Consider the following 70,074-nt stretch of genomic DNA (forward strand, 5'->3'; position numbering starts at 1 on the left):
GATGTCTGACAACTTTGGCCTACTCTCTGCAGAAACGCTCTTAGCACAGACGCAGATTTCTTCATGGAAACTGAGCTTATCTCTGTCATTTTGTGCGCAACTTGTTCCAGCACCACGATGATCAATGTTGGTTAAATGTTAGGTGATACATCAGAAAGCAAGCATGACAGGCACGGCTAAAAAAGTTGTGTCAGGATCCTGCTATCCAGCCGCCAGTTAAAACACTTTCAGAGAAGCTTCTGTAGAACAATAAAACGGGTTAAAATGCCAGACTTAATAAATGTAAATTACCCATTCAGAACATAGTTTACAAATTAGTGCAGTATTAACCAAACCACCACGTTAAAAAAAATGCTTTGCCGACTAAAATTATCGATCCACAGTTATCCACTCTTGTCTATCATTAACAGCGGAGCGATTAGTTAAAACAGAAATTTGTTTTCAGTAGACACAAAGAGTTGTGCTGTTTAAACCTGTTGCCCGTCATGAACTTAAGCCTTCTTAAAAATAGCTTCAGTCACTTTTATTGGTATAAACACCTAAATTGAGATCTAACAGCAAGTCAGGATTGTGCTTGTCCATAATAACCTCAGCTGCAAAATCTGCTCAGACACAAGACATACAACCTTCCACATACACAAGTTATTTGTCAGCAAAGCAGAATGCTGCCATTCTGAAACAATTACATACAGTAAAGGTTTTCAATATTTTATTAAAGAAAACAGTCAAAATGTACAAGTATTACCCAGGTTTGTAGATAACTTCCTATAAAGGCTGTAAAATATGAATTTCAATCTAGGTTTTAAAAACTGCTATAGTTGATTATTTTTAAAGTTGGTAGTTTAAAATCACATTTCACAAATAGTTCGGAAATATTACCAAATGAATAGTGCAACAAGAAAATTGAAATTAGTTCTACACTGTTTGCACGTCAAGCAAAAGTTAAGTAACTGCTTCAAAGACTCAAACCATTTGAGAATGAATGAACCCAACAGCTCCCACCAAAAACTGACTTCTGACCACATCAGGAACGCCGCCTTCTTGTCCTTCACTTAAAATCAAATAATAATAAAACAATACCTCTTGAGGTCATCAAAAATAACTTTAGTATAAAATTGTCTTGGCCCTTATCAAATATTACATGAGTAAAATTGTTAAGCCTTTATCAAAACAGACAGGAATAGGAAAACAAAAAAAAAAATGTCATGGCCTTAATCCGTACCTGTTGGAAACATGTCTAGAAACGTTAGAAGCAAGACCAGAAACTCGGAGCCCTGTTTTGTTTTTTAAAAAACACACAATCACAAAGAAAAACAGCTTCTTACTGCCTAGGGTTTGGGGGTGTTCTGCTCAAGTATCTGTTCCCATAGACAGCAACCTTCTCTGTTCTGAAGAGAGCATATGCAAAATATAGAAAAATAAATAAAGTAGCTTCTTACAGCCTAAGGTTTGGGTGCTGGGTGGTGGTTTAATACGTCCCCCACTGGTCATGCTCTCTTGAGATCGTACGCAGAAACATGGAAAATGATATCCATCTTTCTTTTTTTTCAGAAAGAGAAAAGCCCCCCTACATCCCAAAGCTCTTGAGATCGCAAAGGATGGTGCCCTGGGTGCTCTGGATGCTTTGGCAGCACGGGAAGTGGGCTCGGAGACAGACCCTGAGCTCCTTGTTGAAGATGAAGCAGAGGATGGGGTTGACCCCTGCCTGGGCAAACGTCATCCAGACGGAGGTGGTCAGGTAGACCTGGGGGATGGAGCTGGCCTTAATGAAGACCCGCAAGTAGCAGGCCACGATGTAGGGGGACCAGAGGAGCAGGAAGAGCAAGGTGATCATGTAGAACATCTTGCAGAGCCTTTTCTCCATCTTGAACTCCTCCAGCACCAGCAGTCTCTTGATCTGGCTGTGGGTGGCCTGCCTTATGCCCACGAGGGTGGGTGGCGTGGGCCCCCTGCCAAAGCCAGCCGTCCAGTTCGCAGCCGCTTGGCCGGTGGCTCCCGGCCCGTGGAAGGTCCAGTTCTGGCTGATGGCCGGTACCAGCTGGGCCGGCTTCATCTTGCGGTGGCCATGGATGAAGAAGAGCAGCTTGATGTAGACCAGGTGGGTGGCGGCGATGACGGCCGCCAGCATGAGCATGAAGCCCAGCGTGTCGTTGGCCTTGACGTAGCGGTGCTCGAAGATGCACTGCTCCTCCTCCCGGATGAACTTGTAGGTGCCCACGTCGAAGACGGGAGGGAAGGCCATGGCCATGGAGAGGGTCCACACCATGCACACCACCGCCAGGCAGGTCCAGCCCGTCATGCGCTTGGCGTAGAAGCGGTGGTGGGCGATGGCCATGTAGCGCGTGACCCCCACGCAGAAGAGCAGGAAGGCGGCGTGGAAGCAGAAGAGCACGGCCAGGAAGGCCAGCACCTTGCAGCTGAGCGGCCCGTGGGGCCAGGCGGCCCCGCTGCGCACCGACAGCATGACGAAGGGGAAGCAGGCCAGCGAGCGGAGCCCGTCGGCCAGGCAGAGGTCCAGCAGCAGGTAGTACGGGGCGCGGTGCAGGTGCCGGTCCTTGAGGATCAGCCAGGCGAAGAGCACGTTGCCGGCCAGGCTGACGCAGAGGATCAAGCCCAGCGTGGCCAGCTTCAGCCCGGAGGCGCTCAGCAGGCCGCCGGCGCTGGGCAGGTGCGGGCTGCTGCTGCTCCCCAGCTCGCTGCTGTTCGCCATCGGGTCCTTCCTCCTCCTCCTCCTCCTCGGCAGGGCCGGGGGCTCAGCGCCGCGGCAGCGCGCCGGGGCCGAGGGCCGCGCCGCCCGGCTGCCCCCTGCCCACCGCCCGCCCGCCGCCCCGGCGCCGAGGGGCGCAGCCGCCGCGGGCCATGCGGGCCCCCCCCGCCGCGCTACGGCCGCGCCCGCCGCCGCCGCCGCCCCGCCATGGGGACGGGGGATGCGCTGGGGCGCGGAGCCGCCGCCGCCGCCACCCCCCCCTCCCCGGCCCTTACCGCCGGCGAGCTGCTCCGAGGGGCCGGCCGAGCCTGCGCACGGCGGCGGCGGCTCTGCCCAGCGCCCGCCGAGGACAATGGGGTAAATCCCCCTCCCTCCGCCTTCCCTTCCTCCTCCTCCTCCTCCTCCTCCTCCTCCTCCTCCCCTCCGCCCGGCCTCCGCCCCCCGCGCAGCCCGGCCCCTGCGCAGCGCGGGGCGGAGCCACCCGCGCAGCGGCGCGGAGCGGCGGGGGGGTTCGGCCGCCGCCGCGGAGCCCGGCGGGGGATCCGCCGGCCCCGGTCCGCCTCCCGCCGCGGGGGGGTGCGGAGAGCGGGGTCGGAGGCAGCGGGGTGAGCGCGGGCACCCCTGCGGGGCTGGGGTGCGGTGGGGTGGGGTTAGGCTCGGGGCGGACCTGCTGGAGAGCAGCTCTGCGGAGAGGGACCTGGGTGTCCCGGGGGACGACAGGGTGACCATGAGCCAGCAGCGTGCCCTGGCTGCCAAGAAGGCCGGTGGGATCCTGGGGTGCATTCAGAGGAGTGTGGCCAGCAGGTCGAGGGAGGTTCTCCTTCCCCTCTGCTCTGCCCTGGTGAGGCCCCATCTGCAGTGCTGTGTCCAGTTCTGGGCTCCCCAGTTCAAGATGAGGAGCTACTGGAGAGAGTCCAGCGCAGGGCTACGAGGATGATGAGGGGACTGGAGCATCTCTCCTACGAGGAGAGGCTGAGGGAGCTGGGCTTGTTCAGCCTGGAGAAGAGAAGGCTGAGAGGGGACCTTAGAAAAGCCTCTAAATATCTGCAGGGTGGGTGTCAGGAGGATGGGGCCAGACTCTTTCCAGTGGTGCCCAGCGACAGGGCAAGGGGCAACGGGCACAAACTGAAGCAGAGGAAGTTCCAGCTGAACCCGAGGAAGAACTTCTTCCCTCTGAGGGTGATGGAGCCCTGGCCCAGGCTGCCCAGGGAGGCTGTGGAGTCTCCTTCTCTGGAGATATTCCAGACCCGCCTGGACAAGGTCCTGTGCAGCCTGCTCTGGGTGACCCTGCTTCAGCAGGGGGTTGGACTGGATGACCCACAGAGATCCCTTCCAACCCCAACCATTCTGCGATTCTGTGGTTCTGTGGGTGGAATGGGGTGTCCGGCCCCTGCTGCCATCCCGCTGCGGCGTGACCCCAGAGAGCCCCCGCATCCCCTTCCGGAGGCGGAGGGCTGAAGCCGTTCATACCGTACGGAGCTGATACACGCGTGTGTGCGTGACACAGGTGTGTATGTGCCCATATACACACATCTCGATATCTACCACATATATGTGTCCACCCAAGGTAGCCGCACCTGAGTGATACGCCTGTGTCACGTTCACCGGCGTGCTTTCGCTAGGTTTAGCCGTACTAAATCGCCCTTTCCTCTCTCTTTCTGCACGCAGGGGAGGCCAGTCCCGCAGTGCCTGTTGCAGCGGGGCATCCGGGCGCGCAGTCCCTCGCTGGGCAGGGAGGTTTGCAGCAAGCTGACGTGGTGAACATCGAGGGAAGGCTGCCTCTGCAAGCCAGGAGCCTGAGATCTGGGGTCTGACGTGGGGTTCCGAAGAAGACAGAAGGGGAGGGGAGATGGTGAGATGTCCCTAACCCACACAGATGCTTTCGATGTTCCCGCCTTGCGCAGGGGCTTCCCCGCTCCCGGGCTCGGTTACACAGGGCCCGTGGAGCTGGGCAGGTTCCCGTGAGCTGGGTAAAACACCTTTGGCCTAACGAGTGCAGAGCTTCTGCTGATGGGTCCGTGCTGTTGGTGCGGGTTTGTGACGGGCAGTTTAATTCATGTGGGCCAGTGAGATGCGGATCCTTGTCCTCTCTCTCCCACTTTGCCATCCTCGTGTGTGCAGGGCAAGGCCTCTCTGTGTGCCTTGTAAGCCAAGCACGACCGCGCGGCCCTGGGCTCGCTGGAGATGCTAATGCAATTATCACAATATTACTGAGTTTCCTTCATGGCCTCTTGTGAAGGACACGTCTGAAATCCTTTTTAAGCATTCTATTAAAAGCTGTCAGTAAATCCCGCGTTATTCCAGAAATGACAGCAATTAAATCATCTACATCAGCCCGAAAAGCTGGTGTCGGTGGAGCAGCTTTCGAGCAGATCTTTCTGGCTGGTTTCAGAAAGTCTCGTTGCATCTGGTGGGGGCCAGGCACCGACCTCGACCGTGCCGCCAGACGTCCAGAGCAGCTCTGCTCAGGTCTTGGCATTTAAACAGTGGCGAAACCAAACCCAGACTTTGGCCCAAAGATGTGTTGAGTGCGATCTGTATCGCACGCAGGACTTTATTTGTTCGTGGATCTGGTTTGTATCTCTTATTTATTGCTAGCGTTAGGAGAGCAAAGAAATCCAGAGGGGGGGTGAAAAAAACAAAAGAGAGGCAGATAATTGAGGCTGCTTTTTGCTTCCTACCAGTACGTCTGAGCTGTTTTCAGTTGTTAGGTTTCTCGTTTGCACCGAAGCTTCACTGTGACAGGGAATTGCCCACGGGTTGTTCAGTGCGTTGTGCAATTTTCGAGGCGTTTCTCACATTTGCGCGGTGACTTCGGCAGCCCCGGCACCAGCGTCGGGTCCGGAGGAGCCGGGGACACCATGTACCTCGCTTGTCCCCAGGGTGACACGGGACCGCGTTAACGGGCTCTCCCACGCAGGGTGCCAGCAGCCAAAGCGCTTTGCCAAGCACGAGCACGGGGATCGGTTGTCCTTGGGGGCACGTGGCTTTTCGGAGGAGACCTTATGGCCCGTGTTGGCTCTGTGGTCTGTGCCATCAAGTGAGCAAAAGGGAATAGCACACCTGCTTCCCTCCTCCGCGCCCGTGGGCAGGGTTTCTCCTCTCCCTGAACGCTCGCCAGCGCAGCTGAGCTGGCTCAGGAGCCGCCATAATTCACTGCTATCGTGCCAGGCCAGCAGCGAATTGGTAGCTCATCTTTCTCCCACCTGTGGCGAGGGGAGAGCCAGCGGGGAATGGTGCTTCATCCCTCTTCCCAGGCCTGCTCCCCCGATGGGGCTGCTAGATAGTGCTGTAGGCAGTGTGAGCCAGGAATTTGGGGTCACCTTCCTTGTGGGGCTGGCTGAAAGGCGTGAAGCTAAAGGGACCAGGAAAATAAGGGGCAGATGGGGGGTTAAGAGGCTTCATACCAGCAGGCTCCTCGCCTCCTGACGAGGCTGACGTGGGGTTAGACCCGCCAGGATGACTCTGCCTGTTAGTTACAGCCCAGCCCTTGTTCTCATCTCCCTGCCTGCCCCAGCCGGGTGCCTGCACAGGCAGGGTGTGCCTGCACCTCGGGGTGCTTCTCCTCCGCTTTGCAACCAGACCCATCAGGTTCAACCAAGTTCCTCGCCCAGGCTCGGTCTCAGTGTGGACATTAGGACAGTACCGCATTTGCAATATTTGACTGAAAAATGAGAAATAGGGTATTAAGTAACCTCTCTGGTGCTGCGGAGCTGCTCGAGGAGCTCTTCCAGCCCGTGGGGACTGCGATGCCTGGGGAGGTGTCCACCATGAAGAGGCAAAAGGAGCAGCAGGGACTGCCCTGACATCCCCACAGCAAAGCCGTCACATTTTGTGCTGCTCAGCTCTGCGGCGTGCTGCCGGGCGTCCAGCCCCGGCCAAGCAGGAGCACCTTTGGGCACGGGTGTACCCCTGGGCACGGCACGGCACTGGAATACCAGGGTCCTACCTCTAGTGCCAAGGCAGGGGCCGAAAACACTGGCTGGGTGTTGATTTGGGCACGGCCAGACAAAAGCCAGATCGACTGCAGCAGTCGTGGGGAACAGGTAATTTCCAGAGATGTAATGAGTGTGTTAAGCTATTTCCCTTTCTCACTTCAATCACTTTCACAAAATGAGTTTAATGAAGAGCTATTCTCTGCTTACAGAATGGTGCTGCACAAGCTAGATGGGTTCCTCTGACCTTTCAATGTGCTTTACTTGAATGGCTGCCTCTTCATGTTCTCTGCTCGCTGCCTCGCACGGGTGAGGCGGCTGAAATGCCGACTCTTACAGCAAATACTGTGGCGTGTCGCCTTCTTTCCACCACTCGCTGGTGTTCTTCCCAACGCCACAGCTATTTATTGTTGGTGGTGTTATTTGTGTTCTTCTGTCTGGGAGCTCTGCAGAACGTTTCTGGGAGGAGAAGTGTCCTGTATCCTTGGTACTGCTGTAGTAGAAATCAGTGTTGTTCCTGGTGTGACATAAGGGAAGGAGTAGGGATGGCTGGACGTGCCTGAAGGACAAACCCAGAGCCCCTCCATGGCAGAGATGCCATCGGGAGACAGGACAGGTGAGAGCAGTCAGCCAAAACGATTTTGCCGTCACAGATAATTCAGGCAAGGAAAAGTTTTCAGGCTTAGCAACCAAGGAGATGCAAAGGTCAGTCTGGAGCAGAAAGGGATGACAGAGGCTTGAGTTGGATGCTGGCAGAAGAAAGATTTGGATCCTCCTTTCCAGTTTCCCGTAATTCCCAGACAGCTCTCCGGATGACGTTCATTATTTGTGTTATCTTTGCACCTAACGGAGTGAGTCAGGGACCAGGGTGCTACATAAGCAAAACAAAAAGCTGTCCCTTTTCCAAGGGAACTTAAAATCCGACCGTGAGATGGGAAGAGAGCTGATATGAACCTTAGAGAAGGGGGGAGGACGAGCGAACAGCGAGGCTGCGTCCTGGCGAATGGCGTCGGCGTAACCGTGGCCATCACTCATCCCGGCAAAGGGAGGAGAGAGTGCAGGGGATAATGAGGTAGGCTTGTGGGTGTTTGCAAGGCTCATGATAATACTTTGTGACAACGGCAGAGCAGAAGATGACACATTAAGGTAATGTTTGGGCACCGGCTAACGTGAAAACAGTGTGAGAAGTTTGAAGTCTGCAGAATTTACTGTGCTACCCAAAATAACCTCCCTGCACAGGAGTCGTGCTTGCCCTACCCGTGGTAGGTGCCAGGTAAATGAGGACAGATTTAAACCAACGCTGGAGAACCCCCCCCCCACCTCTGGTCCAGACGCCGGGTCGGGGATGGGGCGCTGGGGGCTGCCGTCCGGCTGGGAAGAGCGCGGGCAAGCAGAGGCCGGATCTGTGCTCGGCAGAACACTGAGGGAGCATTTTGGACGTGGTTTTGTTCGCAGAAGTGTTAGCAGGGTCGTGTGAGAGGTGCAGGTGGCACCGAAGCGGGTGAGAGTGCTAATGGCACTGCTGAGTCCCGATTTACTGGATGGCAGCGGAGGATGTGCAGGCGAACAGTCACATAGCTGCAGCTATCTGGCAGGGAGGCATCTGACAGCTAGCTATCACATATTTCAAGGGCTTGTTCCTAGCTGTTTAATACTTCATATGCTCTCTTGGGGAGGGAGGAGAGAAGAACGGAGGAGTATATTTGGCACAGCAGGGAAGTGGACTCGGGTCTTTTCCATCCCTTAGTGCTGTGCTGTTGCGGAGGGAGAGAAAGCCTCCTTCCACAGCGGTACTAATCCTCCTCCACAGCGAGCTGAACGTTTTGAACTTGAACAACTCCTCTCATTTTTTCCCCCCCATGTGATTGTGAGTCAGGCTGAGCCTCTCTATTCTTCTCCATAATTGAGTAGGAGATTATTTTGACTGGAAATAACCAGACACAGGTATCATGGCTGTGAATGCCTCCGTGCATGCCACTTGCTAAAAGTTCTGTAGCCTTCTGCAAAGGGAGCTGGTCTTTAAAGACTCTGCTCAATGGAGAGGGAAGAAAAGCTGAGGGGAAGAATAGCTCCTTCCCTCTCGCTTCTGTCGCTGGCTCTGCTAAACTTAACCCACTGAATTGTTGGTGACACGCTGTTCTTCAGAAGCAGCTCTATTGTGGAAGAGCTCCCCTGTGACACGCGGAATAGCCGCAGCGAGACGGGCAATATCCCTGACATGACGGCTTTCTGCAGGAGCTTGTAGCTGCGATTCCTGTCCCACGGACATGCTGAGAAAGTCAGGAAAAGCCGTTCCCCAAAAATCTCGAAGGGAACCTCCCCAGGCACAGGTTTTGCTGGCCCATCTCCTCCTCTCTGGGCAGATCTCTCTGCGGGGATGTGGCCCAGCTGTTTGGGTTGCATTCCCACCCCCCGGCCCTGGAGCAGTGCAGGGTGAGGGAGAAGTGGCTGCGGCGTGGGGCCGTGTCGGGCCGCGTGGCGTGGGTGATGCTGCGGGACACCGTGCCCTGCCGGTGCCGCCTCTCGGGGGGTACTGGGGGGCGGGTGCTCCCCATCCTCAGGGCTGAGTTTTAGCTACATGCTCTCCCGCTAGCAAAGCCAGATACTAAGGAGCATTTCACAAGACCAGGCATTCTCTAGGCTATGTGTAAGTGGGATTGCTTCGGGCTATTGAACCAGCATGCTGCGGACTAGCCAACCCCAGAAGTTTTATCTGTGCTCTAGCAACCTCAGGCCACTGCAGTTCTGCTTGTGCATCTCGTGTCTCAGCTGCTTACTGAGGAGCTAATGAGCTTTTGGAGATACATGGGTGCTATAAACTCCTTAGGCTGGAGATAAGCAGCTTAATGTCTTTAGGAGTGCTGCCAGCCCTTGGCTCTGCTGCTGTGGTGCTTCTCAGGCCCCGAATTACTCTTCGTTAGCAGGAAGGGTTGTAACATCTTGCAGTAAATAAGTGTATTCCTATTTATATGCGTACGTACATGCATGCACTGCAGCCATCTCGAAGGGCTGAGGTAACACCTGGCAGCAGGACAAACAGGCGACCACAGCCTTTACACAGTGTTGTCAAGTCTCCCTGCACGACTGACTTCAGCCCTGGCGGAGTGCCTTCCCGGCCCAGGGGCTGTGCCGTCTCGTCGGTACGGGATGAATTCACCACCCTCGTCACGGTGCGATGGCCTTTGGCACCCAACAGCAAATTCGCCGCAGGCAGCATGGGCGGCTTCAGAACAAAAGGTGGCTGGTTTGATTATAGAGCGACTTATTTCCATTGCTTCCCTTGCTCTGCTTTCAGATAGTCCTGCTATGAACGCCTGTCTAGAAAATTCACTGGGGAAAACCAAAAAAAGGTAATGTACAACTGAAAGTTCATTTCCAAAGTCACTGTGAAAGCAGGTTTTTACTTCCTTAGTGTGAACTTAGCCCTTGCTGTTCTCTGCTCGCTGTCTACGCTGTCTGCCATCGAAAGCGATCCTGGTGCAGCTGGTCAGCAGGCTGCGGTTGCTGCTCTCACGAAATGCTAGAGAGAGCCTTCACATAAAATCTGCTAGTCGAAGCATCTTCACCTTTGTTGGGTATTTTACTTTTTCCTCCCCTGTTACATGTTACCCAGGTATAAATTAGCCCAACAGCACTCTTTCAGGTGTAACTAGGAACATGATTTGGTATGCAACTCTCAAATTTTTGTTCAGTTGCTGTCCTTGGAGCAGTTTTGGAATGAATCTGGTCATCAGGGAGAGTTATTTGAGGTGCTGGAGGTACCTTCTGATGCCATCGTTTGACTTGAGCAAATGAAATCTGAAAGCTGATTTCTCTGCTGCTATATTGTCCTTATATGTTACCTTTTCTGTTGGTTTATACCTGTGCACAGCTGAGACTGGAGCCAGAAATACTCTTTCTCATTTTGGCACTCTGTGCAAATGGATGTCCCCTCCTCGCCACGGGCTCCTTCCCCTCTTGGCAGCTGGTTGAAATGAAAGGACGAGCGGTGCAAAAACCTCCTGTGTGACTGAAGCTGTGAGATTTAACAATATCACAGAGTCCGCGAACACTAGCTGAATGCTAAATTCTTTGTTAAAGGGGTGTTGTCTGTTTGGATAAAGCCCTTGCCAGGGGCTTGGGGCGGGATGATAATCCAGCAGCCTGTTCCCGTGACCGAGAGCAGCGGCTGGGAGGTCAGCCCAAGGCTCTCCACCACCGCCGCCAAAGCGGTACAGAGAGTTCAGCGTTACGTCTGGAATTCAAATCAGGCCGTCACCGGCTTCATGTTCAAGGGCTGAAAGTCACAAACTAACCCTTCAGTATTCAAATTACTTCTTCAAGAAAGGCGTTCTCTCGTCATTTAATTGTGAACTGTAGAAATGGCACATAAAAAGGTTTTGCAGTTTAAAAGTGTTCGTGGGTCTCAACCAACTTTGTGGGCTAAGTAAAGCATGAGGAACATTTTTTTACCATACTAACCTATCCACCGAGCTTTTAAGGCAGGCTGATGAAAAGGAATCTATTATTTTAATAGTGCTTTCTCTCTGGGAAAAGGTCTTGCTAACTTACTGAAGCAGGGCTTGAAATAACAGATAAAAACCATCAGGAAAGCAGTGATGTATTTTGGAGCTGAGTGAAAATTGTGACCAGAATCTGAGCCTACCCAAACCCTGAGTTAAATGCCAGAATGCCCCGGGATTCATTGGATCATCATGTTAGCTGTTAAGGATTACAAGCAGCTTATTTTTGGGGGGTTGGGTCAGGGTTTTTTCTTAGTTGTTCGTTTTGTGTGAAGGGTTTTTCTTTGGGAGGGTTGGGTGGTTTCATTTTTTATTTATTTGGCCTTTTGCTTTTGTGTTTTATCTAATAAAGTTCACTTCACTGATGCAGGGCTGCTGAGGGAAAAAAATCTCCCGGAGCTGTGTTAAACCTGAAGTTTTCATACCTGAGAGGAGCAGGGTATGGGCTTTTGGGAAGATCCAAGAGGATTTCACATTTTTTGTGATCTCAAAAAAATTTTTGTGGTTAAATGAAAACAAAGCTTAGGGGAAAAAAAAAGACATTGGTTATGTGCATAGTGCAGAAGTCTTGTAGAAAGTGTCTGTGTATCATTTGGATGGCAGTGGAATTACCTTTACAATAAGGACATGATGATTTGGAGCACCGTGGAGAGCTGTATGAGTTTCATCCGTGGAACACATGAGTCCAGCCTGGGAAACAATCCTCATCTGCCAAGTCCTGCAGAGCCATTTGCAGCTTTTATTCTTCAGGGAGGGACCCGGCTGTGCTGCCAATAAATAAAGTGGGAATTTTGACATTGATTTCCAAGGGAGCTAAACTAGGCTCCGTGAAAAGGGAGCGCTAGTGTGCGATGCTGCTTTTCTTTTTTTCCTATTAATGTGACTAATTAAATGTTTGTATTTTTTAAGCACTAACTGGGTTTTGATGGTCATTTAGAAACTTTGAGAAAGTCAATAAATTTGATGAAATAAGACTGTAGACTCCAGAACAAAGTCCACATGGAATCCGTGATGTTGCTAGGATACAGCTATTAGTATTTTCAGTGGCTGGGGTATTTTTTTTGGTGTGTTTTTTTTTTTTAATGGAGTCAGCCTAACCTCTCTTACAAACAGTAGACGAATACGTGACTGCCTCATCCCATTTACACGACGCTCCCTCAATTTACCGTAACGAAGCTGAACTTGACCCGTTAGTTCCAGCCACTTTTGTTTGTGGAGAAGAAACACACAGAGTAATTTTGACCTGAGCTACAGGGAGCACATTTTATCTGAATCTTGATTTTTTTTCAAATGAGGAGCAGGGTTTTCTCCCTGTGGGTGTCACATTGCTGAAGTCAGTCTCCCTCTAGTGGTTTCTTTCCAGAGGGGCCCTCGGCTCTACTGGCTTGGGCGGGTACCGGATTCGATAGTGTGATGCAGAAAATGGAATGACCCCTATGAGCTGGACCGCAGAGCAGCGTTCAACTCATAATTTGCAAGACGTGAGCGTAAAACCTATAAAAATATTATTTTCTGTGGTTTTTTTTATATTTTAGTGAGGTTTTTTTACAATATCAGTAGTAGATGAGGCTTTCCATCCCAGGCTTACCCCGCGGTACAGGCTAACGTGGTTTGCTCGGTGTGTAGGATGCGACTCTTGCATATGGTTTCCTTCAGCTGTGTACTGAGACGCCTGTGAAAAGAAGATCAGTATTTAAGCTCGTGTTCCACATCAAAGCCAATGCCAGATGTGGTGCCAGTAACATTCTTTTTGATTTAGTATAACAAAGAATAGCATTGTGGATGATGCTATTTTGGGATCCCCATGTTTGAGGAAGCGATATCTAAGCGAAACACTCTGCAGAGATTCTACTGGGAAAGAAGGAAAAGCAAGCTGTTTGGAGTTAGTTTCTGAGACATAGACTTGAGGTCTGTCAGGTTTCTTGCATTTATGCCTCTGACCTCGCCTTTGCTGGGCATCTCTTTCTTTAGCACCTAAGATAGCTCCAGTGCCTTACAAGCATGGGGAATGGGAAGGTGGAAGGACGGAAGCAGGAGCCTGGTGTCCAAAGCTAAGTAAGAAATTCGAGTCTCCTAATACCCGATGCATGGATTGGATACGGAGTTAAGTCATTTTAAACTGAAAGAGTGCAGATTTAAGAAAGAAATTTTTTACACTGAGGGTGGTGAAACCCTGGCACAGGTTGCCCAGAGAGATGGGAGATGCCACATCCCTGGAAACGTTCAAAGTCAGGTTGGACGGGGCTCTGAGCAACCTGATCTGGGTGAAGATGTCCCTGCTCGCTGCAGGGGGGTTGGACTAGATGACCTCTAAAGGTCCCTTCCAACCCAAAGCATTCTATGATTCTGTGATTCATTTCAGCTCCCCAAAGATGGCTGTGTAAAGAGTAAAGAACTAATCTAAAGCATGTTGAAGTCAACACATACCTTTACTTAACTGTAAAGGGCTTTGGATGAGGCTCAGCCTTCCCTTGCAAGCAATGGGAACCAAAAAGAGCTGTGATTCTGCAGTGCACCAAGGATCCTGCAAAGACTGATGTCTTACCAGCTAGCCAACTAATCTGAGGTAGGTAGGGGTCTGGTACTGCCTTCTTCATCTGGCAGAAGTCTATCCTGGGGTTTGCTTTTTCACATACCAGAGGCGCTACCTGGCCCTGCTTTTTCCATTATAAACTGTAAAGAGAGCAAGCTTGGAGAAGTTTAGGATTACCCAGAAATGAACAAGCTCCTGTTCTGTTTTTCACAGGCCCCTGGACCTGGAGGTTATGAGATGCCATCACCATCCCGTGAAGCGTTTTACATATGTTCAGTAATGTAACAACTTTCAGGGCAAGCTTTTACTGTTGTCTGACTTTTACTTAATGCTCAGCTTCTGTTGGGCAATCAGGAATCTTGCTCCCTTGGGAGACTGCTTAAAACACTTTCCTTTGGACGCTGCTCCGTAAAAGCTGCTCAGCCGTTCCCGTGATAGTGATTTTGGAGCCAGTTTTGTCTTTTCATTTTTGTTTTCACTTTTCAGGCTGGAGTTTCCACACAGTGTCCTGGCCAAAGGTGATTTGATTTTGGTTGATAACTTGAGCAAGAACTATTCCATTAATTTTGTGTATGTAAAAAAAATATGCATTTACTCCAAGCATGTCGAATAAAATTCTTTCACTTTTTAACAGCTCCACAGCTAAAAAAGCAGACATACAAATTCAGTATGCATGCGGTCCTCTCTGAGATTTATTCTAGCATCCCTCAGAGACAAGAAGTGAATAGGAGTTATATGTTTACAAGGAGGTCATGGACACTTACGGGACACCCATGAATGCATGAACTGGCTTTACTTTTACGTAATTGTGAAGATTTATGTTTAGGTTTGCACAATGTACATATAGGAACTTTTTTGGAAAGGAAGGAGAGGATCCAGTCGAACTGCACTTCTTTTTGGACCAGTGAATGGTTATGCGGATTGTACAAGCTAAGCAAAAGTTCCTCTGCTTGTTGTTTGACTTTGGTAGGTTCATGCACTTGAAGGAGGACATCTGCAAACGGGAGCTAGCAGGAACCGGACGTGTGAGGAGCCTCTGCCACGGAGCAGGGCTCGGCACCGTGCGGGAGACCTTCTGTCCCAGGCAGGACTGGCCACAAGCCGGCCAGATAAACAGGGGCAGCGAGCCAGTTTTTTTTTAACAAAACAAAGTTACGCAATATCATTTAGCTCTGACATGTTCCCAATATGCAGCAAATGAAGAACTCACTAAATACAGTATATCTCTGGTCATATCATTTGAATATAACTTGTTTCCATGACAACCTCCGCTTAACAGCTTGGCTGATATGAAGTCATTCCTAGATGAGGGAGCTTTTGCCAAAAGCGTCGGGATTCAACACTCTAATATCATGTTTTAGGTTTTAAAAAACGTTTATTTAAGCCTCCGGAAGCAAATATCAAGTAAAATCCCCTTCATCCTCACCTCTGCTTCGGCTCTCGGTTGATCAGTTTATCTTCCCGGGAACCTCTCAGAAGCAGCTCTTGTGTTACTTAATATGCTTCTGAAGTCCCAGGCAGTGTTTCAAGAGCAAGTGATCGTGACACCAGCGCTTGGTAGAGAAATCACGTTTCACGGCTGTTGGCTCAGCCTGCGAGGCAGCGGGGCAGCAGCTGGGCGCAGCAGCCAAGCCTTGTGCTCGAGCCATCTCTCAAGTCCGTGACGGTTTATGCTCCAACTAGCTCTGCCTCGGAGTAGAAAAGAGGAGCTTTGGCTACAGAGGGGTCTAGCGCAGCGCTTCCCGCAGCTCATTTTGTATCAGGAGCACTGAACAAACAAAACCCAGTTATCTGTTCGATGTTTCCTAAGGTGTCGTACCTATCGCCTCGGAAATAGCTGTGGAACACTTCCAGCGTGGAATTAAATGGACTGCTTGTTCGCTTCCTCCCTTCCAGGTGCTACATTGCATTAGAATATAGCTGAAATAAGCCTAATGCTTTCCTAATATTTCTGGTGTACGCAGGCATTGCAGTTGCCACAGTGATGGCACACGGCTGTCAGCGGCAGAGAGGATGGCCCTGAGTCTGAAGATGCAGCCTGCCCCTTCGAACCACCCCTGCTTTGTATCGCGGGGATTCCCTGCACTAGCTGGGAGCGGGGGCTGTGGGAAAAGCCGCTGGAACAGGCAAATAACGTCTCAAGCACACGTAACATACCCATAGCTGTCAAGATTTTGGGATCAGCCAGGATTATAAGAGTAGGGATTTGAATCTCAGGTAAAGCCATGGAATGAGTTATGAAGTATTCATTGTTTCTTCTGGCTATAGTGGGCCTTACTTGGCTCTAATTAGCCCCAGCGTGGAGCACCTTGGGCCTTTGCTGTGGCAAAGAGGTTCAGGTGCCTGCGAGCAGGTGCAGAAATGCAGCATGAGGAGCACACAGAACGGGGAAGAACAGTATTTCCCACTTCACTTTCTTTTTCCCTCCAGTTGTTAGCTGGGAAAATTTCAGCTGTTACCTATCTGAAACCAGCTGAGCTAATCTACCGGCTGACTCCTGCCCTTGGCTACACCGTCCTGCTTTATAAGCCTTTAGCAGAAAATTACCTGTTTACCTGGAGAACTCTGCAAGTAAAAGGAGGATGTGGCTGGGAGAAGGCAAGTAAAAGGAGGACATGGCTGAGAGAAGGCACAAGGAATGGAGCCAGGTGACCTTTCCGTGGTGGTGAGCTTTAAGCAGTTCATCTCACCTTTGCACCATCTTGTCACACAGGACTGCACCAGAACACAGTTTGTTTCTGACAAACCTGCTTGAGAAGGTACGGAAGCACAGGAGATGGCGTTACCGGGGTTTCTTTAAAAATGAACCTTCTAGATATATGGCAAATATCAGTGAAATACCTTCTTAATTAAAGCCCTATAAATATCTCTCTGAAAGTGCTAATAATCTTTTAATCTCTGAACTGATTTTGTTCAAGGTGTGCTGGCAGCGCGAGGTGGGTAGGCAGAGTTGGGATGCTGTTCTCACGACCGTTTTTCCTTGTCAGATCCATCTCGGGAGACTCGTTTTTGCCTCTGTGTCACGACTTCTTAGAAATCTCTGTAGGCAAAGGATGTGCTAATTCAATGCATCCTGTGAGTGCCCTTCCTCCACAACCAGACTAATTTACTGTTAGTTGAGATTCCCACAACACACCTTGTGCCACTGCGAAGCCTGGCATTTTCTGATGTAAACAAGAAATAAACGGAGGCTTTGCTTGTCTCATTTGGAATAATGATACAGGCTCTGCTGCCTGGTACTCGCTCCGTGTCTCGGAGGTGTGGGGGTTGTACTTCTATATTGCTCCTTGCAGCTCAGATTGTTTATAACAGAATAATTTGTTTTCAACCTGAGCCATAATGTTTTAAATGATGAGCAGCTCTCTGATAATGGAATCTGGAGGCTTTCACTGAAGCGTGTGGTTCCCATCAGAGGCAAGCGCTGAATTCAGAGTTGGTTTTTGTAATATACTCTGGTGGGTCTGGCCTTCTTTCCAGAGTGCTGTTGCTGCCTACCCAAAAATGAGCGCTTTGCTGGCAGCCTCGGCAGAAGGACGCCAGAAGTGTAATAGGTGCAGAGGCTCTCACCGGCAGTCGCTGAGGCAAGATGGGGCCCTTTAGGGTCGTAAGAAATTAGCGCTCTCCTCCTCTCTTCTCCAGCTCTTCTGAGAAAATCTGTGCCCAAATACAACCATTTATTGTGGGTTTTTTTCAGGCTTAATGTTTTTGGTGGGCTCACCATTAATATAGAGAGAGAAAGCTTGGAGTGGGCTCACCAATGAATTTTTAGATTCCAAGCTCTCCCAAATGGTCATTATCTTGCCTTCTATTTAAAGAGGAGTAAATTAAATTGCAAGAGATGGTGTAACTGGTTTTCCAGATCTTATTTAATTTGGCTTAGCAGTTAGCATTTTCCATCTGCACAACATAATCATTCACTTTTTTTGTTTCTTCATTGTCGCTGTACAGACTGCTTTTTATGGGTGATCTCTGCCCTTTATTACTGCTAGATTTTTTTCTTTAAAGGAGTGTATCTTTATTGATTTTTTTTCTTTTAGGATGAAGTATATATAAAATTATTCATCTCACAAAGTGTTCTTGTAAGGAAACCTATGTGATTCACGGTCTTTGATCCTGCTATCACTTATGTGGGTGTTTAACTTTACTACTGTGCATAGTCCCACTGGGGAGAATCTTAATTAAAAAAAAAATACTATTATAAAAAGAACATGAGGCTTTTAGCACATGTCCATGCTGGATTATGAGGAACATCCCCCTGTAAAACCAAACACGTAAATTAAATCGGCTGTAGAGAAGATGGATAATGTATCCCCCCTTCCCCGAGTCTGGAAAGGGTCGTCGTTGTGTTATTGTCTCAGCAGTCAGTTTGCACAGTACTCATCCTTTCATTTTGTGAACATGCCAGCGTTTTGTGTCCTAAAACTTGTATTTTTAGGGAGATTTAGGTTTCTCGCCAGCATTGCCAAGCGAAACTGAGCCCGAAGGTTATCACCTTCGGAAAGGCAGCCCCAGAGCCCCATCAGCTCTGCGGTGCAAGAGGGTGCTGCTAGCAGGGTGCTCGGTGCGGGACGGTGGCATTGGGCACCCCGCCTGCCCCACCGCCTTATGGCTGTGGGTCCCTGCAATGGCCTGATGAAGCGGATCCACATGGGACGTGGGTGGGGATGAGTGGGTGTGCTGGGTCAGAGTCAGGGCCCCTTTCTGGAGCCACCCAGGCCACCTCCCTCCCTCGCTGTTGCCATTGGTGTAGCTCCCTCCTGCCCTCACCCATCTGTCCCCTTGTCTGGGCTTCCCACTGCCCCCTCGCCCCCCCCCCCCCCCCTTGTCCCTGTGTGTCACAGAATCACAGAACGTTTGGGGTTGGAAGGGACCTCTGTGGGTCACCCAGTCCAACCCCCTGCCGAAGCAGGGTCACCCAGAGCAGGCTGCACAGGACCACGTCCAGGCAGGTCTTGAATATCTCCAGAGAAGGAGACTCCACAGCCTCCCTGGGCAGCCTGTGCCAGTGCTCCGTCACCCTCAGAGGGAAGAAGTTCTTCCTCGGGTTCAGCTGGAGCTTCCTCTGCTTCAGTTTGTGCCCATTGCCCCTTGTCCTGTCGCTGGGCACCACTGAAAAGAGTCTGGCCCTGTCCTCCTGACCCCCACCCTGCAGATATTTAGAGGCATTTATAAGGTCCCCCTCTCAGCCTTCTTCTCCAGGCTTAACAAGCCCAGCTCCCTCAGCCTCTCCTCACAGGAGAGATGCTCCAGTTCCCTCACCATCCTCGTAGCCCTGCGCTGGACTCTGTCCAGTAGCTCCTCATCTTTCTTGAACTGGGGAGCCCAGAACTGGACACAGCACTGCAGATGGGGCCTCACCAGGGCAGAGCAGAGGGGAAGGAGAACCTCCCTCGACCTGCTGCCCACACTCCTCCTAATGCACCCCAGGATCCCACTGGCCTTCTTAGCACCCAGGGCACGCTGCTGGCTCATGGTCAGCCTGTCATCCCCCGGGACACTCAGATGCCTCTCCGCAGAGCTGCTCTCCAGCAGATCCGCCCCAGCCTGTTATGATGCGCGGGGCTGTTCCTCCGCGGGTGCAGGACCCTGCCCTTGCCCTGGCTGATCTCGTTTTCCGTCCCTCCCCTCGCCCGGCTCCCGGCCCCCCCCCCCCCCGCGCCCCGTGTCCCGTCCCCTCGCCGGCCCGCCCCGGCGGGGAGATGGCGCTGACCCCCCCCGGACAGCGGGGCGGGCAGGCGGGGGCGCCGGGGGGGCTGCCGCTCCACTCGCCCTGGACCTTCTGGCTGGACAAGTGAGTGGGGGTCGGGGCGGGGGGGACACCCCCGTGGGGGGGATCCCCCAAATCCATCCCCGCTCCACACCAGTTCCGGCCCGGCGGGCGGGCGGGCGGCGCGGCGCTGAGGGGGCGCGCGGGAGGGGCTCGTTCGCCCCTGAGGGGGGGCTGGGGGGCGCCTGCGGGTCTGCGGCCGCGCGTCCGTTCGGGCAACGCCGGCGGGGTTTTAAGCTCTGAATTTGGGCGGGGGGCTCGCCAGCCCCGGGAATAGAAGGCTGGGGGTTGTGCTCTGCTGCCGCAGGCTCTGTCCGGCGGAGCCCAGCCCCCGCCGCCGGCTCCGCGCGCCTGCAGCCGCGGGGTTTGGCTCCCGTGGGTGAGCGGTGCCTCAGCCCTGCGGTGATCTGCGTGGACGGATTAGCTACAGTTCATTAACCAACTGCGATGTTCGTCTGGCCGTGCTGGGGGGCGTGGGCGGGAAGTTTTTTCTGGGTCTCCAGGGGCTGTGGAGTCCTGTCCCCCCCGGGCTGGGTGCAGCTGGGCAGAGGGGAAAGTACCAAAGTCAAAACTGAAACAGAAAGGTTAAAATCAGAGTCTGGTATTGTTTGGTTTTTTTTTATTTCTTTTCCAGTGCGTATTTTCTGGCATCTCAGTTTTAGTCTTCTAGGTTTGCCTTTTCTCAGTGTTGTGTTGTATTGCTCCTCTCCCCCGCTCCCGAAGGAAAGTTCTCTCCTGCACAAGCCTCTGTGCCCCTCAACACACTGCCTCATGCTATTGGTAAAGTTCTCCTCTTTTTTTTTTTTTTCTGGTAAGTCTTCAACTTACGACAGAGAAATAGCAATAAACTGTTGAAAGCACACCGATCAAATCTTATAAATAACCCCACAAATTGTTTCTGGAGCTCAGGACGTAGTTATGGTGGGGTTCAGGGTCTGAGTTGTGTTTTCTGTTTGTTTTCAAAAAGCACCATTTGGACTCCACTGAGGCGAGCTACCGTCCTGATCTGTTTGTTTACACAAGCCATGTGGAGATAAGCATGCTATTGTTTATAATCAACATCTATCTTCCATAATCAAGTTAAAATCCATTTCAAGTTCCTGCCTTGCATCATGATTTTTTTTTTTTCCTAAGTCTTGGTTCCACTGTAATTGAGACTTTTCAAATTCAGTTATTCTATAGGGTTTTTTTTCCTTTTCTTCTTTCTGATCACATATAAGTGCATTTAATTAGGTAGTATTGTTGTTCCTTAACTTGTAAAACTAGGAGTGTATGTATGAGGAAAAAATAAAGTGCGACTATATATACTCAAAACACTGTTTTGTTTACCAGCAACAGTGATAGAGTAATGGCAGGGAACAAGAGTCACAGCAAACAAGGCGTGCTTCGTACGTTTAAAAACCATTTAAGGCATTAAAAAGCACCCAAGAGATGGAAGCACAAACTTAATTGACTGCAGTGTGTGGAGGTTGGTGGCTCTCTGCAGGGTCCCGCAGAAGTGGCTGTGACAGTTGTTGGTACACCCACACGGACTCGATGGAGGGGTCATTGCTGAGGCTTGTGTAGGATGGACTGTCCGCAGAAGATAATTGTGGGCACTTTTTTAACTTGCTTTAGTAACACATCGTGTGGAGCAGTGATGTTTCCTCATGAGACGGTATTGATTTTTGACTGCTGCTACATTTTACCCTGCACTTGGACTGAAAAGCAGGAAGAAGTGATGCTTAAAGATAAATAGATGTTGAGATGGGTATGTAGTTATCCATTTCTATTAAATTACTGTGAGGGAAATCCATGACATACATTCTAACATCTCCAAAATTTATCTTTTCATTAAGTCACACTTAAAATAAATATCCATCAGCTAGGCAGTACTTTCTATAGCAAGTAGTGATATGCTACGAAGGGATTCATGACCTCCTTTTTATCATAGTGTCACTCGATAAATCTCCTGCTTTAGAAGAAAATGCCGTTGCTTTATCTACATCAGCACTTGTTTCTGTGAATGCCTTGGCACAGGCTTGACATCTGGAGGCTGGGATCCTGTGACCATGCTCTGGTTCGTTGCCATTATCTCACACGTGTCGCGGGGCATCTGCGTTTCCCGTAAGCGCTAAGCCATTCTTGGTATGTGTGTCTGAAATAGCAGCCATCTGATATCTCTCTTCTATCTTACCCCGTACATACTTCAGGAAAGTGAGCCTGATGAACGCGTTTGGGAGAATATTATTCGCCAGTTTGACAAATAAGATCCAGTCTGTGATCTTCAAATGCTAGCAGGTCAGCAGTTTCAGAGGAGCTGTTGGGTTTCTCTTAAGAGAAGCAAGATTTCCTTTATAACTGTTAAAATGTTTTAAGGTCATGTGCTACAAGTTTTGAACCCGGGGCTTTAGATCTGCTGTGTCATCTGTCCATTCTGCAGGTTTCCATGTTCATACATACGTACATGTCTCCTTCGTGGTGTTTTTGCATGCAGTGATGTTGTGGGGTATGGGGAATTTCAGCAAGCCTTGCAGATAGATGCCTCGGGTGCCACCTTGGGAAGCTGATTTGTGGTGGTGGCTCTTCACACTCCTGTTTACCTCGGTGAGGCTCTGGATTGGTGCAGGGTCCTGCTTATAGTGGCCTCTGGCTTTGAGATGAAAAGGTGCCTTTCTAGCTTCTGCTACACTGTGTAGTCTTCCAGTTTTCCACAACACAGTGTCAGTATGCATCACTGAATATAACAAATTAAAACCAAGGATTACAAATCTCTTACAAACAGTCCAGCTCTGGAGCCCTCAGCACAGGACAGACCTGGAGCTGTTGGAGCAGGGCCAGAGGAGGCCACAGCAATGATCCGAGGGCTGGAACCCCTCTGCTGGGAGGAAAGGCTGGGAGAGCTGGGGCTGTTCAGCCTGGAGAAGAGATGGCTCTGGGGAGAACTTACAGCAGCCTTCCGGTATGTAGAGGGGGCTTGTAAGAAAAATGAGGATAGGCTTTTTAGCAGGGGTAATGGTTTTAAACTAAAAAGGGTAGATTCAGACTGGACATAAGGAAGAAGTTTTTTATGATGAGGGTGGTGAAACACTGGACCAGGTTACCCAGAGACATGGGAGATGCCCCATGCCTGGAAACATTCGAGGTCAGGTTGGACGGGGCTCTGTGCAGCCTGATCCAGTTGAAGATGTCCCTGTTCACTGCAGGGGGATTGGGTTAGATGACCTTCAAAGGTCCCTTCCAACCCAAGCTATTCCATGATTCCATAAATCTGGTCGCTGTATTCATGTTGTGTAGCACATTGAACACAGGGATTGCACAAAAGGAGAAGTCAAGTGAAATGACCATCAAAGGCTGGGATGTCCTGGATAACAAGCCATTTTAGGCACTTGAAACCATCTGTTAATAGGATTTGGGGTTGGGGATCTGGGTGCAATCTTTGTGTAAATGCAAAGCTGTGAAGCTGGTTGTGCTTTTTGATTTATGTATGGGCATGATGCAAATACCCTACTTTGTGAACCTTGCAAATCATGGCTGTTACTTAGCCTGGGTATTGTGTAGAATCATTGAATGGCTTGGGTTGGAAGAGACCTTAAAGATCATTTAGTTCCAACGCCCCTGCCATGGGCAGGGACACCTTCCACCAGACCAGGCTGTTCAAAGCCCCATCTGACCCGGCCTTGAACACTTCCAGGGATGGGGCAGCCACAACTGCTCTGGGCAGCCTGTCCCAGTGCCTCCCCACCCTCGTAGTGAAAAGTTTTGTGTTGAGCTTCTTGTCAGCCAGCACCCCCAAGTCCTGCTCCTCAGGGCAGCTCTCAATCCACATGAGATCCATGCCATCCTGTGTTTAGTGGAACACCAAGAAAGCCTTTCCCTACCAAAACAACAGAGGGAACATACTAGTAGCTGTCTGATTTTTCAGTCTCAGGATGAGAAGCCTGAGGTTTTGTCAGGTTTTGGTGCAATGTGTGAGCGCATGTGCAATAATGAAGATGTTGCACGTCCTTGCACAAAGCCATCTTTTGAAGATCTAACTCTATCTGAACTGCCAGCGTTGCTGACAGACCACTTTCAGTCAATAGTAAAGAAATTACCAGTACCCTTCTTTACAAATCACTGCTGTCAGAAACTGAGCACAGATCACACAAAAGCCTGGTACAGAAGTCTCATTTGTAGATAAACCTTGTCAAAGATGTGCTTGCTTCCATGAAAGTCTTTGCAGCAGTGTAATCGCGTTGCAGGATCATGGCCTGCCTGCCTCGTCTTCGTGCCTGACTTCTAACTGCTTGTTAGGTAATTTTGTGTCTATTGCAAGACTAGCTTAACTCCTCTGTATCTGAGAGGAAGAATATGCTTATAAACATTGTCAAATGTACTGCAATGTTATTAGTCTACTCCAGGAAACTGAAAATATTCTTAAATAAACATATTATCCTTCTATGCTGATTTTTCTTTCTGCATGTTACACCGAGTTCTATAGAAATGAAGTTTAGTAGATAAATTCTGATAACTGAACCATTTTCATAATTGTGAATCTTCATAAATGAGCACATCAGAAATTTGAAACTAAACTTAATTTCCTTTTCTACAGCAAAATCTTATTTATCCAAGATCATCTGTTTCATCCATTAAAGCTTATGAGTAGGTGGCTTACAATGAAAAATGATGGTTAATATTATAAGAACGTTCAAGCCGGTAAATGCATTTTGACAGGCTTTGATGGCTTAAAATCAGTCTTTGTATTCGGAACGGATTACCAGATTTATTTAGTTGCCACAGCATGTTTTTGAGTTTATGGTTTGTAAGTAAATATTTTGCTTATTTATACCAAAAGCAGTTGCAGCTAAGCACTTGCAGTGGTATTTTCAAAAGCGCTTAGCAGCTTTTAAAGCTCCCGCTAAAGCTGTGATGAGATTCCCACTGGGAAACAAAGGCCAGTGTGAGCACATATGAAACAACTTCTGTCCTTAATTCTTTGCAGGGAAACAGAAGAGCTACAGTTCAGCATCAGCCATTAACATAAGCACAACCACCTGGAGGTTTATTCATGGATAAAACAATGGAATTTATCTTTGTATCCTTTGTTCTTTATTCCTGCTGGAATAATGATGGAGTAGCGAAGCAAGCAGGCTTCAGGATTCAGTTCACGTAGGTTATTCCTGTTTCCATCTCCCAGTTTTAACTGGCGCCTGCGTGGTTTACTGGGAGATGCTGTATGGTGGGTCTGGCCTGGTTAGGCAACTAGATTATTCCTAATATTGCACTAAAATTTCTCCATTAAAGATTTGGAAGATGCAGAAAAGCGGTGTTGCAAGGCACAAAACAGGCGGGCCAGGAGGACTGTTGAGTAGTTTACGTGCAGGCTTCTCCGTGGGGAGCCCAGATGTGCCTTGGTAGGTGATGTGGCAACAGACTGCCGATCTCCATCCCCAGAAGAGCTGTTGGTGTCTGGCCGTTGCTTGGGGTCCAGCTGGGAGAACCTGTCCCCCCTCTTCTTGGCATGTTCCTGGGGATTCACAGGGGCTGTTGGGTTGCTTGGAAATCAGTTGTTCGCCGTGGCAATAATTGACTGTGCAGTATGGCACATCATTGGAGTGATTGTATTGTTGATGGCAGTAAAATTATACGAAAGGGAGGAGTCCTGTAATGGCTTCATTTTAAGGGTCGGTATTTGCAGGGTTCCTGTTTTATAGTAGCATGGGTATTGTGGTTTTTCGCAAAGCACAGAACCATCTTACTACTCGTAGCTTACAGTGTGTTTGCTGGAAGAGTTACAGAAATAGGAATGTCTACAGATTCCTTCACTTGGAAGTCGTCTACCATTTCTGCTATCTTAATCTAAACTTACTTTGTGTACTCAGTAAAAAAAAACCTAAAAAATCCCAATTTCAATGGGTTCCAAGGCTCAAAAACCACTCAGTTGTCACTTATGCTGATCTGCTGAGTTTATGGATGGCTATCACAGAATCACTGTGGTTCAAATTTGTCAGGAACCTGTAATTTTTCAGGAAATTCTGAGACTTTTCCTTCTGTCTGTCTGTCTGTGATTAAAATACGGTCTCTGCCTTAATGCTCATCCATTAAACCAAATTTGTGCAGGTGTAATTTCTGCAGCAAGTGATCCTGAACTTTTAAATTGATGCATGTCATCATTTTCTCACTTGCAGTCCCTTCAATGGTTTTTCTTTTTTCTTTTTTCAGTAAAGAAGTTTGGGGGTTCATGCTCAGGCCCATAAATCAGTGACGCTTTCAAGAGCTGGGTGAAATAATGCTGTGCAATCTCGTGGGCATGGAGCACTTGCCAGGCAGGTTATTAGAAATAAATGGTCACTCACATAAGCTTTTAAAACACGCAGTTTGCTGGTCGGTTGGTGTTTTCTGCCAGCTGGTCACATAGTTTCTCTGAAAAATGTCATTTGCAACTATCAGAATGAACCATTTTATAACCTCAGAGTGGAATATTCTGTCGGTCTTTGCTGCTCTTTTAAATGGCATTGAATTTGCTAAATGGCTAGCGTGATTATCTAGATAACTTTTGAAGGCTGTCCTTAGCAAATAGATTTTAATCTTGTATTTGAATAGACCTTACTAGTGCAGCATCTCCGTGGCAGTATCAGTGTGAGCAGAGATGATACTATCCGTTGTACAACAAAGTTAACCCAGTATGTGTTGGGGGCTGCTAAGTTAGCGAACCGGCAGAAGTCGTGCGGAAGAGAAGGGATTTCTTGGACAGCGGGGAGACACCAAGAGGCACAGTTCTCTTGGGTTTTGCCTGTTTCTGTTCTATAAAACATGAAACAAAGTGTTAGTAGAGAAGCAGCAACTAGGGAAACTACTACTAGAGTGGTAGTTTGTTGCAAATCCACTGCTCCCTACTGACAAACATAGCTAAATCACCTGCGAAGTTTTTTGTCTGTTTTAACTTACTGGGTTTTTTGTGTGCATTCAGGAGCCCTCTGACTGACTGTCTCCGTTAAATACTGTGAATTTCTCTTTTTTTTTTTTTGTTCAATGCTGAGTATAGAGTGTTCAAGAAAAAAAACAACCAAACAAAAAAAACCCACAAGAAACCCCAAACAAACCAAGAAACCCCCCAAAAGAAACAAAAAGAAAACCCACCAGAACCCACCCCAAACCAAGCAACAAAGAAACCCCTAAAACCATCTTACCCCTTTTGAGCTCATTGATGAAAGTTTCATTTGTTGTTGTTTTCGAGTTACCAGTTTTCCCACGGGAGCTTTTGTGGTTCATGAGCCGCAGGACTAGAACCTACACCCCAGTGGTTGGTTGGGGGGGTTTTTTGTTTGTTTTTATAACCTCTAGTTAAAGTGATTTTTGAGATTTGGACATGTAACACTGTGTTCTCCTCAGTTCTGCAGTCTACTCTTGTCTCTAGTGATTAGCAGGCAGATAGAAAGTAGATGTTAGTTTGTCTGTTCTATAGTGAAGAGGTTGCGAGGGAACTCTCGGCTGGTTTTGTATTTATTTTTAAAGTAACTTATTTTGATAGGAGCCTTCAAAAAACATTGGAGCTGTTATTGAAGTTTTGAAAATATGATGCTGTTTCAGTAGTTTTCCGTATTAAATTTCTTCTTTTACATGAATGTCAAGTTTTTGCCCCAGAGCCCGAGTTATATCTGCAACAACTGAGAGTTACTTTAGTATTTTCCTGGATGTATTTCATGCTGATAAGACGTATCGGGGCAAACAGCCACTCTGATGGGGAGGTTACCAAGATCTGGTTTGCCTTTATTCTTTCTTCAGCAGGTACCTGAGCAACGACTGTGTTTTCTTTTGTTTCCCTAAATCTGTTCTGCTGCTTCTGTTTCCAGATTTAGTCATTTTACACATTTTTGTTTCCCCTTCTGAGGTGCAATGGGAGGTTGCTTTGACTTTGATCTCCGTTTTTCTTTAGAACTCCCACTTCAGCTTCTGAAGGGGAAAAAATGTTTCCAGTTTGAACAAATGGAATGTGCCTTAGCAATTTTGACCTCATTCCCCTGGAATTGTGCCTGTGGGGGTGTGTGCTGGGAATTTGAGAATGGGTGTTACCATGTGCAGTGACAGGAGCCAGTGGTGTCTGGGGATGTGGATGCACCCTCCCGTGTCGCATGCACCGAGGAGTTCTGATGAAGGTGATAAATAGAATCATTTAGGTTGGAAAAGACCTTTAAGATGATGGGGTGTGGTCAGGGCGTCATTGATGGAGTGCATCATTTTCCAGATGGGAATTTGCCGACGTTTGCCGACGACACCAAGCTGTGTGGTGTGGTTGACACGCTGGAGGGAAGGGATGCCATTCAGAGGGACCTGGACAGGCTGGAGAGGTGGGCCTGTGTGAACCGCATGAAGTTCACAAGGCCAAGTGCAAGGTCCTGCACGTGGGTTGGGGTAATCCCAAACACAAGTACAGGCTGGGCGGAGAGCGGCTCAAGAGCAGCCCTGAGGAGAAGGACTTGGGGGTACTGGTGGATGAGAAGCTCAACATGAGACAGCAATGTGCGCTTGCAGCCCAGAAAGCCAACTGTATCCTGGGCTGCATCAAGAGAAACGTGGGCAGCGGGGCGAGGGAGGGGATTCTGCCCCTTTACTCCGCTCTCCTGAGACCCCACCTGGAGTCCTGCGTCCAGCTCTGGAGCCCCCAACATAAGAAGGCCATGGATGTGTTGGAGCGGGGCCAGAGGAGGCCACGAAGATGATCAGAGGGCTGGAGCACCTCTCCTATGAGGACAGGCTGAGGGAGCTGGGGCTGTTCAGCCTGGAGAAGAGAAGGCTCCAGGGTGACCTTAGGGCAACTGCCAGTGCCTGAAGGGGCCCACAGGAAGGATGGAGAGGGGCTTTTCACAAGGGTGTGTAGTGATAGGACAAGGGGGAATGGCTCTAAACTAAAAGAGGGCAGATTTAGATGAGATATTAGGAAGAAATTCTTCCCCATGAGGGTGGTGAAACACTGGCCCAGGTTGCCCAGAGAAGCTGTGGCTGCCCCCTCCCTGGCAGGGTTCAAGGCCAGGTTGGATGGAGCTCTGAGCAACCTGGTCTGGTGGAAGATGTCCCTGCTCATGGCAGGGGGGTTGGAACCAGATGATCTTTAAGATCCCTTCCAACCCAAACCATTCTGTGATTCTGTGATTTGGAAATAGGCAGTATGAGGGTGAGCTAGAGAAGCTAAGCTGTGCCGGGTGTACATCAGCGTAACCCCGAGGTGTGGCAGTGAAACCAACCCAAGCACCTCTCGGCTTTGTGGGAAGTGCCGGTCGTAGATGTGGCTTGGAGAAATAAATGCTGGTGATGGAAGAGCTGCCTGAAGTCTTGGCTGTTGCCGGCGTGTGTCGGGTTATGTGGCTGACCGCACCAGAACAGAGAGCCGTCCTCTGGGACTTGGCCTTCTCCCCAGCCCGTGTGCGTGTCCCAGCCGCTCGGGGATGCCGAGGAGCTTGCTGCGGGGTCAGGCATCACCGGTGCTGCCGCGGGGGTGAGGGGAGGCCCCGCTGCCTGCCGCCCTCCCTCCTGTCGCACCGGCGGGATCGTTGGCCCGTGTGCGAGGTGCAGAGCGGAGGTGTTGTCTTCACTGCACATTTGCGCAGGTAGGGGTGCTAGGGGATGATTCCACGAAGCCGGCACCCCGCTTAGCAGAGTCACAGGGACTATATACTCTTATAAAAGCAAAGAAATTATTCATTCTGACTGGTTCATGGCGTTTTACACTCGTCTGAAGGGTGCATTCCTTCTTGATTTAACTACGCATGCTCGCAAGCCGGGGGGGCTGCGGTCCTTCTGGTTCTCAGTGGAGTCGGCGGTCGCGATCTCCCCCTGCCGCCTTCACCTTTTTCCTGGTTACCCTGGATTTTTGTTGACTTCGTGCTTCTCCGGCACTCGCCCAGCTTTCGGCGCCTTCTGGGCAGGACGTTCCCCTTTCACCAGCCCGGTAGCTCCCCTCCAAGGGTCTAATTCTGAGTAAGGCACGCGCTGCCTGTACAAAAGCAGCCAGGCCCGGGTTAAACCGCGTCGCTGCGACCTGCGCCTCCCCCCCTTTGAGACTACGAGACCTTCTCTTCTGTGGCTTCTCGCCGCTCCTTTTCATCGACGGTGTCTGGTTCCCCGTGGTCATTCGTATAATTCACCTTTTGATGCAAGTCAAGGGAATACGGCAGGGGTGCCCCCCGGCCCCGGTACCCCCGGTGCCCGCAGCCCCCAGCTTCCCCCTCCATCCCCCCGCTTCCTGCAGCCCCCTGCTTTCCCCTCGAGACCCCCGGTCCCGCTCCCCCCTGGTGCCCCCAGCCCCACTACCCCCGGTGCCCGCAGCCTCCCGCTTCCCCTCGAGCCCCCCGGCCCCGCTCCCCGCGGTGTCCGCAACCCCTGCTTCCCCTCCAGCCCCCCGGCCCCGCAGCCCCCCGGTGCCCGCAGTCCCCCGGCCCCGCTCCCCCTGGTGCCCGCAGTCCCCCGCTTCCCCCTCCAGCCCCCCGCTTCCCCTCGAGCCCCCCGGCCCCGCTCCCCCCGGTGCCCGCGGTCCCCCGGTCCCTCCCAGCCCTCCGGTGCCCGCAGCCCCCCGGCCCCGCTCCCCCCGCCCCGCAGCCTCCCGGCCCCGCCCCGCGGCCGGGCGCTGCTGCCCCCTGGCGGCCCTTGAGGGGCGGCGGCGGGAGCGTCGCGGAGCGCTCGGGGAGGGGTCGGGGCGGTCCCCGGCGCCGTTAAGGAGGGTCCCGGGGCGGGAACTGGCGGGGCTCGGCGCCGGGGCTGGCCGTCGGAACCGCGAGGCTGTCGTGTCCTGGGGCGGCCGTGCGGAGGAACGCGCTTCCTCCTGGTGGAAAACTCCTCGCTTGCCTAGTTAATCTAAAGATTTTGCAAAATAATTTATTCAGAGGTATACAAGCGCGTGAATTCCTCGCTTTAAATGATTCGTGATGATTGGAGTTGGAGTTTACTGTGCAACTTTGACATCTGAATATTTCAACTTCACACTTGTACGATTCACTTTCCCCATCCACCTCCCTTCGGCCCCATTGATAAAATAAATATTTTTATTAATCTTGACTTTGTTTTCAAGGTCACTTCCTGGGACGACAGCGGCTGAATGTGCGTCGAACCTGAAGAGGGTCTATATGGTGCAAACGATACAGGTAAGGTGCGCAGCTTTGCTGCAGGAGCTGCCACACGTTGTTAGAGTGACTCCACACCTTGAGGTTCCATTTCCCTCGTACGGATGGGTCACACTCACGGCTTTGCTCACCTGTGGTATGAAACGCGAGTGTTACTGGTGGTGTGTGGCATGACTGGCTCATCGTTTGAATTTCGTTTGGCTTCCCAGGCCAGGGAAGGAGGGTGCATGCTGGATTGATCAGGCAAGCCCACTCTTCTTAAACTTCCCGGAATTTCCACTTTTACCTCCACTGGGTTGTTATACTTGATGTATTTTAAATATTTGTCCTCCCTTTTCTCCATTTTTTTTAATACGGAAAATCATTACACAAAGACTAAAAGTTACAGCTTATGGCGTTTTTTCTTCTCAGGCATGGATTTAAAAAAAAATAAATCTAGCAAACTGACTTTAGTTCAAGTACTTTTAAACCATGCAACATTTGCAGCAGTGAGGAATTCTGCGTTCTCCGTATCGTCTGCCAGTGCCGAGCAGCGGGCAGCTCTTGCAAGTAAAATTGCGTTTCTGCTGTGATACCACAGCAAGTAGTGAACTGGCGTTTGTCTCACCTTGATGCTAAGCTGATGACTCTGGTCCACCGAATCTCTGAAATTCTAAGGTAACGCCAAAACCTTCTCTTTGAAGGAGCCTGGCCGTAGTGATCTACTCAAGTTTTAAAGAAGGGCTTCTCATGAACATCTGCACAACTTGTTACATTGCATGAGGCGTTTCTTCACAGCTAATTGGCCTAGGAAATGAATTGGCTTTTGGAGTTCTCTGGAGACGAGGCTATCAGAAAGGATGGAAGTGTCCTGCAGATCCCTGGGAGAGGTTCCCTCTCGCCTCTCCGCGCTGGCACAACACCATCCGTCACGCGGTGAAGTGATGCTCTGAAGTTAAAGTTGACAACAGAAGCGGGTTTGTTTCAAAACCCTCTGCAGTGGTTCCTGTTGAAAAAAGGACAGCCTAAGACCGCGTGTTGGTGTACACAGTATCTGGTGTTACTCGTTTTCCTGCTCTGAACCTAGCCTTCATGATTTAAATGGTCAGGTTTTATTGGCTACAAAACTTCAGGTTTTCTTCTCATCAGATTGGGGTTTAAAATACAAAAAACTCCTTTGGGTCCTCTGGGAAGACTCCTGATCTGGATGAGGTTATCAGCAGCCAGCAGCATGGCCCATAACGTGTCTTACTGTGCTGTCGTACACATAATATGATCTTCCTTTGGGGAAGCAAACCCAAAATCTTCATTAACTTCATCACTGTCCTTTGTGGGCAGTAGCTAGTCAGTGAGCAGTGCCAGTCTGCACTGCTTGAAGGATGTCTGAAAACCAAAACCTTCCAAACTAAGTCTCTGGTTCAGGACACAGGAGCTCTCAAATGTTTCCACAGTCGTCTGCTGGCATAGCTCTGCTTCTTACTTCTGTCGGCAGCTTTAGGGTTTGGGCACATAACTGGGTGAGAGTAAGATGGAGGTTGAAATGGGTGTTTCATACCAATTTTTTGTATCTTTATTAGTCTTCCAGCACTTCTGCTGACTGGGTAGTGGTAGTGGCTGGTAGGTAGAATTGCGAAGAGCCACAAAATTTTATCACATAGTGTTGCAAACTTTGTTTCTAAAGTTGTGCTAATGATTAAGTATCAGAGAATACTTAAGGAGTTGTCCTAATGCTTACTATTGCATCACTGCATGTTGATGCAACGTAAGTCTTGAAAAATCCTTTCTTATTCCCAGCTGTTGGAGAAAGAAGAAAGCAGACTGGGATCTTTTCAGTGATCCCTCCCTGTTGCTCACCGCTGCTTTTGGGTGCCTTTTATCCACCCCAGACAAGCATGACAGCTTCTGCTTTTACCAGCAGAAATGCTGGGAAGTAGTCTGGTGGTTCTGGTAGCTCGGATCTTTCAATTGCTCCCCCGTTCCTGTGTTAACATGTGCATCTCAGGTTCTTTGCAGCTGGTGGAAACTTTTCACTGTGACCTAGAAAAAGCAGCTGAATCGCTGGTTAGGCGTTTAATTCAACAGAATTAATGTTTGTGGTGTTTTTGTAACTCGAGATAATCATAATGAAGTTTCAGAGTAGTCTTAAGTGAAACGAGGTGGATTTTTTATATAAGTGTATATTTTTAATATGCGAAGGAAGTTTTATGTACTGGTTTGTGCTGATAGTGCAACTCTGATGTTGATTTTTTCTTTTTCTCTCTGTTTCTCAGGACTTTGATTCTAAAGTAATCCGCAGTTCAACTGCTTCCTTTCCTTCTACCTCCACCTTATGCAGAAATGGCATCTAAAATGAAAAAGTTGAAGTGAAATTGCAACAAGCTCTTTTCAGAGCATTTTGTTATAACGTAGAAGGCGGCAGTTCTTTAGGAGGATATGTAATTGTTTTAGAGAAAACGAACAAGAAAGTAAATCTGCGTGAAACTTACTCTCTCGTGTCAATGCAACTAGTATTTTTTTTTCTTTTAAAGGATTTCTGGAGTGTCTACAACAACATTCCTCCTGTGACAAATTTGCCTCTGCGATGCAGTTACCATTTAATGCGGGGAGAAAGACGGCCGCTTTGGTACCTGTGTTATCATGACACATTTGTGGGGGTGGGCAGTGGAAAAACCTGAGGTGGTGGAAGGAGGCAGGCGTGGGTCAGGAGTGTCTTGTTTCTGTTGCCTGCAAATGCCTGAACTGAAGAGACTTATGAGAGAAATATCTGAAGGATCTTGTTAAACTTAAAACTGACTGGGACTAGAGAATCTTTATTAAAAACGCAGACTGTAATTTAATTGTCCACCTCTGAACGTAAATGTAAGAAAGAAATAGAAGTTAAGAAATTAAAGTATGACCCTGAGTTTCAATTCAAGAATACACGGAGTATGTTACTCGTATTTCAATGGTTTTTAACTTGCAATTTTTTTTTCTTTCCACTGAAGCTAGTGTAGTAAGGACGCAAATGACTGATGGTCCTTAACTGTGATTCACCTGTGCAGAAGTATGCTTCATGTGCATGTAAATGCACATATACCTGGGATTAAAACTAGTTGAAGGCATTATGAAGTGATTCATTGCAGCAAATTCATACTTGATTGTAGGATAGTAAATAAATCATTGAGGTTTCCCTTTCAGAAACTGAGTTTTGCGTACCGTCTTCCTGGTGCAGTTCTGTCACATCTCAGTTGGAGAGCCTAAGCACTGTCTGAAGAGTTTTGGTCTCTTTGGCATCGCTTGCATAGAGTGTGATCAGATCAGAGCTCTTTAACTTCACCGTAGTGTGTCTAACTGGACAGTGACTTACTACAGAGGGTTTCTGTCCTCATCTGCTGAAGGAGTAAATAATTTTCTCAAGAGAAATGCATCTGAAGATCTACATTATTGTCCTAAAAATACTCTGACTGGTCAGGATAGCTAAACTGGGTTTGAAAGAAGTGTTGAAGTCTGTGCAAATCAACTGGGCCATTGTGTGCAGGTCTTGATATCCTGGTAAGGTTGAGTGAGAACTTTTGGGGCTTTGTTTTTTCTGTTTTTAGTTTTGATTTGGCAAGTGACTGTTAGAGGTGTGAAATGCAAAGATCTTTTCTGAAAATACTGCATCGGTTTTAAGACTGTCAAAGTAAATGTGGATGCTGTATTTGAGGAAAGGGATTGCAAGAGGTTGATCTCATCAGTAACCTGCTACCTTTTCAGTAATTACTGCTGAGAAGCTTTTTCTCAGATTACAGTTACAGTATACTGCCTAACTGCAGCATTGTTTTTTAGGAGCAAAAGAGAATTGTGAAGTAAGAATTGAGGACTGCAGATTTTTGAAGGTGTCCTTCCAAAGTTTCCCCCCTCCTTTGCCCGGTCTTTGTCTGGATCGGTGGGAGACCATTGACCCTGGAGAATCTTTATGGGTTTCATACTGGGTATAGATATTCCAGAGGTGAATTTTAGGTTATTCCTTTAACTTTGCTCTTACAGAGTTTTAACAGGAAACTAGATGCCCTCATTTAAAATCTTACAAAAAGAATTGTGACAGAATAAACTCGAGAAACTCACAGGTTTGTACGCTGTGCCTTTGTCATTACAAGGAAGTTTATAATGGTTATGTCTGCCCTGACCCTAGGCAGCTTCAGTCATTTTTTTAATAAGGTTAATTAATTTCTAGCTGTCACAAAACTGAAATGAAGTGCGCTCATGTTCTTTTGTTAAAGTGGATAAACTTGAGAGTAATAAGCTGCTTCTGTGAAAATATGCCAGAGTTTTTCCAAAATAAAAGGTTACCATAGTAAAACATAAAATCGCTTTGTGGCTGGTTCCCATATAGTGTGCAGCCACTTCAAAGATGGACTGTAGTCAGGGAAAACGTAAGCATTTTCCAACACACACAATTTAGGAAAGGGATTAGGTGTTGAGAGATACACTTCATATGAACAATGGAAGAATTATCTCTGATGTCAGTAGTCTTAGCTTGAGTCATGCTACCTGGAGTTAGTAATTGCATTTCAGATGGGATTTTTCTGGGAAAATGAAACCCCAAACATAGGGTTATTTAGATGTGGATTTGAATGTTTATTTTCACTGATCTATTTCCCACAACCAGGGAAGAGGAAGGCAACGCCAAAGGAGGTATATGGAAAATGAAGGTCCCCAAAGAAAGTACGGTATGTTATACTGACTTTTTACTTAGACCTTGTTTAGTAGGGGGGATTTCTTTAAACCCTGTCTGATAAAGCTGTTGTAAAGCTTTTTAGTTCTGGCATCACCCAACACAACAACCAAACACTATTTTAATGTCTATGACCTTTTATTTTAAGACAATGAGCAAAAGTTTCTTTCCCAGTAATTCCATGTCTCTTGCTTTTAATAACTCTTGTCAGTGTATTATCAAACGAGTGAAAGCTGCAGCATTATACTCCATTTCCATTTGCAAACGCACTATTTTATAATCACCTTTGTTCTCAAGACCATTTGCTTACCAGCATGCAAAGAAAAATATAAAAATATTTTCCTGGTAATATTATATGCTAAGTTATAGCCGGAACCTCAGTAATGCTCTTCAAAAGTCCACACACGCAGTCCGGCACAACTTTCGGAGTTTCACTGAAATGCTCCTAAACTCTCTGTCAAACTCCGGCGGACGATGTCTGCTTGGCATGGCTTGTTTGCACCTACGTGTGGCTGCGAGTAGCGCTGTGACTTTCTGTAGCCCGGCCCAGCCCCAGGCAATGTTTCTACCGATAGCTCATCCCAACTCATGGCTTGCTCCCGCTGGAAGGGGGAAGATCTTGCTCATTCTCTCCGGATCCCTCTTGCACTGGCTCTCGTGCTCGTTGGACTGTTTTGTGAGCAGGCTTAATGCACTCTGGTGTCACAAAAAGTCTCCTGTTTATTTTATTTTTAACGAGCGTGTGGCCAGAATTTTTTTAACGGGTGTAGGGTGTAAAGGAGAAAAGACAGGTAGGATCAGCTCTTTTGGCAACAGTGCGTTGTCAAATCACCTTGTGTGCATCTTGTGAAACTGTAGAGCCATTCAGGTTTTTTTCCCTCTGTTTCTTGGAATTTAAAAATGTGAAAATCTGTTCAGGCATGTCATCATTCTAGCCCTGCTGAAATAGTTGGGTTTTTCTTTGCACCCCTTAATCAAATGCATGTGAGCAACTTTTCCAGTGATCTGACACGGCGAGGAGATTGGACCTCTTCACACATGGTGTTTATGTGTGTGTGTTCTGGATCAGGCCTTTAAACACAAGAAGTGAAGTGTCAGGAAAATATGACAGCCTTGCAGAAGGCTTTAAATGCTGAAAGATGGTACTTGAAATTTCAGCTAAAATTTAATTGATTTTTGCCTGCGGGGTTTTTTTTTTTCCCCTGTATGTGAATTGCAGCTTTCCTCCCCTGCAGTCCCAGGGGATCACAAAAGACTGAAATCTTCTTTTTCCTCTTATAATCCAAAGTGTGAACGTTGTCAGAAGTGACAAGTGGTTTGGGGAGCCTGTATTACTGGGCAGTGAATTTAGGGACCTTGGAGGCCGTGTTTTCCAGAGGCTGAATGATGGCCGCTTTTTGAAATGAAGGTACTTTTTGATCTCTCAGACTACGTACCACACATGCCAGGTCACTTCTGAAAGGCTTAACTGAAGGTGAACTTCGGTCAGCTTTTGTAAAGAGCATAAATAATACCTTTATGCCTGTTTCTCATTTTTTTGGCCTCATTCTTCATCGCATGTGCACACAGCATCTCCTCGGCTAAGATGAACCATCTTGTACAGACCTAAGTCAGAAAGATGATGCGCTGTAGCAGCTCTTGGTGAGGGTGTGGAGAGAGGAAAACGTAGTTTTTCTAAAGATACCAGCCTTCCAAGTGGTATGAAAAACTGACTGACAAAATACCGACACTTAAATATTGTTGCATGTGTACAATGATACTTCTGTATGCCAATTTTTAATATGAAAACTAATACCTTTTAGATCCTCATAAGCCTCATCCTGCAACTGCTTACTGCTGGAGGAAGTGCTCCCTACCCCCGAGACCATTAAGACAACTCACAGTAGTGAGCACTGCGCCTGGTAACGAGAGGGCGCGTGGTCCATCCCATCATCAGTGTGTGCCGCTGGCAGGCAGAGGCTGATGTCATCAACCTGCCTGGGAGCTGTCGCATCAGACGGCCCTTCCCGTAGCACGGCTTTATATGCAGCGTTGCATGAGACCATAATGAGTCACGGCAACCCTTTGTATCCTAGAAGATGGCTTAGGAGTACTCGGAAGAGCCATTAAAGCAGTTTACTAGTTTGTCGTCGTCGTGGCTGCTTGCTTTTTTGGTTTTAACCTGGCGCGTTTGATTTGCTGGGGTTTTTAACAGTACTAAAACTCCAACTGACTTCATACAGCAGAAAAGACATTCCTTAAAAGCGGTACATGGAAAAAGTCATTATGGTGATATAGGCAAATATAATGTTGATGTATTCCTCTAGAAAATAAAATTTTAAAATATTCTCTCCGTGTGAACCCACACCTTGGACCGTATTACTGAACGCGTTGGTCCAGATACATTCCAAGTTCTGTGTGGGCTTTGGCTCAGGTGATAACAGGTGTCAAAAGCAAATGACAGTGTAGTTAGTCTAAGAGCCAGAGAAGAGCGGCAGATAGCTTTTCCCCCTCTTTTAATTCTCTAGTGAGCGTTTGAATTTGTTGAACAATGGACTTGTTTCATAGTCAAGGCAAATCAGAGATGATGTTTGAAATATAAATCAATTTCATTTACTGGTAAGGTTTTCAGGTACTTTTCTTAAAGTGGCGAGTCGTTCTTCTCTGTAGAAACAAATGATCGCAAGTGGAGCCTTATGGACGTTTCTCATGGGAAATTCTTGGGAGAAATCTGTTTTCTTGTGTTGTATTAACTAGTGCATTTGGGATGAGTCGTGGACACAGATGTAGCAAAGGTAAACTTACTGTTAAATACTTAAAAATTTTATTAGAACAATTCTGTGTAACAGTATGCATTTTCAAGGTCTAAATTTTTGCTCCAACTGTATTGAAGAAATTTCTTGTATAATACAACATGTACTTACAATAAATGTTCTGCTAGACAACCTCAGAAAGAGAACGCACTCAAAACTGAGCTAGCAAACATAGCTTTTAAGTTAATAAATAAAAAAGGAAATATAACTCTCTTTTTCACCCTTTTTAGGCTGCAGTTTGGAAAGAGCTACTGTTAGCAACTATTGGAGAGCAGTTTACAGATTGCTGTGCGGCAGGTAACTTTTAAAAATGAGTGAGCCTAGTGTGACAAACACTGAGCTTGAATGCAGAACATGGAAACATTGCTTAATATGGGGGACAGAGCTGGAAATCATATTCATACCTGTTGTCCTTAAGAGGAGGACAAGGTATTCTGACTGGCTTAGCACAAGACTCGAGCTCAACAGCTTGTGCATCCCTGTGAAACCAGCAGGTTTTCTAGTTATTGAATGTCTATCTGTTAGCCAGCATTTAAATGATTAATATTAATTCTACAGTGCCAGAATTCTGGAACTCCAAATGACGCTTCTGCACGATCGCTGATGGAAGTAACTAAATTGGGTAGATGCCCCCGTTAGCCCTCCTCGTTCTCCTAGCAGGGTTAGGAGTTGTCAGGGGAGCACTGGTGCAGACCTGAAGTCGAGGGAAGCTGCCTGGTTTGCCCATGCTGACATTAAAAGCCCATAGCAGGGCCATAACACAAACCTGGCTCTCCCGACTGCCAGGCTGGCACTCTACCCAGAAGCAATATTTTCATTATTACTTAAAAATACTGCTTAGGTCAAGGTAATCCTTAATGTAATTGAATTTAGATAAATATTCTTAAAATACTTTGTCGGTTTACTGGAAAACAGGCATTAATCATCCAGAAGCTCACATGTGATTTTGGTCAGAGGTAATAATTTAACAAAGTTGTTTTCAGAATAAATATCTTGTCTAGGCTTGCAAGGCTGCACGTTTCATTTGGAAATGGACTCCGGGAAGGGACTGAGGATGCTAGCTGACTTAAGATAATCGTCAGATGCTGCTTCTTAGTCATGAAAAGCAAGTACAAGTCTGTGACCATTTCATTCGTTAAGGTTTGGTTGCAGAACTGTTTCTTACTGCTGGTGAAGCAAGTGATGAACTTACCGAGCCATTGGCCTAGAGAGAAGGCTTTCTGGGAGATGGTTACTAAACAAACTTTTCAGTTCAAATAACGCTTCTCCGTCATTTCTTTTGACCGTATTTACTTCTCTCCTAAGCCTGAATGCCTGATTAAACTGGTTGTTGCAGTGACGGTGAATATCCCTCTAGGAGTGTTCCTTCCCTTCCCTGTCATGCCAGAGACAAGAATTGCATTTCTCAGGTTCGCAGAGCAGTGCAGCAAAACCCATTCCAACAGTTTCTCTTGCACCTAGCTGAAATGGTAGAGCAGGCCTATGGCAGCAGGCTGCTGCTGGTGTATTCACCTCGGTGGCTTTGTTTTTTCTACAAAAGATTTGGTGAAGGAGTTTCTCAACTAGTGTACTTCTCTCATCGCCTTCCCAACTTGCAGAATTGGAAGATACAGAACACAAGCCTCAAATCGTTGAGCTGTGAGAGACATTTCTAGTAGCTGCTTTTCAAAATCCTCGATGCGCAAAACTGAGTTGGTGTCAAGAAGGGAGTGTTCCTGCCCTTTATATACTGACAGGATGGATTCAGGGTCAGTTTAAGCTGATATACGATGTTCTGCTGGCTACAGAGGTAGTTTTCCCCCTTGGCCATGTGCTCTTGACACCACCTTTGCGTCGTCCTTACTGACCCCATCCTTGGGATGCTCAGTGCTGCTGCGCCGTGGAGGTCGCTGCTGGGGGCTGAGCTCTCCACAGAACTGCATCTGGAGAATTTCACACCAAAAAGGGCTTCTTCAGCGAACGACGGAGTTACCAGTGCTGGCAGCAGCAGCCTGACTGGGGCTTTATTTTTTTATTTATTCGCCTCCCCGTCACTGCCTTGACAAAATATAAAGGAAAAAGAGAGCAAAGTCTGGGAAAGGTGATGTCTGATCTCCTCCAGGTACTGTTCCTTGGGTTTGAGCTGGTTCACCCTCACCCTCTCATTTTTGCTTATAGACATAACTGTAGGCAAATTATCTTGAGTAGTGTACATTGCTACCCTTACTGAAGGGAGTCTTGTGATTCCCGTCTAATCAAGTATGAGAGTGCTAATAGCAAAGATGAATAATCTTACGGCACTTTATTAAAACCACTATGAGGTAATATTTCCAATAGCTTCTATAAATACAGGGCTTGTTTCTTTCTGGTAACTGTTTTGTGTGGTTTGAACATTGGTATTCTCCTCACCGGAGACTGCTTTTTCTCATTTCTTCGGTTTGTTCAGCTTTCGGGCACCGTTTCATAATACACAAGTATCAAATTAGACATGTCTCACTTCTAAAGTATTCCTAACGATGCTTCCTCTTCTGTGCAGATGATGAAGTAATAGGGGTCAGCGTCGGCGTTCGTGACCGTGAAGATGTTGTGCAAGTCTGGAACGTGAATGCCTCTTTAGCAAGTGAAGCAAAGGTTTTAGAAAAGATACATAAACTGCTGCCACACACATCTTTTAAAGCGGTCTTTTACAAACGTAAGTATTTTGTACTGTTAATTTCCACCTCCCTTAGGGAAAGAAGATGCTGGTAGGGTATTTCTGTGGGAATGTCCTGCCTGATTTATCATTAACCATTTGGAAATGTAGCATCGCTCATTGCATTAAAATTATTACTTCAAAAATAAGCACAGGTTTTGTCCCTTCAATGTAAAAGTTAGCTACCATTCAAATACAACATACTTTTAATTTACTTGTAGAATATATTTGGTTTCATCTTTCATGTGCCTGGTTCATGCAATTTGTGAGACAAATCTTTCGATACCTCTCAATGCTACATGCTGTTCAATGTAAATATTCATTTAGAGGAACCATTTGCACTCGGGCTTTTAAGGGATCTCCTATTTTAGACTCTATATAAAAACAATCTATTCCCAAAGATCATTTGTTGGCGTGTTATGTCTTCTCTGACCGATCACATGTTGTCTGCTCATCTTTTCAACTCCTCAACAAAGTTTTTGTCTTCTTTTATTCTTTTTTCCTTCTCTTTTCCTTAGCACACAGGGAGCATCATGCTTTTGAAGGCCAACGGGGAAAACATTAAGTGCCAAGCTTGTTCACTGTTATTTGATGTTTCGAGGTGGTCTGGCTGAGGAGAGGGGTGGTGGAAGCCCTGCAGAAACACAACACACAGCACAGTGGCCCTTTTGAGTTTCTAGCATTTCAGACTGGGAAAATGAGGAAAACCAGGTGCCTTGACTGCTGAACGTATAATTCATTACTTCTGGCTTGGTTGGGTTTTTCAGCTTTTTTTGTTATATCTTTAAAAAGATATTTTGGCCGTTTGTTTTCTCGATCAGATTGTATTTGTTCCTATTCCATTAAGATAGAAAGCTTTCATTTCTTCTCTGCTGTACTTAGTTAAATGCAGACGTGCACAGAGATGGTGTGTTGCTTTTCCTAGATGTGCTGTACGTAGGGGAATACTGGCTCGGTGAAATGTGTTTTCCATTTTCATTTTAAAACATTCCTATCATGTTAAGATTTACTCACTGGTTTTGTCCCAAGAGGGAAAGAAATTGCACTGCAATTATTCTAATATTCAGTTTAATCTGGTCTCGCACTGACAACAGCACACGTGCTGTAAAAGTAAATAGTAAAGTGTTCACTACACGAGCGACTAAAGAGAACACGTTTCTGTTGGGACGAAGCCTCTGTGGGATGATGTTAACGAGTGTTTTAATTGTGGTGATTTCAGAAGAGCCCCTGTTCAGACTAGAAGGAGAGATCCTACAAACTCCACACCTCTCACTTACGAGAGGATGTTTTTTTTAATATTTTTACATAGTATGCTTTTGTATGATATGTTTCTGTATGTTCATGATAAAATGTCATCAATCAGTTCTAATGCATCAGGCTAACTGGATCCATCCCTCCCACTTCTGTGAGCGCCTCAGGCCCGCGCCTGCACCCGCAAAGGTCAGTATCAGAACTGCCGTTGGCGTCCGCGCGAAGGAAGAGACCCCGTCGTACGCAGTTTCAAGCCACCACAACTTCCTAAGTGACCTTTTTTAAAAAAAAACAAAAGAAATGGATTTTGTGTTGCGGCATGAACATGAATACAAAATGTGTTAACTTTTAATTATTTGTCTGTATTAATTAATTGAGGTGTTGGTTTGTTTTAATACACTACCAAAGATTGCTGTAGTCCTGTTACCAGAAGAAGCCGCAAGGTAGAGATGATGTGCACTCCCCTGAGCATTGCTTCACTGTTAAGAAGTTTTTGTTTGGCAGCTGTTCAAGTTGTGCTGATTTCCACATCTTTACTGTGTTAAGAGGCAGACATTAAAACCAAATAAATCTAAAAACAAGAATCGCACGTTTGAGATTTTTTTTACAACTTCATCTGTATTTATGAATTAAAAGTGTGCAGTTAATGAGCATTATTAATTGGACAAATTTTCTAAAATCCACGTCTTGCTTCTGTAATTGGTTTGAGATTAAATGTTACCAGACCTGCTTTTTTAAACCTGTGTATTTTTCAGTAAAACTTATTCTCTTAGAAGCTATCTGTGTTTTGTTCATAGATTAAAAATATTATGAAATAGATTTTTTTGGTTACTAAATCAGAAAGGAGGCCTGAAGTTTTAGTAGTATCTCTTGTGTGTACTCAGTTAACACTTCAGGAATTTTGAGTTGCAGTTTGATTGAGTTTTCAAAATAAAAAGTGTAGAGACTATTATCAGTTTAATGATGAGGTTTATGTATATATTTTTTATATATATATACACTGTAGTGACAGTATATGAAATACCCCAGCTAGCCTTGCTTAATTTTTACCACCGTGACTTTCCAAGATACATCTAATGCTGCAAGGTTTTATTTTTATAATATTACTCCCCTTGGATTACCTCTAAATTGTCTGAGATCTGGTTAAAAAAGAAAGAAAAAGAAATAATTCTATATTTAACTACAAACAGTGCTGAAACTCAGTGTAGTTTCTGTTGTAGGTACATCGTCGCCCATCGAGTCCTGTGCAGAGATACGCAGCCTCCTTGAGAAATAAGGGAATGTAGGAAGGTGCTTTCCCTGCAAGGTGAAATGAACTTGTTGCCGTGACCTTTGCTTTTATCTGGAAGGAGTGGGGTTCCCTCTTTTCCAGGGACCGGGCGGAGGGAGGCCTGGAGACACAGCTGCCGGTGACGTGCCAGCCAAAAAAGCTTTCAACAGCTCGATGAGCAAGATTTCTCACTTGAAATACTTCCCTGTGTTTGGAGGAAATGTGACTGGAATATTAATGGGGAATTAATCCCGTACCCAATACCATTCCCCCATTAATGGGGAATTAATCCCAGACCTCAGCCTCTGCTTACTTTACTTTTGGAAACAAGCCAGAGCCTCTCCCCTCTGCTCCAGATTTGTTTTGAGCACAGACGTTGACTTCAGCAGCGTCGGATCTGCTGGCAGAAGTCACCAATCTGCTGATGTCACTGGAATTTGCTAATTTGAGATATTCCTTTATTCACCCTGTTGAAGGAAATTATTTTTATGTAGTTGCCTTGCATGGCACTTCTATATTAAAGACCTCTCTGCTTGAGCATTGGATAGAGGTGGAGAGAGACTTTATCTTAGCCATAGGACAGTGTAGCTGCACGTTGACTGCCACAGTCCACATTGTGAAATGTCAATTTTTCATTGTTCTAAATCCCTAGTCTATAAATTAGGGATTTTTCTGTAGGGCTTTATTCTGATGCTAATCGTTACTATGACTGAGAAGCTGGGTTGATGGATATCTTCTGACTAAAATTCAGCACATCGTATGCCACAATCCAGAACTGGCCTGGAAGCAAAATAGGTAACGCAAGTTTACAGGAACAGGACAGACTGCGTATTGGAATTTTGCAACCACTAATTTAAAGACTTTGTAGAATTTTTGAACGGTCTGTTCCTCCTTACTGATCTCCAGAGCACAGATGTATTTATACCAGATGCTGTTGAACAGTTAATTCTTTTAGTATTTTAAATACTTATTATTTTCACCCGGAGATTGGCTTTATTGAACTTGATTAAATGAACCCCACACTACTTCAAGATCATCTAAATTGTTTAAATGGATATCAAAAAAGAGCCTGCAACTTCCTCTCAAAATGAATTTCTGCTGGCATTTCAACATAAAATTGAAACGTTTAACTTCCATGGAGACAGACAGCAAAGAAACTCCAGATTACTGCATTAGCTGAATTAAAGAAACCTGCTTCCCTCTTGGGGTGGTAACGAGCCTTGGCTGACACCTGCCCACGCTGGGACAGTGCCCTTGGGCTTTATCTGGTGTCTGCTGGGGCAGAAGGTCATACTGAAGCCTTTCACGTACCTGGAGTGCTTGTCTCCTTTAGCCAGGCTATTTTTATGAATTTTGTAGGAACTTCATAGCCTTGATACACCTGTCCTGCCAACCAGGTCTGCTGGGTGTGGAGGTGCTGTCGCATGGGGATCATTTTACCCTCTGTCCTGGGAAGCCAGGTGAGAAGAGAAGGGGGGGGAGGGGATCTTGGGCTGGCTTTAGCAATGCTTGTAGCAGCTTGTAAAAGGTGCTTGCAGCATCTTCCTGGGAAAAGATTTGATGTTCTGTGGTGGTAAGGGGAGGATGGTGGTGAGCTGGCGGAAGGAGAGCTGCTGGCCTCTCATACGGGGATGCAGTGGGAGCACCAGCCCTGGGGAAGAGTCACTGGCTGGGCTATGGCTGAAGCCACGGGGATAAATGGAGCCAGGAGGGACAGCTGAGAGATGGTAAGAGGAAGAGCTTTTTAATTCTGAGTATTACTGTTCTTGTGCTGGTTTGCACCTTCCCAGGGCTGAAGACAGCTTCTGGCAGCAGGCAAGGACCAAGCTCTGGTCGCTCCCTATGAGTTTGGGGGCATCTCTGATAGGTCTCTGCGGCTCCCCAGGCTGCGAGACAACTGCTGCTGGAGGGATTAGTTGGGAATTGCACTTAACAGGGATGAAGGGCTGGCTAATTAACAATGTCCTGCTCTGGTAATTAAATAGGAGTTTGTTGAAGTTGATGACATCTTTGGAAAACATGACAATTAGCAGGCAAGGGATGGTAACTTAGCCTCAAAAGCCGATGCCCAACCAGTTACTGGCATGATTTTAACTTTTCTTTCTCCAGCAAATATGGTGTTGACTCTAATTTATGTGGTTTTGCTGCTGTTGTTGGATAGCTTGTTCCTCCTCTGCTGTTGCAGCAGCTGGTTCCTCCAGGGCTTCATCTCAGCTGCAGGAGCTTGAGATGTCCCACTTCTCACTTTTTCAGAAGACTCTCTGGTGCTGCTTTCTTAAAAGCCCGCGCTGGAGGACAGGGGTGTTTGCCATCAGAGAATAAACCCTCTGCCCTCCTGCCACGGCAGCAGTGCTGGGGCTGCCAGCTCAGCCACCGTGCCTTCGCACGACCCGGTCGTGCCCCCTCCGCGGGGAGGAGTGTTTCCACCACGGTTACTCCACGAGTAGCAGCGTGTCCCTCCCCTCTGAGCTACGTCTGTTGAAAAGATCACACGAAGCACGTGGGGTTTCCTCACCGGGCGCTCGCCCCATTCGCGTGCACTGAAGCAGGCTGGGGTTGCGCATGAAGACTTCTCTCTGCTGGGCTCCCTCACTTTGTACTGTTGCTTTTTTTTAAAACTGCCTTTACAAAGTGGTTGTGGAAATAAGAGACAATACCAGAATGGATTATTTTGGTCTGTGGCTTATTTGCCCTGTGGAGATGCTTGTGGAGTTTTGATTTGGAGAGCAGTGTTGGAGAAAGAGCAGGAGGGAGCAGAGAAGGAGCTTTTACATCGTGTGATGTGCCTCCACAATGCCGCCCGAGTGCTGCGGAGAAGCGCATCAAAGCGTCTTCAACTTAAAACCATTTCATGCTGCGTGCTTTGCTCGCTCTTCTGCGCGCTTTTATTTTAGCGTGGCAGGTTGGCACACTGTCCTTGGCAATAATTAACTATAGCTTAATGCTTCGGAGCGAGGAACACAAAAGCTCCGCAGGTCAGAAGGGGCTCAGTCAATGCTCTGTCTTTTCCAGTTGATGGGAGTGTAAAAGAAACCACTTTTTATATTCTTCCTGTGATAGGATTGACCAGAGGGGATGAAGCTTAAGAGTTGTCTTAAAACCAAAATATGACTGACAGAGGAAAATTACTGATCGCCAGCAGCTTATACAAACCCTCTCATCTGCACCCGCACACGGAAGAGAGGTGCTTTCAGCTGGAAACCGCTCGTGTCTTCGTCTCTCTACTTCTACTCTGCTACGCTCTTGTAAGGATTCTCTTAGGACAACGACGACGAGGAATTAGATTAGACAAACAGTGGGAGATCCCACGGCTTGCTGTAAAAGCCACCTCCAATCTTTGCTACACTTTGACAGCTCTCAGTTTCCTAATTTGACAAGCTAATGAAGACTGGATTATTTCCAAAGCCGCACGCATGGCGCTGCCTGGGAAGGGGGGCTGCGCTCCGCACCAGGACTTCCCGCCCCAGCACCTCCCTCCCACCCAAGACCCTCGTCACCGCGAGGGGGGCAGCGTGTGCTGGAGCCTGGGCTCGGGAGCTGGTGTTTGCAGCTGCAGGGTGAGCACAGGGCTCTGCGAGACGCTCCCGTGCCAGGAGGCCTTGCCTCGTGTGCGTGTGTCATCCCTGAGAAGCCGTGCTGCAGCGTTCAACCTGCTGGGGTTCGGCTTGGCTGGCCCGTGCGTTGTTTCCTTCTGCTCTCCCCGGGGCTGTGCGCGGGCAGTGGAAAGGGCTGGCTGAGCCAGCCAAGCTAAAGGCAGCAGGAGACATCCCGCTCGCACCTCTCGGGCATGGCACCCCCAGAGCGAGCATCCGTGTACCCGCGTGGCCCTGCTTCCAGCCCGGGGCTCTGCTCTGAGCCATGGAGCAGGAGAAGCGGCTTACAGAATCACAGAATGGTCGGGGTTGGAAGGGACCTCTGTGGGTCACCCAGCCCATCCCTCTGCCCAAGCAGGGTCACCCAGAGCAGGCTGCACAGGACCTTGTCCAGGCAGGTCTGGAATATCTCCAGAGAAGGAGACTCCACAACCTCCCTGGGCAGCCTGGGCCAGGGCTCTGTCACCCTCACAGGGAAGAAGTTCTTCCTCACGTTCAGCTGGAACTTCGTGTGCTTCAGGTTGTGCCCATTGCCCCTTGTCCTGTCACTGGGCACCACTGAACAGAGTCTGGCCCCGTCCTCCTGACACCCACCCTTCAGATATTTATGGGCATTTCTAAGGTCCCCTCGCAGCCTTCTCTTCTCCAGGCTGAACAAGCCCAGCTCCCTCAGCCTCCCCTCGTAGCAGAGATGCTCCAGTCCCCTCACCATCCTCGTAGCCCTCTGCTGGACTCTCTCCAGTAGCTCTTCATCTTTCTTGAACTGGGGAGCCCAGAACTGGACACAGCACTCCAGATGGGGCCTCACCAGGGCAGAGCAGAGGGGAAGGAGAACCTCCCTCGACCTGCTGGCCACAGTCCTCCTAATGCACCCCAGGATCCCATTGGCCTTCTTGGCAGCCAGGCCATGCTGCTGGCTCAATGCTTAAAATGTGACGGAGAAACTACCAGCTGTTGGGAAGAGTGCCGGTGGGAAGGGCAGCGGTTCTGGAGCGGTCCCGGGGTGTCTTTGCACAGTGGCGAGGCCAGGAGCAGAGTTTCAACTCTTACTGTTCCAAACTGTCCCTTGCCAGCCCAGTGCCCACGATGTGCCGTCTCCCGGAGAAACTGGGAGAGAAGGGTTTCTGTCAGCGCACGGAGGCTCCATAAATAAGCAAATCGGAGCAGGCTGGAAGCGAAGAGCGAGGCAGGTATCATACATCATGCAAGGGGGCCTGGAGTATGTTCCAGCCCATAACGCGTAAGGGAGAGCAGTGTTATGAACAGGCGTGGGATGAATCCCCTTCTTTTTGGATCACGATTCTGTGTAATAAACACACAAGACAATTTGTATAAAATAGTGAGGATTCTTTCCTAGAGAAGTCATGTAACGCTATATTTACACATCAGAGAACAGTTCCTAGGAACGTTTTGTGGTCACATTTCCATACAAGTGTGTGAAGAGAAAACAAGTCGGGCAGCCAGTGATGGATGGTGCGCGTAAACCTGTGCAACGCTGTGCTCTCCCGGGCTGGTGACCGCATCGCGCGGCCTCCTGTCGCTCCGGGGAAGCCTCATCCAGCCTGGCACCCTGCATCCCTGCCTCCCGCCGCCCTCCCCTGCCTCCCCCGGCAGAGGCGGGGGGGGATCACGCCATAAATGCAATCTAAAGTAGAAGGGATTTTTTTTTCCTGAGTGTCTTTTGGTCACGAAACGGTGGTTTTGGAGTAGGAAAATCCTGACCCAAATGCATTAGCACCGCTGGCTCTTAGCAACCTTTAAAAATCAGATTTGTCTGTAAAACAGAAGGTGGCCTGCCAGGTAAAAAGCAAAACGATCCGGCGATGTGCGGTGCAGGCACGGTCCGCACAGAAAGCTTGCTGGCTTTTTTTTTTTTTTTCACTGGGATAATTTTTTGAAGATTCTTGTTTTGTTTTGTTTGCTTTCGGTGTTTCCCAGCCAGCTCCTCAGTTGGTCCCCACGCCCTGCAGCTGCGCCGCTCCGCTGGCTGCGTCCGGGATCCCCTCCCTCTCGCTGCGGCTGGGTGGCAGGGGGTCACGGGGTGACTCTCCCCGCGCCTCTCCCAGCGGGACACCCGACCGACGGAGCCCGGGGCAGCCCCCTCTCCGTGTTTTCGGAGGCAGTCAGCAAGAGGTTTCTCCCTCTAGAGTCAAGCCAGTGACAAAAGGTGATGTGAGCTTCCCTGTTGCCCTCCCCTCCATCCCTCCTGGTCCCTTTTCACCCTTCCTAGCTGCTCGCAGCCTTCATCCCCCTGAGCACCCCTCTCTCCCTCCTCTGCCTGTTTCTGAAGTTGGCTGCAAACCTCTCAGCTTGTTTTGAACATCCAAATCCTACTGGACCCCCAGTCTTGAGAGAGTCAAACCCAAACCAGAGGGATGGATGTGGCCCTGGGAGCTGAACCCTTCCTCTGCAGCGTGGAAAATACCTGATGGGGAGCTCTGAGGGCAGGGCAGGCTGCTGCACCTCTCTGGTTATTTTCCCTCGTTGTGTTCATCAGATGTGGACCCTGGGTTTTTCCGAGGAGGGTCCTGTTGGCCTGGCTCTGGGGTGGGGAGCAGCAGCCCCTCCGCGGTGCTGACAGCCCATCTCCCACCCCGGTGTTGGCCTTTGCGGTGGGGGTCCTGAGCTGGTTGGAAAGAACATCTGATTTTCCTGCGTTTTGCCTGCTAAAGCAGAATCCCCTCCAAGCCGGTGCTGTTCCTGCTGCTGCTTCAAGGAGCAGAGAGCTTCCCTCCACCGCTCGCATCCAGACCTTAATCTTCGGGATGAGGTCTCCCGCTGATCCTCCTGCGAGCACAGGATGGGCTGAAGCCTTGAAGAAAAGGTCTTTTGAAAGCGTGGCTTTCCCGGCACACCGAATCAGCCTGCCCGCACGCCCCAGGACAGAGCGCAGAGTCTGGTTTTGGTGTCTGCGCGTTCTGCTTCTCTTCAGCGAAGGAGCCGTCCCGGACGGAGGTGCTCCCGCGTGCACCCAAGGGTGCCGGATGGAGCAGGGGTTGCCCTCGGCGTTTGGTACCCCCCGGGCTTTCACTGCTGGAAACTTCTCAGCGCCGTGAGGAGGTGGGAGTGGAAATTCAACATTTGCAATAGTTTTACTGTTCGAACCCTGCGATGGCTTCCAGATTTAAGTATGGGTTTTATCATCTTTTTTTTTTTTCCTCTTTGCTGAAATAAAAGAGCCATTGGAGACGTAATATGGAAGACACATGTTTGTGTAGCGTTACCGTTTATATAGCAGCAGTCTGGACTGGAAAACTGATCATCTTCTAGGAAAATAAATTATCTCTTTGCTGCTTGGGAGCTGCCTTTGAAGGCTCTTAAGTTTTGGACATGGAGCTTTTGGTAGCTGAAAAATTATTTAATCGTTGGACTTTTTAATTTTTTTTTTTTTTCCAGGGGTTTTATAAATCTAAACCCTCAACAGCTAAAGGAGAGAATACCTGCAAAGGGTTGGAAAGCGCGGGATCCCCCGCGCAGGGCCGGCCCTGGAGCTGCCGTGAGATGGCACTGCAGCATCAGGGATGGAGGCGGCGGCTGGCACCCCGCCGGGGCGCGGGGCAGCACCCAGCCCGCTGCCGGCGGGGTGCGGGGCGAGGAGAGCTCTGCTGTGAGTCAGGGCGAGCTGTCGCCGAGCCCTGTCTGGACTGGACTTTTCCTGCTTACACAGAGCGCATAATTCTGTAGGAATTCATGTATAAACAGCGCGAAGAAGAGCGGGGAGGCTACCTAAATTACGAACAGCAGCAAGGAAATGGATTTTCTTTAACCGTTGCTGGCAAATTCGGAAAGTCTTTGATTTGTGGGGGGTTCCTGAGCATAGCTGCACGTTAAAAATAGTCCTGGTACAACTTTCTACTAGACTTGGGCACTTCTGCCTTTCGCTGAGCGCGCACAAAGCCTCAAACGGGCTGCAGGAACGGAGGAGAAGCTGTCGTGGCTGGGCAGATCGCAGCCAAGGAGGGGGCTGGCTGTGCCACCGGGACAGGGTGCCTTCGCGGGGCTCTGCGCCCCTGGTAGCGAGTGGGAAAAGCACTTGGTGTCCACGCCAGGATCAGCATCCTCCTCAAAAAGCCACGTGGCACGTCTTTAGCAAAGTTCCGTCGTGTCGGTGATGTCTCTGATGCTGTAAATTAAGTGCTCTTGGAAAAAAAAACTTTTGCCAACCATTTTGCCCAAAGCCGGACAGAAAGCATAGGGCGGAGCATGCCACAATTTCTAATTAATTGTTATTAGAAATCCTAACCATGGAGGGAGCCTCTATATACTGTGGGAAGCTTATTACGTCTCTTGAGCTGAACCAAACAGCTGCCTTTCCCCTTCTTCTCCCCACCTATAAATAGGCTTTTTTGGTGCTCAGCCGGGGCCTTGGCTGGGTCTAACTCTTTGCAAAGTAAACAACGGCACGTCAACCGCGTTTCTGCAGCCGGAGAGTGAGAGTGGGCCATGTCTCCACGGCTTCCCTGCGGCGCTGACAAGGTCAGGAGCAACGCTGGAAGAAACCGGCAAAACCCGCACATGGGAGTGGGCTGGGGGTGGTGATGCCCTTTTCCTGCCCCGCGGCGTGAGGAGGGATTGGTGACTGGGGTCAGCAGCGGGACTTTTCCTTGCTGCTGTGTTAAACCACCTTCGTTAGCTGGTGGTGTTAATCAACCTGCTGCGGTGCCAGGGTGCGGGCAGGGCTGCGGGCAGCCGGCCGTGTTGCCTGAGTGTTTTTCTTAATGTGGTTACAACTTCAGCATCTCCCTGGCTGCCACCCGCTCCGTGGTGCTGGGCAGACCCCTCCACCTCGCATGGCACAGCAATGTGCACCCCAGAGCACCTGCTGAGGGGTGCTCGTGCAGACAGCCCCAGGGACCTGCGTTTGCCTGGGCTCCCGTTCAGAAAAAGGCTTTGGTAAGGGGCAGCCCAGTGCTGGGGCCAGCTTGTCAGCAGGGAAGATATTTCATAGAATCATAGAATGGTTTGGGTTGGAAGGGACCTTCCAACCAACCCCCCTGCCATGAGCAGGGACATCTTCCACCAGACCAGGTTGCTCAGAGCTCCATCCAAGCTAGCCTTGAGCACTGCCAGGGAGGGGGCAGCCACAGCTTCTCTGGGCAACCTGGGCCAGTGTTTCACCACCCTCATGGGGAAGAAAGTACCTGTACGTGGCTGTACGTCACGCAAACCCACCTGAGCTCAGAGACTTCGTTGCTGCGACTGTTGATTGAGGTCTGCTTTTCCCAGGCACCGTGGTCTGTGTTATCCCTACCCGCTACATAAAATACAACAAATAAAAGCAGCCTCTTGTACTTGATCCACAATTTTCCAAGGGCCCTTTTTCTTCCCTTCTTTTACCCCCCAATACCTGCACCTCGGACCAGACAAGGAGCAGAGAAAGGACTCGGAGCCCAGCCCAGCAGCCAGCGCTGCGCCGGCCCCTCCAGCGACAGCTCTCACCAGCTGCCGGCTACCACACAGGCAGGAGAGTTGGGCCCTTTTTTTTTTTTTCTCCAAAGGCACAAACCTTAGTTTTTAAGGGTGTTTTTTAAATAGGACTTTGGGGAATAATTACCCTTTGTGCTACTTCAAAGAAGCCCCCAGCAATGCTGAGTGCTACCCTCAGAGGACCGTCCCTGTTAGGAAAATGCGCTGGCTTAAGCATCCTCTAAGTAATATGAATTTTGACTGATGGTACTTAGCGCAAATGGGCCAATGGTCACATGGCTGAGCCTCCTAATGCCATTCAGGATATTTTTGCACCGATTGCAGCCTATTCATCAAAATAAAATGCCAATAAGTAAAGCATTACAATGCTTTCAGAGGGGAGCAGGCAGAGGAAAGTGGGTGAATTCTGCCCCCAAATGGATATTCAATCTTATAACAAGTATTGTGGATTAAAAAGGGAGCGCCTTGGCTCCCGGCCATGCTGCGATCACAGGGCTAATGCTTTATCTCCATTATCTTTCGGCTGTGCTCCTGCCTCCGTTGCACACGGACACTGAAAAGAAGTAACTCACGGTCAGCTAATCAGGATCTATTTCATTAGGTTGGCCTCTAAAGATGGTAGCCTGCGTCCGGTGTCCAGATCAGAGCAGGGCAGGGTGCTGCAAGGACAGGAGCTGGGGCTGCAAGGGCTGAGGGAACATCCCGAGGCGTCTGAATCTCCCTGGATGTTGCTTGCCTTGGATGTTTTTATTTTGGAATTGTGAGGGGCAGGGTGGGAGAAGCCGAAGGTGTATCAGGAGGACCTCCTACTCACGTGGCTGTGAGCAGCATCACCCAGCCTGGTCTTCCCCAGGATGTGCTGGATCTGTGCCGTTCCCAGCCCCTCTGGTGAATGGATTAAGTGCGTATTTCTCCACTCCTTTCCACACAGGCAGCCAGCCACGGTCCTGGCTTGGGCTCACGGCGTTTGCTCACGCAGTGTGTCCTGAGATGCCTGGTGGGGCTTCCTGATGCTGCAGGGAGCTGAGGGTGTCACCTGAGGGTGAGGGGACCCACCGCTCAGACCTGGGGTTACAGCCAACCCCGACAGTAAATCGTTTTTAAGAGAGTGGATTTTTGCCTGTCCACATCGTGAGCTCCTGAGTTCACATTTTTCCAGCTTTTGCTCTGTGACTCCAAGGATGCAGCAGGTAGCCCTCCTGTTTTCACCACCCCTCCCCAACTCCTTTTCAGGAGAAGCCAAGAGCCTTGGCTGTCTGACCCTGGGACACGGTGCTTTAAAGAAGCCAGTGGGAGCTGGCAGCACCACGGTGGTGAGCCATGGGGTTGGGATTCACCCCTGGGGAGCAATTGCTGCACACAAGAGACCTTTGGTTTCACAGCCGAGCTGCCTGCAGGTACCTGGCGGCAGCGCTCCAGAAGTCAGCATGAAGCTTTCTGGCCACCATGGCCATCCCATGGAGGAGCTCATACCACCGTACAAAGGACCGGTGCTGAAGGGCCACCGAGATGATAGGTCTGGCATGGTGGGGGGGCCCAGGCATCCATGGGTGCCAATGGCAGGGGGATGCCACACAGCCCGTGGTTTCAGGGATGCATGGCAGACACCAAAATCAAAGCCCACAGGGCTCTGGGATGGGAAGGTGGGGGTGCAGAGAAGGTGTCCCCTGCTCCAGACTGTTTCCATCCCTGTCAGTCTTGTCCCCTGCCACCGCCGCCGCAGCAGGGCCCTGGCTCATCACACCCGCATCGGTGTGTATGTTTTTTTGTTTAAACCATTACAAATGTAAATGATCCTCCTCAATTACAAAAGCCTGTGCGAACTGGCATGTTTAAAGGAAACTCTGAAAGAGCTCCTGGCACGGTGCTTCTTCAAATATTTGGAAGCTTTGCTAAGTCTCCCGAAACCAAGGCAGGAGCAACCTCCGGCTCCTCCAGCACCCTCCCTCCCGCAGTGCCGCACCAAGAGGCCGTCACTGCTTGAACGGGGACTGGGTGACACGAGGGGTGGCAGGGGACGGAGAAGCCACCTGCCTGGGACAACAGCAAGGGCTGTGGTGGCCCTGCCAGAGCTGCCCCACTCGCACAGCATTGCTGCAGAGCAGCGCCTTGTGAATGACCTTCCATGCTTCAATGCCTGAGTTCCCCTCCTAATTTTCATGCTTTTGCCCCACAGCAGTGGCCTAAATTTTTCTTTTTTTCCTCATTTTCCTACACAGCCTCTCTCAGGTAGCTATTTCTGCGGTGAAGACGCCCTGGAGCAAGGCGACGCGGTCCCCTCCGCGCAGGCGGAACTGCTGGTGGGCTGCAAGGACGCGCCCGAGCCATGGGGACATCACATCGCCTGGCCAGGCTGGACCAGAAGGGTGTTAAGTGAATGGTTAAATGGGCCGCCTGTACACAACGTGATAGTACTTCCAAAACAACGAAACATATTATTTCAGATTTGATATCTGCTATCAATCGAGATTGAAGGTATTGATCCGGGCTGATTGCTGGGGACAATCAGAGAGTGGAAGGGTAATTGACTGTCGTGTCCCTCATTGATCGGGCACCGCAGTTCACAGCAGCCAGCATTATTTTCAAGTACTTTGCAGCATCTCCTCTGATAAGGAAATACAGGCTTGAAGTGACACAGTGACTTACAGGCGCTGCCATTCAGAGGGTGGGTGAGGCCATTCTTAGCCAACATGCCATTGCCTTCACCCATCTGCAAGGCGGTGTCACCGGGAGAGTGCCAGGGCAGGACAGCGTGGACCTGTGTCTGCGCGAGCGTGCCTGGGAGCCGAGACGGTGCCACAGGACCAGCTCGCTCCTCGCTGCTCGGCCGCAGCAGATATTCAAGGAGGGCCTCCGAGACAACGCAGCCACTGCCCACGGGCCACGGGCCACGAGAGTGTGACCTCCTCTCTCTAGGTTGTTCAAAATGTCAAAGCAACAAATATTTAATGCCGTGTGTTCCACCAGGGCTCGCTAGCAGCTGAGCCAGAAGAACTGTCCTGGGAGAGGAGCAAATTGGGAAACATCCCAAGTTGCTGCAATCAAATCCGCAAAAAAGCTCATATAAAATTTTTACATATAATCAGAAGGATGGAAAAATTACCTTATTCCCTGCTGTGCACTTCAGATTAATATAGCCAAACATTATTCAATCCTAATACTTATGGTGACCATGAAACCTCTTCCTGTACTTACCAGGAATAGGCAGAAAAAATGGCTTTTCTCCTAGAGGACATGTATCTGCTGTTGGTTTTTAATGATGTGCTGTATGTGTGCTTGGTTTTTAACAATCTGTCACTCCTGCTCTTCACCTGCAAGCCCTTTCAGGTAGGGATTGCTCCCTATGACCAGAGGTCCAGTGAAATCAATGGGATTTAGTTGTTCAATGAGGTTCTTGTTCCTAAATACCTTAACGAACCTGACTGTGGAGTGGGCTGAGGACTAAAGGTCCTAATTTGACTCCAGGAAACCCCAAGCCTCGGGCCACCTCATCTTCCCCAGATGTGATGCAGAGGGATGTCTCAGGTACTGCTTGACCTGGATGTGCTGTGCAGCTTGTCCAGGGATGTTCTCTCCAAAAACCCAAGCCCCAGACAAGCCCAGGCTCTGAAGCAGGACTCGGTGGGAGCATTTCTAACGAGCAGGAGCTAGCACAACGCTAATGCCGGGCATTGCTGTGCTTTTGTGCTCGCTTTGCTCCAGCAGCACGGCCAGACATGCGCAGCACGGGGGCTGCTGAGGTTTGTATCGCAAAAGCAACGTTTGGCCGGTCCACAACGTTGGGCTCACGTGGCTCCTGTCTCCCACCACAGCCCAGCACAGCTCCCGGCACCGCAGGTGTCCAAGCCCATCCCAGAGCTGGCTCCATTTCAGTTGTGGCTAAAGCAAGGCAGGCTGCAGAGTGGAGGGTTACCATACCTGCAGGTTTCCCCAGATATTTTCCACCTGAACGTTGTGTACAGGCAGATTTGGAGGCTTTTGTGTGTTTGTCTGAGCCTTCCCAATGTCTGGCAGCCCGTTGGGAGCTGCCAGATGTCCAGAGACGCTGACCTCGCCCACTAAGCATGCACCAGCTCTTCCCCGGCAGGCTCAAAGCAAGTCCAGTGCCTCCAGCATCACAAGCCGGGCCGTGCACGTGCTGTCTGGTCTTTTTAAGAGCATGTAGGAAGCCCAGGAGATGCCAGGGTTTCTGCTTACACACCGTGCCAGCGGTAGAGCCGGCTTCGGTCGGAGTGACGCATCCTGAAGTCCTGTCCTGGTGTGCAGCACTATTCAAGTCGTTCTAGCAGTGTTTCAGGAGCAATATGTTGGTGGAAAAACATACGCGGGAAGAAGCCAACGGATTTTGTGCACGTGCAGAATGCGTTGCCTCCGAGAGAGCTGCGTCACTGTGCAGCTTCCACCCCCCAAACACTTGCTCTGAGCCTCAGGGTTGGACTTCATGAGCTGCCCTTGACTGTACCCAGATTTCTGATCTCCTTCCCAGCTTTCAGATGGTCAGACTCCAGGTCAGTGAGTTTTGGGCACTTCTCACCCACTGCAGCTGCTAAGCTGAGCCGAGCTGCACTCCTCACCTCGGGTTTCGATCTGTTAAACAGCTCAGCCCAACCTGCTTTTGCTTTGCTTCGCCTCGACTTTTCAGTGCTGCTGGCGAACCGAAACACCCGTCGCTGGCTCGCGTCTCGGGGCGCAGGCAGGGCTGCCCGGGGGAAGGCGGCTGAGCCACCGAGCTTTCACAGCGATGGGCGGCCGCGCCGCGGGCATCGGGCGTGAGTCAGCTGGGCAGCGCGGGCGCTGAGGAGGTTTCTCATCCCACCCGAGTTTCCTTTCCTGGGAAGCGAGGTGGCTGCACCGGGGCGCGTGGGCTGCGCGAGCTCCTGGGGAGTCAAACCCAAACTGAGCTGACGAAATAGCTGTAGCCTCAAGCAGCCAGAGCAAAAACCTCCTCTGTCAGAGGCTTAAAATGCTGATTAGACAGAGGCGGCTGGTCCCAGGTCACAGCCAAGGTGCTGGCTCAGTCCAGGGTTAAACGTGCAAGAGAAACAGAAAAAGTGCTGTGCCAGATTGGGTCACCGGCTCAGTCACCTCAGAGAGGGGTGAATCCTACAAACAGCACCCGTGTGCTGCTGACCCCCCATCAGCAGTCCCACACCGGTGGGTTTATGGAAGTGTCAGACTGGGATCCCCTCTGACCCCTCTTAAAATAACCGCTGAGAGGGCTCCGTGCGTGCTGCTGAGTGAAGAGCCACCGCACTCTTCCCATTAGATCTGCTGGGGAGAGGCTGAAGAGGAGGAGGAAGACGAAGGCTGGCTGAACCAACAGCACTTAAGGACAAAGAAATAATAATTTTAAAAAGTCAAAGCATTAATTTACACAAACTAAGAAGCATTTCTCCTTAGTGAGTGGATATATGGCAGGAATATCTTGCAGAAGAAGCAGGGCAAACACATGCCACGGCTTAGTGAAACAAGAGTTAAACAACATCAAATCAGCCCCCGTGATGGATCATTAAGAAAGTGGAGTCTAAATGTGCGGTAAGATTACAGCATCGTGCAGATGTTCCTACACCAGCAGCTTATTTTGCATATTGCAAAGCATATAGATAATTCCTGGTAGCAAACGCACGCGAAGACTAGCCCGTCCCGTGGTGAATGCACGTTTGGAGTGTGCTACAAGGTGAATTTTGTGGGGTGGGAAGGGCTGATCCGAACTGCCGCCTGGGATGACAGCAGTCTCTAGCCGGCGGCGGGACGGGTCTGCCTGCGACCTCTCCACCTTCGCCCAGGCACGGTTTGCAGGGGGACAGATGAACAGGGAGTGAGACGGGTTAAATCAACAAGAGAGAGGGAATAAGTAAGCAAATGCCAAGGAATTCTAGTTTTTTTTTACAAGTATATATTGTACTAAAATTTAAGGCAACATTCCTCCCGCTAATTAGTGTTTCCACGGCACTGCAGAAACTACAGCTGTAGGAAGAATTCAGGAAAAGTAATCAGCGGCACAATTAAGCAATCTGCCATAATGACAGAACACAACATTAGGGTAGAATAATCAGAAACATGTATATTTTTCCTTCTTGATTTTCATTTCCCACCCAGTGATTTGCTTTTGTAGGGTGTGTATCAAGCGATGCCTGATAGAAATGCCCAGATTTCTCTGCTACACCTTGCAGATCTTGCTCCAGTGAGGACGCCCATGGTCATTCTTGCCAATCACTTGCAACTGAGCTTACTTTTATCATATTTTTTGAAAACCCAGTGTTTGACCTGCTTTAGTCCTGGTTTTGCTACCCTGTCTGTCTCATGTAAAAACAACCCAACTCCTTTAACTGGAAGGCATCAGTCCAGATGAGCAAGCCTGGAGCTGAGGTCCCTGTATTTCTGGCAGCCATCCCAACCCCGGGAAGCAGAGCAAGGAGATGGTTCACACAGTGCTTCTGCAACCTCCAGCTCCTGCTCAGGAGAGGAAAACACCTACACCTGTGAGCAGATGACGTGGGGGAATGGGCCTGACTGGCTTCATCTGGAGAAGTTGTTTTTCCAGAGCTCCCTAAGGCTATAAGAGCTCACCAGGAAGGTGAGCTCCCCTCCCAGGAGGTGATTTGGAAGGGGCAAGGGAAATATCAGCCCCTGAGAAGGGGCTCCCATACATTTCAGCCTTCTGCCAGTTATGCATCAAGGCTGGTTGGACTGAAGCTAAGGCAGAGAGGGGACAACCTCTTGTGTTGCTGTGAGGAGGTAGGTCTTCTTGGGCTCTGCCCGGGTGGGCTTACTGGCTGCTGGGAGGGGGCTACCATGAAAAACTGGGAGAGAAGCAGCTTTGGTAGAGCCAGGAGTGATCTGTGTGCCCCGGGAGGGTGCGGGGGTTAGTAGTGGGACTTGGGGAGTTTTGTGGTGGTACTTCTTAGGTGGCTGGGTGTTGGCAGTGGTGCTGCTGGAGGAGACCATCAGCCTTTCCCTGGGAGGTGGGAATGCTGTGGTGGTGGTGGTGCAGGGCCCTGGAGATCTGCTCTATGAGCATCAAGGGGCTTGTGGCTAGAAGAGGGAGCCTGTCCTTACAGGATGGTGGAGTTTGTGGAATTGCTGCTGAAGGTGTCTGGATGGAGCCCCCAACGTGTGTTTTGTTCAGCAGGGTTGTGTTGATGCCCTGTTAACCTCCCACAGTTGCGCTTCCTCCCTTTCACTCACGGATGGAGCTTTTGCTGATCAGGGCCCCTTATGGGAAGAGTTTGTTGGCCCTAAAAGTTCTTAGGAGAAGCGACTCAAGTTTGTAACCTCTTGTGCAAGGGAGGGCCTTAGGTGTTTGAACTTACATGTGGCTGCTAAAAACTTAGCTTCCATCAGAAACAAGTTAAAAATGTAAATATTTTCCACTGATGAATCCCTATAAACGCAATGCTCTGTTTTGCATTCTGCATAACACAATGAAGTGACAACTATAAAGTTATGGATTTTGAGAATTAAAATCTCATGATAACTGGATAAAAGCAGCTGGGACCATAGTACCTTTATAACCTAAAATCTTTTTTTTGCCATAAGGAAAAAGCTTAGGGTAAAAACTGAGGAGCCCGAGAGCCCCTGGTGTGCAGGAAGGTGTGGGTTCCAGCTCCTTTAAGCACTACTGAAAAATCTTAAAAATACTGAAAAACTTAAATCCATTTCTGATATTTGCTTTTGCATGGCCAGTGCAGATCAGGTGTCTTGGTGGCCAGATTCTGCTGTCACTCCAGCTGGTGAAAAGCCGCATTACCATTACCCCTTCCAGAAGAGCTCTCCCGAGTTCAGAGCTGCTGTTATTCTGCATGTTCCTTCTTTGTATGGGAGACTGTCTTGCCCCAACATGCATGCGCACACACACACACACAGAGCTGTTTCTTCCTTCCCCATGTGCCCATGGGGATTTCCAAGTGGAAACCGTTGAGAGCACCAGGTCCAGGGAGCAGAGATGTGTCTGCAAAACTCGCTCGTGAATTCCCAAACCATGGAGGAATGCTGGGTTAATTTTTCATCTGAGTATCAGCTGAAAGTAATGTATACCCCAAATTAATGCAGACAATGCTTAGTCTGGTCTGCAGGCCCTCTGTATTTTTGAATTCTTTTCTACTAAAACTCAATAAAAACATGGGGGTGGAAGGTGCTGCTGGGAATTTGCTTTTTGTTCTGCTTAAGTGCTGTATTTCTCAGCAGTCTTCAAGTTTCTCAGCATGAAGATATTGTTACATCAGAACTACTGTGGGTTTAACACAATTCTCAATTTGCAGGCAAATGGATGTATTGTGTTGGGGCTTATCCACAGAGGACTGTGAAACTACAAATTACAACCCAGCTGCATTCTCTTATTTGGATTTTTTTTTTTCCACAAGTGTCTGTGAGTCCTCCCCTGTTCACAAGCAGAAGGTGCAAAGGGAAACTTGAGTGAGAAAGAGACATAGGCCCAAAGTCAAAAGGGACCCTGTAAGGGCAGAAGACCCTGCCTGTGGCTGTGGGTGCAGCATTCGGATGGGATGGGGTGGCTGGTGCCTTTTCTGAGATGGGTGGAGTTAGTGTTTGATATTGGCAGAGGATGTGATGCCTCTGGATTTAGTGGTTTTGTGATTGCCTGGAGACTTTGTTTCTGTAACTCTCCCTAGAAAACCAAGGCAGCGAGGGGTAATAGTCCACACAGCCACAGAAAGTTTCTTCACCAAGGAGGAAGGGGAAGAAGGGGGCTATCCTTTCTCTTGGACCAGTAGATATGGCAGCAAAACAGGGAAGCCCCCAGTTTAACTTTATAGAATCATAGAATGGTTTGGGTTGGAAGGGACCTTACAGATCATCTGGTTCCAACCCCCCTGACATCAGCAGGGACATGTTCCACTAGACCAGGTTGCTCAGAGCTCCATCCAACCTGGCCTTCTTCATCCTCATTCTTGCTCCTTGGAGGGAATGACAAACCACCAACAGGAGAGGCAAGAGGCACTTGCACTCCACAGGAGTTTGAGGCTTTACCGTCTCCTGCTAGCCCCGGACAGGTCTCCCCTACCTTGTCACAGTCACACAACCGAGGCCTGGTGATGCACCAGAGCCCCACGCCTGCAAGCGTGGACACCTGGCTGGGACAGACCACATCTGTCTGGGCAGAGGTGCTGCACCACCGACAGACGGGATGAGCTCTTGGCCTCCATTCTTCAAAGCAAAGGGCCGTATTATCTGATTTTAGGGACACTCTGGACACCTGCTGATGAGTAATAGAGTGAAAACTTGATGACCCTATGGTAACATCATGATGTTCATTTGCTTCCTTTGGAATGGTTGTGAATATGCAGGATGCTGACAAATGGGACCTGAACCCATGTATTTAGTTGACCAGGAAATAAATATATCAGAGTGACAGTACTTCTTTGAACTCTTTTGAGACTTGGGAGTTGCTGGCCATTCTGTTTGTTGGCTCAGTTTAAGCAGCAGAAATGTCCATGTGTTCTGTCAAAGCACTTTGCTTGTGACAGGCAAAGTGCTGCCCTGAACTGGAAAACCATTCAGAGCAAATAAATGCATTAGTTCAATGCAGATTATCTTATATTTGATACACACCACTTCCTAATCACTTTACCGAACATCTGGATTGCCTTGAAACGAAACCAGTGCTGGCGTCATCTTCAATTTGGACATGGGATCCGTTTCTGAAGCCTTTTTCCAGCAGAGCGCCTCATGGGTCTTGGTATCATCTAGGTTGGGTCCTACAGGTCTAATATAGAGTAAATAAAATTAAGGGTTGCTTCAGTATTAAAGGAGGGCAGAAAGTAGCACACAGGAGCCAGCTGAGCCCCTTGGTACTGGTAGTCCAAATGGTAGACTTGTATTAAAAACTGCAGATGTTGGTAAGGAGCGGAGATTTTTCATGTGCCTTTGAAACAGGGTCTGTGTCTCTTTCTCGTAGGGAAGTACCTAGTACAGGTGTGTTCTTGCAGAATAAATGAGAATAATTAATTGCAACTGTTAACGTGGCGCACAAGAGACTGAAATTAAGCCCATTGTGTTGGTAAAAGACATGAAAGAACACCCAGCGTGCAGAGACACCGGCTGCTGCGTGTGAGCGAGTGAAAAGCCGGAGCAAAGGGGGTGACACGGGGAACGAGAGACGCATTCGCACCGCAGCGAGTCGGGCTCGGCTGAACAACTGCAAGGGCTGTTTGCAACATCTTTTTGTCAACATCTGTTTGTCTTTGAGTTCATGAAAGTGGAACAAATCTCATTAATTTTATTTTTTTCTTGTGTTGAAATTTTGCACGATTGTTTCTGTTATTTTGGCAGCCAAAATGATGCCGGAATGTTTCACCTTCTTTTTCCAAGTTTTTGAGCTGAGTTGTTCAGTTGAGGTTTGTCACATAAATCATGAGGTTTTGCTTCCACAGCTAGCCAAATCATAATCCTTATATCATTAGCTTTTTGTTGTTTATTGATTTTTTTTTTTTCCCTTAAAGCTCCAGCTTCTGGAACCATGAGACCACATGAAAATCTCTGCTTCTGCTTTCTGTCATGTGTTTGTTTTTCCTTGAGTTTCTAGCACTGAGAACTGTGGGGAAAACTTTGGGTGTAATCTGAAAGATGAAAAAACAGAATTCATTACATTTCTTTTTTTTTTTTTTTTTAATACCAGTTAGATAATTTTTGGAAACAGTGACTCATGATTTTAAATGCTTCGATTTGGCAAGGCTGTAGTTCTCCGTGCCGCTCCCCCGTGACCAGGAGCGTTGGAAGAAGCCGTGCGGGGCTTGTCTCCAGGGACAAGTTACAGCACAGAGAGCCGGGGTGTGAATTCACGGTGCCCTAGTTACGTTGCACAGATTCTCCGTGCGGATGCCAAGGGTGCAGTACCTGCCCTTTGGAAGCGTTCTCGGGGCATGCCTCTATGAGTAGCATATGGCGTGCGGTTCGGAGGCCCTAGAGCTGACAGCAACGCGCTCGGGCTCATGGACTGGAGGTAGCACGGCCATTTCGTGCTTCAAACCGTGTTTATTAGCATGGGCAGAGCTCTGAGGTGACGCTGCTGTTCAGATATTGAGCAGCGCCTTGCTGTGCTGTGTGGTTGTGGTGGGTTGGATGCCTTTGGGGTGCTCTGAGCGACACTGAGCCTCCTCGGGTGCCAGGGGCTGGCTTCTCCTTGTAGAACCTATCCCCTGTGTCTCAAGGTGGAAGCTGGTCCATTCTCTGAGCCTGTTGGAGGGGAAGAGGGTGAGGACCTGCAGCTCTGGAGCTGGCCCTTCTACTCAGCAGAGAGGCAGGTGTGCTCAGCAGCACCCAAGGGCCACGCAGGGAAAGAAATCACACCTGTGTGACCTCTGGGGGACTTCCCGAGGCCTGGGTGACTTGATTTAATGTTGAAACTTGCCTGTGGGTTCCCTGTCCTCAGACTGCTGTGAGTATGTCTTGGCTCCTTGGAGCCACAGGGTAGGCATCAGTGGGATGTGGAAACTCTTGGGCGCCCAGTGGGGAACGCATTGGATGAGCTCGGGACAACCTTGAGGGAGCAGTTTCACATCCCTTCTGGCTGTCCTCATGAAATGTAGAGAGAAAAGGGGAGAATGAGCCACTGGGGTAGAGCTGGTAAGGGGGACAAGGCGGGGGGGAAAAGCCACTTAGGAATAATTTGGCCCATGATTAAGGAAGAGCTGCTGGGTACTTGCTGCATCTGATGCCAAGTTGTAGAACCTGGCCAGGGCAAGCTGGGTGACACCCAGGAGAACCAGCTGGTGCTGCTGGAGCAGGTCCTAGCCGGCTGGCCATCTGGGAGGGAGGGAGGGAAGGGGCTGCTGTGGTGTGAAGCCCCCCAGGAAGGGTGCTTGGCCACAGGGAAACCAGGATCCCGCAGGGTCCGTTGGGACTGGGCTGAGGTTTCTGCCCCTCAGGAAGATGTGAGGGATTTGTGTGTTTTCCAGGGCAGCAGAGACAGGATGCTAAGGGGTGGGAGAGAGACAGATTTCCTTCTGCTGTGAATAGACAGGGAGGGGACAGGGACACGGAGGCTCTGATTTAACCCATGCCTGTTCCTTTCATCTCCAAAATGAAATGGTGTCTTGGGAAACCATTCCAAGAATCTGCAGAAATTAGAGGCTCTAAAAGTACAGGGTTGTTGGCACAGGGGTGATGCCATGAGTTTTATTATCCCAGTTCTCTCACCCCCAGGCGCGTCTCCCTGGCTCTGGCATTGCTTTTTACTTTGAAGTTTGTTTGTTCAGTGGCATTGCTATGACCAAAACTAACACCAGCGATGCCAAGGGAGAGGCTTACGGGACATTACCATGTGTCAGGTAGAAGCAGCTCCTGGGAGGCAGCTGTGGGTTTGGGTACTGGAACAAATTTCCATCAGAAGCCTGAAAAAGGCAGAATTTCATCTGCCTCTTGCATCAAGGGTAGCAGAAAAAAAAAAAATCTTAGGAGTAACTCCTGAAATGGATCTTGCTGTTGTGAAGGCTCTTCTGCATCCATAGCGCAGTCATTAACAGGATGACCTAGGGGAAGTGGAGGAAAACCCACCTACCATCAACTCCCACCACCAACCCCAGCCCGAGCCCTTGGAAATGCTGCGGAAACAGGACCTGCGCGAGGACCTTTCGGGCGTGAGTACGTAAAGACATTTGGGAGAGGTACCTGGGACATGGGAAGCCAGGCAAAGCGACTTTGTTTACTGCACCGGAGTCTCCGGAGCAGTGGAGAGTCCACATGGCTGAAAGTTGGCAGCCGGGCTGCAGGTGTGGTGAAAGAGCTCTGTTTTCTAAACACACTAAATGCTTATTGCTCCGGCCTTTTGTAGATAAAGATCAGCTTTGACTTTGAAAGAAATTATAGCAAAAGTGTTTGTATCTGGGAGGATGAATACCTGCTTCCAGGTCGGGCTTTGCAGGACTGAACTTCATAAACAAATTATTTGATGTGATTAATCAAGTCGGAGGGTTGGTGGAAATGTGCCTCCGACTCGCGCAGTATCGGGGTGGAAGCTGTACTGTGTTAGCCAGAGAATTACCCTGCGTAGGAATAAACAGCCAGAAGGTTCTTGGGTGTGAGGTTTCCCATCGAAATAATTCCTTCTCTCTGAAAAACCCACAGCAGAAATAATAGCTCTCCCGAAAGTCTGAAATTCTGCCGAGATTCAAACCAGTCTTTACAGACATTTGATGTGCAAAGATGGTGGAGAGCAGTTGTGAGCCACCGAGAGCTTGCAGCAAAACATCTGGTCTCTAGGCCAACCAGATAAAGAAAGCTTTCGATAGCTCTGATAATGTTTCTGCCCTACGGTTGTGCTCATTTCACTAGGAAAAACAGTCCTTCTACTGACCTCATGCAGTTTTTACAAAGTTTGAAGGTTGGAGTAGCAAGGTATCAGCCTACTTGTCCCTATGGTAAATGTGGCTTTAAAAAAACAACAAAGCAAGAACTTAAAAAATAAAACAAAAAACCTGAATGTGTTGATTATGGTGTAGGCAAAAACCTCCAAAAACAAAACAGGAAGCACTTCAAGCCTGAAGTGGAATGGATAGCAAGGTGAGCTCGCCTGCTCCGAGATGACAACGTTTCCTCGTGCCACACGTGCTCTGTGTGTGAGCTGAGCTCGCTTGGTCTCAAGCTGATGACAGTCGCTTTTGCTGCTGTTGGCAAAACAAATAATGCAAAGGGAAAGATGATTCTCTGTTAGGAGAAATTATTTTTCTTTTTTCCTCCTTCTTCCAATTTGGAAATCGGGTCCCTGCCTGGTATCAGAGTTCATTCACAAACTGGGTGAGGCTGGACAAGCCATTTCACCCAGGATGAAAACCCTACCACAGCTCCGGGGTGTGCAAGGGTTGGATGAAATACTGGGGGTTTTGCTGCTTGGACATTGTTCACTTGGGACAGAAGTGTATGTCTGGGGGGAGATTTGGCCCCTCCAAGGTTGGATCAGCTATGCTTTAGAGCTCCCAGCAACTGACAAGGAGGCAAGGGGCAATGGGCACAAATTGAAGCAGAGGAAGTTCCAGCTGAACAGGAGGAAGAACTTCTTCCCTCTGAGGGTGACGGAGCCCTGGAACAGGCTGCCCGGGGAGGCTGTGGAGTCTCCTTCTCTGGAGATATTCCAGACCCGCCTGGACAAGGTCCTGTGCAGCCTGCTCTGGGTGACCCCGGTTTGGCAGGGGGGTTGGACTGGATGACCCACAGAGGTCCCTTCCAACCCCGAACATTCTGTGATTCTGTGGCAGTGATGGGAGAACAGGAAATATTTTGCTGTTCCTAACAGCACAAGCGTTGGGTGAGAGCCTTGCAGGAAGATCTCCGCATGCAGTGCTCTTGGTTTGGTCTGAATGACCTACGGCTGGCAAACCTGGGCTTGCTCTGTGTGTCCTCCAGAAGCTGGGCAGCACTGTGTTGAAGCCTCGGCAGCCAGCTTACACCATTGCGTGGCCCCAGCGGGCTGACAGTGTGGGCAGAGGCAATGCTGTGGAGGAGATGGAGGATGGTGGAGATGTGGCTGGGGACACCCCTGTGGCCCAGCTCGTGGGCAGTGCAGAGAGTGCAACGGGTGTGTGGGACCATCCATCCAGGTGATGATGGACACTGCCCATCCCATCCGCTCCTGCCTCTGCTCCCAGGCTCGAGACAAAGTTCCTACCCCATCCAATTGCTCCAATTAGTGCTGTGGTTTGTTTTTCTTTATTAAGAAGGTTGCTTGAGACCTGCCTGTTTTTGAGACCAGCGCCCTTTAATCTGTCCCTGCCATCACTGAGGTTAACTGAGTTTCCTGCCCAACAGCTCCTTTGGCAAATTAGAGACAACCAGCGAGACGCTGCCAATAAGCTTTCCACCATATAGATTTTGTCCAGCAGAGCCTGAATAAATTAGGTCACGCTGCCATATGTAATCCATGCACATAAGGTTTGACCTAGCTCCTATGAAAACTGGTGGGCAGGGATGTGTCTGGAAGCTGGACCGGAGCTGTGGCTGAGACGGCTGAATTTGGAAAGAGCTGGGGTGGAGCTGTGCCCTTCATTTTTGTGGGCCGGTTTCATTTGCACAGGAAGACGACTGATGTCTTCCCGCGGGAGCTTTTGTCTGTGCTTGAGTGTGGCTGAACAACATTGCCAAGATACCTTGGGGCTGGGCTAGGTAATTATTTTATGATTAGATGCTGAAATCAAATAAGTTAATCATTTTACAAGTTCAGAAGAAAATCCACTCATTTCATCTGAAACTTCTTCACAACAGCTATGCATGACTGTTGCCACCTGCATGACGTTGGCCTGAGGTCTGAGTTTCCCACCGACTCGCTCGCGTCCCGTGGCCCCGGTGATGCACAGTCACCAGGTCAGGAGAAGGCAGGATTACTCTGCTCTGCTCTTTTGAGCAGTCGGGTGCCAACCCTGCAAGTGGTGGTGATGGGCCAGCATCGCTACCGCCATATCACAATTCATACTTGCAGCGGAGAAAAGATGGGTGCACTAACACGGGAGACTCCTCTTTTGAAAAGAGGCTTTAAATGATGTCGAGAACCACCACAATGATATGTTTTTTACATAACTAATAATTAATTACATGTAAATCAGCCTTTTCCCCACCCCTTCCATTAGTATCGCCTTTGCGAAGCGCTCTGTCTTGTTTCTGTCGGCTCGCTTTGACTAGCTGAATGGCAGCGGACATCATTTGCAATGCTAACGTCAGATACGGGTCAAAATGGACAAGGAAAACACAACCCGGGGTTTTATCCATGCAATAACAACCAATTCTGTCTAGAGATGGCAGCGTACTGGGGTTTAACCTCTTCACTGCCGCATAGCAAGAACCACCAGGGATTTACTTTTCCGGTCTCCTCTTCTGCTGTTTCCAACTTCTTTTTCAGCCCTTTCCTTCTCCTGGCCACTCTCTCCATTCCCCCTCTCTCCCCTTTCTGGTGTTTACTAGAGCATCTGGTAGTGTTTATCTCCCAAGACACCGGAGACTGCTGTTTTCACAGATACGTAACTAGAGTAAAAGCTTTAATCTTTGTTGATGTTGGACTTCTGGGTTAAAAAAGAGTCATAATAGTGGAAAAATTAAGATGAAATAATATTTCAGCGTAGTACACTTTTGAGATGGCATCAACAGAAAGTCCTTCATGAGGGAACTTGCAATTACTGCATTGCCTTCCCAGCACAGCTCTGGGGAAGGATTGCTCAACTCGAGGGGAGAGCGGGGCAGGGCGTGAGGAGACCATCTCGTGGAGATAGGACTGGGTGTCCCGCTAGAAGCTGAAAGCATGGCGCGTCCTTGCGAGGACTTCTGTCTACGTACCACAGCAGGGGTTCGAGCAGTCCCAGAAATGCCGACAAGATGCGAGAAACCCGTTTCCATCTCTGCTAGCTTCCGATACCGCCTTCCAGCAAGGGCAGGGAAGGAGCTGGTCTGACCTTCAGCAGAGCGGTGACTATATATGGCCTGGGCTTTGAAGCTCCTGTGGAGTAAAGGCTGCCCTGGAAGTCGGAGGAGGAGATGGTGGTCTGAATTTGGTCTCTTGCTCTAGAGAAGCACGCTGGTTTTCGACGGCAGCCTCGAAGATGCTGAGACTGGGTTAATTAGAAGTTGTCAAGATACAGCAAGACGCGGTGCTGTCGACAGGGAGATGTAGAAAGCGTTACAGAAATCTGGTAGCGACAGGCAGGTAGGTGCCTGCTATCTGCAGAAGCGATTACAGGCCTAGGGTGCTTGCAGCGGAGATTTTATTTGTTGCCTTCCCTGGGGACCAGGCGCCATCCCAAACCCGTGGCGAAGGCAGCCGTGCTGGAAGCAGGCACACAAAACCCGGATGGCTGCTGGTTTCGTAGTGAAAATACATTCAGTGGCTTCGTGGTAAATTTTTATAGCAATAGCATTTTGTGTAATTTGGATTTTAAACCGAATGCCGCACTTCAGGGGCTATACACTCCGATTTCCACCCCTGCCCTCCTGCCAGGCAAGGTGTAAACCTGACCGAAGGTGTAAACCTCCCCGAACTTCTCAGGAGAAATCACTTTTTGGAAGGCAGCGAGCGGATGAAAGGGAGCTTACCCTGCAGCTTTAAGGCTGTAGCGAACCAGGCTGATAAATTACCTGGTGTCACCTTAGAGAAGGTCCGCGGCAGGCTGTCACGCAGCGGTGCGTCAAGCCGGAGACGCACAGTCGGTCTCTCCCAACCTTCGCCCCCCTTCCCGCTAACCAGGGAACTGGTTCTGGAAAAGACCAGGCCTGCCAAGCCCTGCAAACCCAACGGTAAAATATTAATAAGCCAAAGAGGGGCCGAGAGGTGTTGGTGGCACAGAGGGAATGGCCAACAGGGCTTCCGCGCGGAAAATTTCACCCGACCATTTTTTTGTGTGTGTGTGCAAAAATGCAGATTCAGCAGCACCAAAATGGTTTGCGCACACGTGCCAAACTTGTCATTTATAAAAACTCAAAAAAGCTCTGACAAATGCCGAAGCTGTTCGTTTTGACACTTCTGACATGAAACACTTTGATTTTTCATTTCGAAACTACTTTGTGTTCAAAATGTCCTTTAATTTTATTTTCAAGCAAGGGGGTGTGTGCCTTTTTTCTCATTCCCCCAAAAAATCAAAATTGAAATGAAATATTTGGATTGACTCAAAATGAAATTGTTCTTGGATTTTTGGTTTCACCAGGGTGGTTTGTTTTTTTTTCTTAGATGTTTATGTTTGGCTTTGAGTCACTTCCCCCCCGCCCCCAATTTGCCAGTTGGTTTATCAAGAGCGGCAGCGAACATGGGCCCCTTTGAAGGGGGCACAGCTGGCACAATAGAATATTTTTTTCATGGTTGTCAGTTGCAAAAAAAAAAAAAGAGCCTTGCTTTTGCTTTCCAGGAGATGGAGTTCATTTTCTGTCTGACTGGGATAAATAATAAA

The 70,074-nt window shown here is 49.0% G+C and overlaps 2 protein-coding genes and 1 long non-coding RNA gene across 3 annotated transcripts in view; 2 read left to right on the forward strand and 1 right to left on the reverse strand.

The window, feature by feature from the left end:
- GPR27 (G protein-coupled receptor 27) overlaps positions 1-2,799 on the reverse strand; it is a 6,946-nt gene extending 4,147 nt beyond the window's left edge. The window contains exon 1 of the mRNA XM_009936683.2: positions 1-2,799. This exon is cut by the window's left edge and continues 4,147 nt beyond it. Within this exon, the coding sequence (XP_009934985.2) occupies positions 1,568-2,710 (1,143 nt within the window). The 5' untranslated portion in view covers positions 2,711-2,799 and the 3' untranslated portion in view covers positions 1-1,567.
- A 380-nt stretch (positions 2,800-3,179) lies between these two features.
- On the forward strand, positions 3,180-9,979 carry LOC142362674 (uncharacterized). The gene is made up of 3 exons (XR_012765220.1): positions 3,180-3,261; positions 4,376-4,559; positions 9,938-9,979. It is a non-coding gene; the product is annotated as an uncharacterized LOC142362674 (long non-coding RNA).
- Positions 9,980-19,339: 9,360 nt separating this feature from the next.
- Positions 19,340-42,665, forward strand: EIF4E3 (eukaryotic translation initiation factor 4E family member 3). The gene is made up of 7 exons (XM_075432680.1): positions 19,340-19,468; positions 30,468-30,540; positions 33,027-33,121; positions 35,129-35,189; positions 38,217-38,283; positions 40,502-40,657; positions 41,176-42,665. Exons 1-7 carry the CDS (start codon positions 19,377-19,379, stop codon positions 41,220-41,222), a joined length of 591 nt encoding a protein of 196 aa, XP_075288795.1. The 5' UTR covers positions 19,340-19,376; the 3' UTR covers positions 41,223-42,665.
- The last annotated feature ends 27,409 nt before the right edge of the window (positions 42,666-70,074 follow it).

Source organism: Opisthocomus hoazin, chromosome 11, assembly GCF_030867145.1.
Source record: "Opisthocomus hoazin isolate bOpiHoa1 chromosome 11, bOpiHoa1.hap1, whole genome shotgun sequence".
Lineage (NCBI taxonomy): Eukaryota > Metazoa > Chordata > Aves > Opisthocomiformes > Opisthocomidae > Opisthocomus > Opisthocomus hoazin.

What these genes read in the sequence shown, in the direction of transcription:
- EIF4E3 (XM_075432680.1), top strand. Translation starts at nt 19,377, where the DNA reads ATGGCGCTGACCCCCCCCGGACAGCGGGGCGGGCAGGCGGGGGCGCCG. An exon ending in ATATGGTGCAAACGATACAG is followed by an intron (nt 30,541 to 33,026) that starts GTAAGGTGCGCA and finishes TTTCTTTTAAAG; the next exon opens with GATTTCTGGAGTGTCTACAA. An exon ending in TACAGATTGCTGTGCGGCAG is followed by an intron (nt 38,284 to 40,501) that starts GTAACTTTTAAA and finishes TCTTCTGTGCAG; the next exon opens with ATGATGAAGTAATAGGGGTC.